Here is a 72,089-nt window from a genome sequence, read left to right as displayed (position 1 = left end):
TTCTAGAAGACCAAAAAAATTTGTTTGTCAAAAATATGAATAGTGAAACATTTCTAAAATATATTTTTAAAAATCCGCATTAATAACTTTTATTTCAAGACAGAAATAAAATGTGTTTAGTGCCAATTCATCCTAAGATACAAATTTCTTTAGCGAGTCGAGGGAAAAAAAATGGCGGAGCAATATCATTTATTGAGAATCACAATAAGATCTAAAAAAAATATCATCTTAGAATTTCTTTAATGCTAATGCGATGAATGAAGCTGTGATCGGATTTCTGACAGTTTCCCATCTTTATAAAACTAAAATGCACTCATTTTATTATTAGTTTATGTTATCATTCTTTTCTGCTAAAATCAGCAGCGGAACAGCTAATTTTAAGCTAATCGCATCTGATCGGCGGTTTCTATTTGCCCAATTCTACGTTACATAGTTGTTATTCAGTATAGTTGGAGCCCAGAATACATTTCTGTCAGTTATAGCGCAGAGCGTAGTTAAGCTTCTTTTCGTGCCGACAGATGGCAGTCATGAGGGTAATAAACTTAGGTAGTTTGCAAGGACCTGGGAGAACAGTGAGTTTATACACAAAATTGGGGGAGGGAGCAAAAAAAATGGATGTCTGGGCTTTATGCAATAGTTCTTACGCATTCTATCTTCCCGAAGGAGAATCGAACTGTTGTTTCGTTTACCGTATGCTGATTGAGAATATCAGACATTATGGGCATTCTTGCCAAATAAAGAAATTAACTTAAAATCCGTAGTCTTCATTGTGGAACGAGCCCTTAATCATTTCTAAATAAAAACGTTTTGAATTTTAAAATAAACTTGGAAATATTTTTTAAACCAATGGGGGTTGTCTCTTTCGCATAACTTTCTCGCTACTCTCCAATGAAAATCTCAACCCATCCGGCCCCTACGTATAAAATTTTGGACCGTGGATAAAGAGGCGAATATCTTGAATGTCATTGGCGAATAATAGTTACGAAATGTAGATTTTTGGAAGAATCTACCATTTTTACTAAATCTATCGTACGAAAATTATTTTGGAGGCCTTTCTTTAGATTATTGAAACCAAAATTCGACAAGGAATTGCGGTTGAAATCACAAAATCACGTACCGAATTTCATTGATGTAAGTCATTGCGTTTACATGCCCTCAAAAATGCATGCCGACAGACGGTCAACCGCTTGACTGGTTTGATTCAAAATTTGTAAAGAATCTGCACTTTCAATGCTTAACCTGTGTGCCACATTTTATCTAAGTTGCTCTTTACGCTTTGTACGCAAATTCACTTGTACTGGAAGAGCAAGATAGAAGACTTTCCCGAGTATATTCTGCTCAAAACTTGATTCAAGTCTATAAATTGGGTCTAATGTCAACACATCAAATTTTATCCGTACAACTCAAATACTTCTTGAATTATCTTGTTCATAGATAGACAAACATATTGTTGAAAATGTATATTTCTAACTCAGCAGCGTCAGCTTTTGAAAAAATTTTCAGCGAAACTTGAAAAATTCTTCAAAATCTCTCGAGCTGGAATTTTTTGCGAATAAAATATTATGCTATAGTTAGTATACAAGAAAATAACGTAAGATAAGATATTTTAAGAATAAGATAAATAAATAATAAATTAGTTGATTCCAATAAGCAACTAAATTGGAATCAACAAATAAATAATTTTTTTGAATTCTAATGTAATGTGAAAATCATTTTTGTGCTATAATATTTATAGAAGAAAGGTGTAAAAATTTCTCTTTGTTTTTATTCATTAAAACGTTTCTTCAAAATATGCGTGAGCAAAATTTATTCTAGATTTTTAAGTCTACCTTACAGGTAACCAAGAGAGGCATGCAATTCGCTTTTAAATTAATAGAGTTAATCCATAATTACAGATCAGTCATTTCTCGCTTCAAAAGTTCCCTGCATAAAAAGCAGAGTAATGCTTTAAACACGTACCGCAATCATTTTACTGTAGCTGTAAATGCCAACGCAGGCAAATGAGCAGATGAATAAAACAATAACTTTATGCAAATGATTTCGAAGCGCCTTTACCTCAATTTATTTCTTCGTTCAAATTTAATGACGGATGCGCAATTCTTCGTATTTTGTTCAATTGGCTTTTCAATGGAAATGGCAGTTGTAGACAAATGAGTGGCATAAACTATTAACATATTAAGGACAAATGACATTGCTTGTTTTGACTTTTTATTGCACTATCGTTTCATGCAAAAATACTATTTATTCATTAAACATCAAGTATATATTTTGAATCTATTTTTACATATTTTAAAATTTTTAGTTACAATTGTTATCTTTTTATTTATTAAAAGTATTTACTGTTTATTTGTTAATTATACCTAAATGTGATTTCGAATATTAGAAATGAATCTAATAAGATTTTTTAAAAAATATCTTTAAGATGCATTTATCACGGCTTTTGTACTTTGTATGTTTCACGTTTATTTGTTTTGGCATTCTATAACTGGAGTGTGCTTAATGGATTGATTTGAAAGAATTTATTTCTTATTAAATAAATTCCTTCTATAAAATAAATAAATTGTAAATAAAAAATTTGATTGACTGAATAGGCAGAATTTTTATAAGTACTCCTTCAATTTCAATTTTTGCCAAGTTCTACTATAGTAATAAACCGTTATTTTTTTCCTACTTAATAGTGTTACAGTCCTATAATATTGCTTCCCTGCTCAGTCAGTCTCATAGCAAAGAAGATATTTACATTTAGTAAGAATTATGTTAATCATAAGCATGTAATTATGATTAACATATTCTCGCCCATCTATCTGATTGTCGGATATAGTGGAATGACACTAAAAAAATTCATGGAATTTATTATTTTTGTATATTTTCTTTGTCATTTACTGCCTCAATTCAACTGTGTGCAGCGCTTTCTGAATTTTAGCCTATCAAGAACTTGAACGAGTATCAGGCTTTGCGCCAGATAGTAAAGCGGCACTTTGCCCACAAATTTGTAAATAAATGGAGATTGAAATTAGTAAAACGAATGAATTTTAAAGGTGAAAATTTTTGAAATCTCTGAATATGGTTTTCGCATGCATCTTGCAACTTTTAGAATTTTAACTCGCCTTCAGCCACACATTTCTTGAAATAATAAGTTACGCTTATTTTGAGGAAATGATCATTTCTTTGTATAAAAAAAACTAGTCTGTCAAATTTTTACTTTTTGTTATGTTCTTTGTTTAAACTGCATGAAATATTCTATCTTATTAAACTTGGTTTTATTGTTTATTATGTTTGAATGTGTAACCTCCATCGATCGCTAGATCAGCCGATCAAGATATCAACTCCATTGCTTTGCGTGCTTCTTTGTTTATTCCTTAGAGGACTATCAGGAATTTTTCATATCTATCATATTATAAATTTGGCATTTCTCATTTGACACTTTATCATATAAACAGTCCTTCAATGTTGTCCTGCATTTGCATCATTTACCATTTTTAGGCTTCAAATATGCCTTGTGTGTTGTTCCCGACCATGTATTTTGATATTTTCTTAATAAATAGAAAAATCAACTAAACTTAATGTTTATAACAAGTGTATATTCAAGCCTTTTGAGTTTGAAAAATGAACAGCAATTCAATCAAATAACATGAGCCAATCTAGTACTATGAAAACATCAATAACATAAGTTGTTCTATAACAGAAAGAAAGATTAACTTTGTGACGTCATTTAGCAAAGCAGTCTAGTCACTGTATAGCTTAAAAGTTTCAGGTCAAAGTAAATTGCATTTTGCATATATTTGATAAGTCGTGAACTTCTTTTATAGCGGACCATTAAAAAAATTGTAAGCATTTCAAATAACAGTTGTATTAAAATGGATGACATACACTGAATGTCCTCATTCAAATGTATATGCAGAAAATCAATTTTCTTGTCATTCCGAAAATTTCATTCGAGCTAATCAATATAAAATATTAGCATTTTTTTTTCAGGAGAATGGATGTTCATTCTAGACGATGCTTTGAGAAAGAAAATGTATAGTTAATATATTCGCTGCCATTGCTCACGTCTTGTTTCCTCAGTCTATCTAACCAGCTAACCTCATCTAATGAATTAATGTCTATTAAATAGAATAGAGAAAAAAATCATCTGATCAGATAAATGAAGCGATTCAGAGTTATCAATTATTAACATTGCATATATATAATATACATATATTTATAAAGTTAACGTACGTGGCTCAGAAATCGCTGTTATTACTTATGGTCGATTGACAAAATTCAAAGGCAAACAAAGCATCATACAAATTTCAGACTGCTTCATTGAAGGTTTTTACAACTGTACTGAATTCGACGATTCGTATTTAATCAATGAGCTTCAAAATATTATAAGAAATGATCTGAAGATTATTTATCGTGTCACCGAAATTGCGTTCATTCAGAGAAAAATGATATGCAAGAAATAGTCTTCAAATGGAAAGCATAAACGAGCGCACAAATTGATTTCACCGTAAATCATAAAACCAAATCATAACCGGATAATGGTTATGATTTATTTACGAAAATGGATGCTCATATTTTCCAAAACAATTTTCTTACAAAATTAATCAAATAACCTTAGTATTTAGACACAAAAAAATTACATTTTTAATTATATCAATTTCATTGATATAATTAATTCTAATGATATAATGATATTCCCTTAATTTTAACAATATTTTAAATTCAATTTTATATTCAATTTTAAATGCTGTGATGGAATTCAAACTAATCCATCAAAACATTTAACCGCGTGTTTTTGCTAGTCATTAAGCAAAGAATGGTAGTAGTATTTTCACTTTCGTTTTTATTTCGTAGTATATATACTTTTTTTCACTTACAATAAACAGGTTCAATTGAATTCATGTTATTTAGTAATTCATTCATAACAGGGTGAAATGTTTCTTTAAAAAATGCTTTTCTTAAATCAATTTAATAGTTTAAAAATTCAATAATAATCTAGGCGAACAAACTAGTCGCTGCTTATTAGCTATAATTGTGTAACAATAATTATAGACAAATTTTATATGTTTACACAATTATTATTAATCTATTATTAATTGCTAATATGCAATGCATTGGTTAAAAATTTATAATATGCAAATTTTTAGCGAATTCTTTTAATTTATTATAGAATTTGAATAACAGAAATAAAGCTATAACTGCATTAATATTCAAAAATATGCAATAATAATACGAATAATCTATAACATATAACATTCTCATTGCACTTTAACTTGTCGTATTTTTACACGATAATAAATTCATGCGATGCGACGAAGTCCCGACCTCCAGCTAAAAGGAAGGCTTGATATATTATTAATGTTTCTGCGTCTGGGAAAAGCAAACTTTTTCCGCCTCCAATTTAAGGTCGGCGTCTAAAAATGGATCGTTTGCTAGACCCTCCCAAACGGAGTCCGGTTACAGGCAAAGCTCTAAAATAAGGAAATCAACTACCGGTTAAAAGGATAAAAAAACTCTGGGAATTCTGGCGGAGTTTTCGTCCTCGCGACGTCACTTTCCGCCACAAGCTACGAGTTAAAAGCGAAAAATAAAGAAATTAACTAATGCGCTCCCACTAAAAAATAAATATCATAATGAAAAAAATCTCAAATAATTGTCTGACTTTATTAAAATTTATTGTGATTTCTATTCGAATTTTATTTATTTTAATATACAGGACCCAGGTTTAATCTGCAGTACGTAAATTAATTACTGGTTACAGAATTATGGAGACTAAAATTATAAAAGAGAATGAGTATTTTTATTTAGTTTAGAAATGTAATAAAGGGATTGTGACAATTTTTTTTTTTTGGGGGGGGGAGGGGGCTGCCTCAATTGGTTTTTTTTTTTTTTTTTTTTTTTTTTTTTTTTACTTTTTTGTACACGAAACGTGCAAAGAGACTTATCAAAAATATCTTCGAGAATCTTAAGATAAATAAGTTTTCTTCGAAATTTGATGCCAAACTGAATTTTTTTAAAAAAATCATTTTTCAAATATTGTACGTCTATTCATTCAACTCAACGAATTGGATAAATGAAATTTGGTATGTGATATTTACATCAAAATTATAGATTTTATCTCATTTTGGATGAAAATCATAAAAAGAATTCATCTCTGTCTTGTCTTATACATTTGTATACGATAACTCAAAAACACAATAAGTTACACAGATTAAAATTATCATATAATTTGGCAAGCTAACTTCCCAAACTGATAAATTCATCCATTATATTAAAGTTTTTAACTTAAAATTCTAATTAAATTTTCAAACAATTCGCTTCTTTTATCTTTCTCATATTTTACCCCTCCAAAATATGTTGATATAATATTTAAAGATAATAGATTTAATTTTCTTTCTTTAGAACTTAGCAAAAAAAAAAAGTCAGTGTATCTGTTTTACTGGATAGATTATTGGGCTTAGGATTACCAAATTTGACATCGGTATAATTTGCATGCTGATATATACACCCAGGACAACGCTCTTAGGAAAAATCTATGAAAATTTAACAATGCTAAAGATGTTATGAGTATGCTCAAATTCGTTATTATAAACTCAAATATCACTGATTTCCGCATCATGAAACTAATTCTATTCGGTGAACTTTCCTCTAAGTCATTGGTTCAATTTCTTCCCACAAAGTTTGTATCAGTATTTAAGAGGAAGGAAAAACTTTTGATGTTTTAATTAATAAATTCCTTGATACTTTGTCTGCCATACTTTTTAATTAGTTTACTCTGGCATGCATGACTTAGTTTCTTAAAGCAAATAAAGACTTTGTGAATGAAAGAATTTATATTGGATTTATACCATTGCATATTTAAGTTAGTGTCACTGATTTTTCTAATAATTATAACAATTTAATAGTAATTCTTTTTCTTTTTTTTCAATTTTAGAAATCGATATTGAAAATCAGTTTCTTACTTCGAAACTATATTAAATCTATTAGGTACCCGCTTGCTGTATGAAAATACTCACCCAAGAATGAAAAATAGTATATTGAAAGATATGCCGGATTTACACTCGGCCAGTTATAAGACAGCCAATAGTCAGTCCATGCGTAGGAAGGCGGAAAATGCTGTTCGATCTATGAGAAGTAATTGTCCCGACGGGTCAACAACAAGTCGCTGTATTATTATTATTATTATTTTGTTTACTGCGCATGCGTTTGTAGAATTTGGTGGTTTTCTTTGGAGAGAAAAATTGATAAGTTATTACAGATTAATTCCGACATTTTTTGCTCTTTGTTCTTTCTGGTGAGGTATTTTTTTTTTCATTTTATTTGCCATTTTTTTTCTATAATTTTCCAAATTTAGGTATGTTGACCTTTTTTTTTATTTTATCATGTTTCTTTGCGTAAATGTGTGAATATCCTTCATTTTAATACGATACGCAGTGAAGAAGAAAAATTCAGGGAGGCCGAAATGGCAATTTATAGTCTAACATGTAATGCCTGAATCTGAATGCAACCATAAATCAGTCCCTTTCCGCGCATAGCTGCCTACTGGCCGTCCTATAACTAGTCGAGTGTAAACACGACAATACTCCGCTAATCGAGATCATTTGCTAAAGGTAGATAAAAAAAATTTCCAACATGCACATGATAGCCCAAAAAAATTTAAACACATTTTTAATTTATATTATATAAACGAGTAAAAACTTATTTTAAAATTTCGGAACTCAAATTAATAAAAGCAAATATAGAATTCTATCAGCTATCGAAAGTTTTGTAATTGAAATGAATCAATAAAATATTTTTTTATTTATACAATTAGTACAGCTTCTTCCTCATCAAAAAGAATAAATTTTGGTTAATGCAATCAGCAATAATGACAGCTAATCTACAAGATATTCCTCATTTTGTAATGCACACCAAGTAAGCTTGTCAGGCATGAAATGTTCATCAGCATATAGATCAGTGGGACAATCTTCTTTCAGACCACGACTGGTATTTACTTCGACTGTGGATGATAAATGAAGAATGGAGCGGCTCCCCTTTACTATCGTGACCGGACCGATCTTCATGGAAATCTGAAGCGCAGATAATTATAATAAAACGATAGCACTGAATTCCATCTTACCAACACACACGTATTTCCACCTGTTGCTTTTGTTTTTATTTAAAACAAAATGTGTATGACTGAAGAAGAGCTACGGTTAACAGATTGAAAACATCATTAGAAAGAAAATAGGCCTGTTTTCTGATTAATATGCTTACACAGTTTTCAGTTGGTGAGGCCGATGGTATCAGCAAAGTTTAGAATGAACTAACAACAAAAATAATAATAAACTGCTCAAATCAACTTCAGGACAATTAAATGAATCAACAATTCAAAATAATTAAATCTGACATGTAGTTGATTCTTGATTAGTAGACACTCATCAAAAAAGGGATTTTCAATTTTTAAAAATACATTTTTAATTAGTTAAAAAGTAAACGAAATTTCAATATTTCCCTCAATTCCTTAACTTCGAATTAAAAAAAAACATTTTCTTATCTTTGAAAAATCTTTTTTATTATACTTTAAAATTGAATCGCATTTTTTTTTATTTATTTTGAATAAAAAAAAAATTTAAAATAATGTTTAAAATAATTTTTTGAATAAAATTATTTTAAACATTATTTTATCAATGCTTTTTATTATTATAACGGAATTAAGATCAATTGGGTAGGTTCCTTGTCTAAATGTAGCATATTGCAATAATTTTTAAAGCAAAACTTCAAGAAAGTTTATGCAGGAGTTCTCAATCACGGTCTCCAAAATTCAAAATGACCCTTCGTTTGAAATGTGTGCATATTTTTAACATCGGCTTGAGAGATCTTTGAAAAACTCTCCTAATCACATTCTCTTCTATATATATATATATATATAAATTTTCCCTCGCTGTCATCAATGCTGATCCTTTGCACTCGGATATACTTATAGAATAGTAAAAAGATGAAGAATTTATTTTCAGCGAAATTCAACTTAAAACCATTATATATGTTTATTTTCCGGACCAATAAACAAGTCCTAGTATTAAGTGAATAATTATGCAGCAAATTATTTTATCGTGCAATAGGTTAAAAGTATGATTAAAAAAGACTTTTTTAAACTTTTACAACATTCATACATAATTTTCATTTTTATTAGCATGATACTGTTTTCAAACTTGCATTCTTTCTGTAAATGATATGATGTAAAAAATTATACAGAATTCAATAGTGCATGCAATTTAGTTAAAAGAAAAAAAGATAGATTATCTTACCTAGTATATTACCATGTTTCAGATTTGATAAAGTGACGAATATATTACAAATTTTAAGGAATCTTTTTTTTTTAGCTTAAGTATTTACAAATTTTAAATTCGTTATTTGCTTTTTTTATTTTTAAATTTTTTTATCAATGTTCTTTTTGATCATGCAGTACTGTGATTGAAATTTCTGTAATATGCATTTTCTTTATAAATAAATGAGCCGCTGATTCCATAGCTCTGCCTGTATTTATTTATTTTATATGAATATATATAAGAAAAAAAGCAAAATATTTATGTGTTTATGTTGAGGTTTTTTTATTTTTTTATTTCATCAATTCAACCCCTTAAGAGGTTTTTGGAATCTCAACTCAAGTTAATAATTACTTTCAGTTAAAGGTTCGGTTAATAATAATTTTCGGTTAAAGGCATCTTTAGTCTCATCGTTTGGTATATAAACGATACAAAAATTGCTTGAGTTCCGAATTTAGAATTCGAAACTTATACAAGGTGCCCCAAAAAAAGCAGAACAAGTGTTTATTTCTTTAAATACTGAACTTAGGCTTGCACTTTCAGTTACAAAATTTCATTAAATAAGCTTGTCAACTGTATGAGTTCACTTTGAATCCCCTGTGGAGATTAATAATAAAAAGAAATTTAAAAAATAATTTTTATAAAAATTTAATTTTTAATGTAAAAATGTCAATCAATAAAATATTTTCTTGACTTTCGTTTCTACACTCACGAAGTTTCATACTTCTATAGAGAAGATCTGCAAAAATGTTGAAAGATAAATTTATTAAATTAGACCACATTTTATACTTTGACTGGTGTTCGAAAGAGTCTTTTGCTGTGCTTTTCAGAGATAATACGCATATCTCAATAAGTTATTAAAAGTGCAGAATCAGAAAATTATAATCCATTTATTCACTATAATTAAATTTCAAAAAATGATCAATTATGGATGCATTAATTGAAATGTTTTTAAAACATTTTCTTGCACCCTTCGGCACCTACAAGTTGCAATAGTCTAACAATACTTGCGTGTATGCTATCCAGTTCATTCTTTGTGCTATCAAGATATGGCTTCTTGAATTCGTCGACAAAGATCTATCGAGTCTGCAGAAGGCGTGTTATACACAGAAGAGCTTAAGCGAACTTATTAATAAAAGTGAAAAATCATCTGGTTGATAAATTAATTCAGCTAGTTGAATATCACTATTCAGTTAGTCAATCACTATTCAGAGTACTGCCAACACCTCCTAAAATAATAAGAGGGGAAATTAAATTTCCTTTGAATAGTATTTTTACTATTATATAAAATGGAACCAACCAAAGGGATATTGAAAATATTTTTTGGAAATTTGTCACTAATGGTGTACATCTGGAAGAATTTTAATCGTTTCAAAACTGATCGTTTAGACGTTTGAGGCTTTCATCTAGATTACAGAGACATTTGATTTTACCAGAAATATGCCCCAAATGTAAAACTTAAGACATCGATTATGTTACGATTGGAATCCAGGAATGCTATGGATGTCAGTTGTTACATTGAAGTGTTCTCATTGTCTTTTTGTCACGCTGAGTTCTGAATTGATTGCTAATATACTAGCATCAGGACAGCATGGAAAATGTCAAAATGCCAGTTTCCATATTACTCGAATACCACCTCACCCGATTCTTACACGGGAAGTAATGGTCCTGTTGATCCGTTTAAATTCAGAAAGACAACCGAAAACATTTGATATTGTTTATATCTTCTAAAGCATTTCTTCCATACATATAAAATGCTAGCATACGTGGCCCATAAATAGCTCGTATTATTATAGAATGACAATAGCCAAATGTAAACAATATACGAACGTTTCAGACTGCTTCATTTAGTGTTTTTGCAGTTGCACTTAATTCAGCACTTCTTTGATGAATGGATCTGAAAAATATTATTATGAATGCTCTCGTCATATCAATCACTTTATTAAGTCAGAGGAAAGAAGATGCAGAAGAAATCAAGAAGTAGGCGCCAAACAGAAAGTTTAATAGAGTTCTGAAACACGCTTAATCGTCACCAGATGAATAATCGCTATGACCATATCTTCCAAAACTATGATTCTCATAAAAATGATTTTTGCATTATTTAAAAACATTAAAAGAAAAATCATCTCTTCAATCGTGTCCCTTTTATTTCTGTGCAATTTTTTTAAAATTAATTTTAGAAATTTAGATTACAATTTTTTAATGATGAATTTCAAGTTCATGCGTCAAAACATTTAACCGTGTGCCTTTGGAAATATTAAAATTAAGATTAAAAAATGCTTTATTTATTCATTAATTCCGAAATTATATCTTCTCTTCCGCTTTTATTTCGTAGTATATACATTTTTAATTTGTGCCCACAATAATTTGTTGCAGTTTGATTCAGTTAAATTAAGTTTTTTTAAATTGTAACAAATAAACTGAAATTTTAAAAAAATGCATTCCATGTTAATACTTAATAGCCTAAGAGGTCAATAATCAGCCTGAATAAGTTCATCGTCAAAGAAGGATAGTTGGATGAAAATTTCGTAGTTGGAGTTTTTAGTCGTAAAATATAAAGGTTTGAAGCGCAATATTTCTCATCGTTGAAGTCATTAGTCAAGGAGCTTAAGCCAGATTCGTCTTCTATCTTAATGTAAGTTTCTTCTAAGAAACCAGTGGGAGTAGTACCTCCGAAAATGTCTCGCATATTCTCTAATATAAATATAATCTCTCTTACCTCCGCATATAATTACGGCAAAGCGTGAACATTAGAAATATTCAACTCTTATTTTCAATCGCTTAGTTGAGATATTATGCTTATTTATATGGGGAAAGAAAACCAAATATGCATTTTGAATGCCCTCCTTCCCTCTTTTTTTTTTTTTTTTTTTTTTTTCCCCTTCTGCCGACTAAAACCAAAATTTGATAGAGAATTACAATATCACATAAGACCAAATGTCCTTTATTTAAAATGTTACATTTTTACATTTAAAAAAGAAAAACTTTTCGTAGACAGTCGGTAAAATTCTTCGGTGGATTTAATTCATAATTTGATATGAATTCCACACTAAATTTTAAATCTATGTGCCAAATTTTATCAATCGAACTCTTTACATTTTGGGATTATAGAATTCATTTACACTTCGAATTCCAGATAGACTGCGAAGGAATTTATTATTATTATTATTATTATTTTCAAATTTGGATAGAAATCTACAAGAAAGATGTAAAGATAGACATAAAATTTTAGCAGCTTAAATCAAAACATTTTTAAGTCATCAAAATAACATATAGACTGAGCGACAAATAGACATAATTTAAAAAATGCGCTTTTCAGACCCAGAAGGTCTGAAACATAGAGATCTTTCAAAATTTTGAATTAATGAAGAATATTTTGAAAAATCAGTTATTTAGGCTTTATGGAGTCATACTGTTAATCTAAATGAAGAATGTAAACGTCACTTTTTTTTTCTAATTACTAGCATCATTCAAGAAAGTGTACTAATAAAACAGTTTGGAGGTAAAGCTTTGCATTCCAGAAAAATTAAAAGACAATGCAATGAATTTTGGAGGAGATTGCATTTATTATTAAGGATTAGATCTGATGTAGAATCAAATATACCTGGAATTAAGAATTCATCAAAAGCTTAAAAACAGAAAAATAATTACGAACTCAGTAATTTTTGCATGACATATACTTAAATTAAATTTTTTATCTAACTCCAACTTGAATGTTTTTTTTTTTCATTGGCTACGAGGTAGATATAAGAGCTTTCTTGAGTAATAAAATAAGTTTGTTCCAATTGTTCAGATCGAATATTATTCAAAACCGCATTTTTATTGATTACTGAAGTTGCAAAATATTTTTTTCGATTTCTCTCTTAATTTTTAAAAAATTTTAACTTTCAGAAAGAAGTGATAAGAATCGGAAATATCTTCTAATTTTTAATTGCACTAAAAAACTGATGCAAGTTCTTCGCTTATTTCTTTTAGTAAAGATGGAAATGTTTTGAAATAAATTTATAAGCTTCACTTAAGATAGAATTTTGTTCATTTTTAAAAATATTTAGTGAGATATTACGATTTAATATAAATACATATCATCGTACTTAACTATTTATTGAACTTTATTGTTGAATAATAAACAATAAGGAAAATTATTATCTGCTCTGTATCGTTAATCTGGATTCTGCAGATTTATCAGTTGCTGTCAATCTGTTTAACTTCAGAATATAATGCAATAAACTCTTAAAAAGCATGCAGGGTGGGGGGGGGGGAATCAGAGCTAGTGAAGAAAGCAACTGCCTAAAGCTCCGTAACTTTGGGAACTCCGAAAGTATTTTTGCATTATTTTCAGGACAATATAATTTTGTGCTTTCGTTTCCTTTATAGAGATCATATAGTTGAACTTATTTCAATCAGAATTTAATATCGTTTAAATTTCATAACCTTATTCCTAGAATTTTTCTTTTCTTATCTTCAAATCTGCCTAAAGTTTGGCTCGTGATTTTTTTTTTTTTTTTTTTTTTTTTTGGCCGACGGGCATACAATTTAACAGATAAAGTGAACTTTGTATAAGATTATGTTAAAAAAAATGTAATTAAAACTTTTGTTATTTAAACTTACCATAATATCTCCCTACTAAAACAAAATGCTCATTAATATTATCAGACTCTCGCGATATTGTTCGTCATTCAAAATATCGCAAAACGTCGTAGAAATACTATACATAGTTGTGCTAATAGTGTTAATCCTGAAAATTTCTTATATATGACTAAATTAAAATCAATAAAAAGTTAGAGGTTTTAGAAATGGAGGAAAGGAAAGAAAGATTCCGAATCTTACAATACTTAAGGATCTCTATAGAGTTTAATCCAGCTCTAGGAAGGAGTGATTTTTATTACTATCTTGCGTATTTCTATCTTTTCTATAGAGACCATCTGAACTTTAACTGTATTTTCTGTTTGAGTTTTTTGAAAAGTATTGTACGATTTTCACACATTTTATTTTTGTTTCAGAATTATTATTTCATTTTAAGATTTTTGCTATTATATATTAATAAATGTGTTTTTTTTAAATTATTATTATCTGCTTGGTGCAATATAGCCAAGCATCGCTATTTGCCCAAATTATTAGGCGGTATCTCCAAAATGTTGTTCGATTCTCTGAATATCAGACAATTTCATGAAAACATCGTAACTATGTTTGGGAGCATTTTGTGTTGATAAGGATGACTCTTATATCAAAGAACATCAAAATTCAACCAAGTTTAACTAGAGATCTATTGACGCATTTCTAATAACACAAGATATGCAGTATAATATCATAACATTGTTCGATATTCCAAATGCATTATAAAATTATGAAGATATTATAACAATATTGTCGGGTATTTCGTGTTAATAGGGATTGCAGTCCTATGAATTTAAAGTCATCTTTTCGTTCAATAAACAGCTTTTTATACATGCTACGACAATTCTGAAATAAATTTTTGATTAATGTATTTTAAGTATTTATTTCAATTTTATAAACTTTTATTATTTTTTAAGATCGGTGATAAAATTCGGAAAAGATAAGAGAATTTTAAAACCATAAGATTAAACATCTAATTATACTTCATAAAATTTCTAACACTTAAGTTTAGCGGTAGTTACTCATTTAAAATTTGAAAATGATTCATTACAGTTTATAGAAATAATGGTGGGGAAAAAGAAGGAAAATAATTTTATCAGTAACTTCTGGCCGTCTTCATGCTCTTATGTTATTATTATCTACTGGGGATAAATGAATTGTTTTTACAGATTGTTCATCATCAGTTATCCGAAATACAAGCTTTCATATTATCATTTCTTGATTCCTTCATACCGAACACTCCTTTTTCCGTAGCAAACAACCTCTTTTCTAAGATTTTGTGTAGTCTTATCAATTTCTGATTATCAGTCAGTCTTATTTTAGAAATCTTCTACACTAAAAACTTAGTTTGGAGTTTCTTTAACTGACTACAGTTGTGAAACCGCGGATATTAGAGAGGGATCATTTCAACATGGCTGCGCGCTCACATGTGGATTCTGGAGTAAATGAGAGGAGATTGAGACCAATATATGGTTTGTTATTTTACAAAATCAAAATTTCGCTGATATGTTTATAGAAAAAATTTTATAGCTTTCGTTCGTTTTTTAAAACGCTCGTAGCTTTCATTCCATAACTTGTATTTTCTTGATTTATATAATATTCGCTGTTATTTGGGACTTAAAATTTTTAATTTAGCTATTATTGTGCCAGCAAATTAATAATAATTTGAACATTGCATACGCTTTCTATTTATTTTTCTTTTTAAAAAAAATCTCATCGCTGCATTGTTATGATCGTGAACAAACTAGGTGCATTATTAACTAATCAAAACATTCACTGGCTGATTGAATAAAAATCCAAATTAAAATAATTTATTTATGGCTTGTATTTCATTAATAAACTTTTAAAGTACCATCTTATAATATTCCTAACGGCAGTGTCTTCTCTATTTCTTCTTAAAGTCTTTACTTTTATTGTAAACAAACGATTTACCTATCGTTGTATACCATTGACACAGGCGAAGCGGCAAATTATTTGCGGCTTCCATCAACTTTGTTCTATCTTTTCTATCGTGAAATAAATAGCTTGAATGCATTTGATCTTTTAGTGAAATTTATCTGTAGGGAGATGTTAGAAATTTTCTATGAATTAATTTATTGTAAAATGTATAAACGTTGTCGGTAGAAAATTGATGTTTCAAATGACATTCGAATGAAAAATATTATGGTTTTTTTTATCATGATTTTTAATACTATTCGGGTTTTTTTCAACGTATCCTTCAAAACTGATAAATCAAAGGAAGTCTATTCAAAATGTTTCTCTTACTTTATAACAAGATTTTAATGCTCTAAGTAAAAAATTAAATATCTTATTAAATTCTAATGTCTGATATAAACTTTTTTTCTGGCATTCACTGATATTCAGATCTTTGTATGCAAACATCACAAACAAGTATTTCATATGAAACCATTTTTTTAAATCAATATTTAATGACTTAAAACTTTTTTTTTCAAAGTTTATTAAACTTGGGAATTACTGAAAAATAATTAAACAACTTGTAAAAAATTTCAATATTTGAGAGTAAATTTTGTTTTTAAATTATTATTTATTTTTAATCTTATTTAGCAGATTTTTATTATTACTATTATTACTTTTTTGTACATTCATTTACTACTGGCATTTTTTGATCTTATTATGAAATAGGAATATTTTCATAATAATCTTATACTATCCCATACCTAAGGCAATTTAAATTTCTTTGATGATGAAATTGTGTCCTTACCAATTCAGTAAAGTATTCTTTAACTTTTTTAGATTGTCTTGATAATGGGAACAATAAAAAGGCTCTGCAAGAAGCAGATAAATTACTTAAGAAGCAAAAAGATTTTCAGTGTGCTAAGGTATCTATATTTATTAATAATATTCCTATGGTGTAAGAATTAAACTTGAGAATAAATGATTTTCTAGTTCTGAAATAAAATTAATCATATATTACTATTTAATTCATAATTCTCATTAAAGATTTAAACCTGAAATAGAAATCTTATAATGAAATCGAATTTCTTATGCAAATATAAAATATTTGCTTAAGAGTTTGTGAATGGAATTACAACTTTATTATTACATATGTAATAAGATTTGATATGAAAGTATTATTGTGATAAAATTCCATGTTTATTAGTTACTTGAAAAATAAAAATGAATTTTTATGTACTTATATAATTGTTTTTATACATTTAAATTACATATATCTGATTTGTCTGGTTTTAAAATTTATTCAATTATTATCTGATTGGAGAGATAACATGGAGCTTTAAAAAATTCTTTATCTATGCTTATAAAAGAAAGTATGTGTCAGTGCACTACAGAACAGACTGTTTGACCTAGAGCCACCAAATTCAGTAGATATGCTTTAAAAGATGGAATGTGTACTTTGAAGTATTTTTTTTTTTTTTCTGTTTTAAATAGAATTTCAGGTAACAAAATATTGAGTAAAATTTTGATATTTTTTCCACCATAGTTTTAAAAAAATAAGGCAGCATAAAAATAACTTTCATACCATTTTAAAATTTTAAAAAGTCATCTGTTTGATTATATCAATTATGTTGTTGTGTAGTTTCTTCAAAAATTTTGGCAATTTTCATAAATTATTGCATAATTCTCAATAATAGATTTTGTTTTTCCATGTATATAATCATATTATTTTCTTTGTTTATTGAAAGTAAAAAGAAAAAAAGATTCTGATGCTTATCCAAGCAGTTTATAATGTATTATATTACCACATAAGGCAGTGTACTGTTTCAGATAGATTATTCATATACTTGTTTTTAGTGGTATTATAATGTCATAGAACTCAACTCTGTTTAAAAAGTTCCTAAAAATATTCCTACAATAAACAGAAATTATGCAGAGCTATAAAAATAGCACAGCTTTAATGCTTGTAATAATTTGATGTTTAAAAGTATTTTATTCAGGAAATCATGAATATTTAATTATATAATGAAGATTTAATTGAAATTAGATACAACTAGTACTCTTGACAAGGCAATTAATAGCCAAAAGAGGCTAGTATGAATTATTTGTATTTTAAAATATCATTTTTACTTCTATGTTTTAATGAATTCGTCATTTGTTTATAGGATTTTTTTTCTAGAAAGATTTAATTTAATGCATGAAAGAAGAATTTGTTTTTGTAAATTGTTCAGCTGTCTTTGCTTTATCAGAGTTTTTCTATACTTTTTTGAACAAAGATATGATTTAACTTTTTAGGGATAATTTTTTTCAATACAGACAGAGAAGGACAAGTTTTATTCCCCTCCAAAATTAATTTTTAATTTATTATTAGTAGTAACTACAGTTAGTTAGAAATTAATAGTTCAAATACAATTGAAATGTTTGGGAGAAGGAATTTTCTATTTTAATTAGTATTGTTTAAGGTTTAAAACATTAAAAATTTTCCAATCTTAGACTTTTTTCCATGTTAAATATTTTAATGAAATTTAATTTACATTTTATGTGGATCTCTAAGTAAATTTTAGCAACAAACCTTTTCAGTTATTTGTATTTGTATTTGCTTTTTTTTTTTTTTTTTTTTGTATATATCTGATATGTATTATGAAATATCTTTCCTCACAATTATAATCCTCGTATATTCCATAAAATGTGATTTGAATGCTTCAAAAATTATTCTATTATAGGACTTCTAAAAGTAAAATAAGAATAAAATTTTATGTTTCAGGCTTTGAAAGCCCTTGCTCTTGTAAGATTGGGGAGATTAGATGAGTCGCTGACTACCATAAAAGAAGTACATGCAGAAGATCCTACAGATGATCCAACTCTACAGGCTATGACAATATGTTATCGTGAACTGCAAAAGCGTAAGTTAAAATACTTCAGATTGTATTATGTATATATGTGGGAACTGCTGACTAAGATGTACAGCTCATGCTCATGTATCTTTATGTGTTCTATATCAGTAATGTTTTGTCCTTCGTCCCTTAATCTTAATAAATATATTTCGCATATTTATGCTAATCGTTGCTTTCCCCCCCCATATATATATATATAATCTTGTTTTGAAATCAATTGAGGCATTTTTAACTCAAAAAATGATTTAATCTAATTTGAAAGTTAAGAAAATTTTAAGTTAATTTTTAAATAATTAACTTAAGATCAAGATTAATTAGCAAAAGATCAAGATGAGCTTCTGTAAATCAATTTTATCATTTTGGAATTCACCTGCCAAAATTGTCCTTTAAAATTTGATAAGTTTAATTAAAATTTAAACTTTAGATTACTGGCAAGATGAAAGTTCAGAATCATTTTATAACACTAATTTTCACTTAAAAACTTAAAAAGAGCTTCTATATCTCTCTCCCCCTCTCCTCTCTCTCTCTCTAAAGAAATTGATAGGTTTATGGTTCTGACCACTTGTGGAACTAATTTTCTCTATAACTCTCACATGGGATGGCTGAAGATTAAGGATTAGTCATCTAGATGATTAAAGCAGGTGATATAAATGAACTTGAGAGAAGGAGGCTCTTAATCATTCTCTGTCACAGTGTTTGTGCTATTTGTAAATAAGAGTTTTATATGTATTCATGCAAAATTGTACTTGAACAAACTTTTCGCTGAGCAGTAAATATTGAAATTATATTTTATAAAACTGTAACCCATTTAAATATATAAAAAAATTGAATGAATTATTTTGTAAACTTGAAATTAATTGTTACTACTGCTAAAGGGCTATTAATGATCTTTACGTAGAATTTATGCAATTTATTTTAAAAAGGCAAAAGTCTGTATTTTTAAAATTTTAATTTTTAATTGTTTCTTGCTATGTATTATATGCCATTAAATTCTGTATGTAATTGGTTTTGTATGTTGCAAACTTTTTTTTTCATTAACAAGTAACTTATCATGAATTCTTACATGGTTATACCATTTGACAATAGCTTGTATTGTTTTTCCTATTTCTTTTTTGCATGTATTAAATAACTATTATGTGCATTTGCTTTTTAAAGCTGTATTGAATTATAAATCCATTATTTAACTCTGCTATGCATTTCTTAAGTATATTACAAAAGTTTGAAATTGATGGATGAATTGTTTTTGTTTTCTAGTTATCCTATCTTCTAATTCATTTGGAAACTAAAAGGAATGAAATTTAATGCATTTTTTTTTTATTTGTGCAGGATGTTATAAGATTTAAAATTTTTAAAAACATGTTGTGGCAACTCATATTTTTCCAATTTTATGAAAATTTTATTTGCGTAAAATTACAAAAATGTGCACTTACTATTAATGTTCTGTGGATAATTGTGCATCCAAACCAATTATTGAGTGCATTCAATGGTTTTATGAACAAATAAATTAAAAAGGCCTAATACTTTAATTTCATTGAATAATAAATACTTGTGGATAATTATACTGAAGTTTGTTATATAAAATATTTATATTTAAATATATATTTTGTATTGTGGATAACTGTTTTATATGATGAGATTTAAACAAGGATTTGTATAATATTAGTCTTACATTCTTTTTTTGCATATGATTTTCTAGTCTATGTATCTCAATAAATATATAAATTATAGAATGTGCAAAAAATTTGGCTACTCTCTCAAAAATTAATTACAAATAAATGAACAAAGTTATTTACTTATGGTTTTTTATGTTCCATAATGAAACAATGAAAGTTAATTTTTTTGCAATGTTTTGTTGCACAATTTTAACGTGTGTGCAATTTGTTGTTAACAACACATCAGGTCTTTATGAAATTTCTAGCCACATCCTGTAAAGCATTGCTAGATTAACATTCTGAATGATCACTGTAATTCAACATTTCAGTTCATCAGTGTCACAAATTGGAGATTGGTAAACAATGTTTTCAGATATCCTCATAAGAAGTTAAAAGTTGTTATGTCTGGAAATATAGGTGTATACAGCATTGGACTTCTTCTTCCCATTCACCACTCGGGAACTTTTCATCTAAAACCTTTCACATATCCAAATTCTAATATTGTGGTGCCCTAACCTGCTACAAAATATTATTGGGCTGCAAGCCCTTTACTTGGAGAAATGTAAAAATTTCAAGCATATCAAAGTAATTGTAAGCAGATATTTACTTGGGAATAAAGGCCCAATAATCCAATCAGCCAGTAAACCACATCAGACATTTACATTAAGGTTGTCTCTTATGTAAATGGTGTGAGAATTTTTTTAATCCCCATATTTAAGTATTGTATTGCTTAACAATACTTGAAACATTGCCTTGTCTGAAAACATTATATGTTATAGAAAATTTTCTTCCTCTTTCATTTTTTGGAACATTTCTTCTGCAAATGTTCAACATCAAAGCTTATCATCTGGCTTTAACTCATGCAAAATTGAAGTTATAAATGCATAAGTCATGCATAAAGTCGTATTTTATGCACCAAATCATGGGCAGTTCATCTTTGTATTTGTAATTGCTGGCCTACGCTGTGAATAAATTTACAAGGACTAAGTGAAGGCATTCTTCAGTTTCTGCTATGCCATTGTAGTTTCCAATTGATATTCACAGTATTCACTTTGTCATAAAGCTTTACTGCCCTTATAAATTGTAGATCTTGCAGGTGGACTTTGACTGTAGATAGTCTAACATTCTTGCCGAGTCTGTTGGAATTAAATTTGATAAACCATCCTACAACTACAATAAATATCAAACAATCATTTTGGGATGAGAATATAGCAAAATATTAACATAATATCATTTAATTTACATTTCATTAAAAAAAAAAAAAAAAAACTTTTTTTTTTTTTTCTTATGGAACATGAAAAGCTGGAAATAAAAATCTTTATTTTTAATTCATTTTTGAAAGTATGGTTATACATTTTGGACACTCTGTAAATGATGGAGCATATTTATTACATATGTTTATACTTTAAATATATTGTCAAACATTATTGAAATTTTATTTTGATGTGACATTCAAATTTAAATGTGCCATTATAATAACTCAGACAAACTTTTATTAAGAATTATTCTTTGTTGTTAGTTTATTGAATATTTGAGTTCAATGTATTCTTACTAAAAATGAAATCAGGATTTTTTTAAAGAGCAATATATCTTAAATATATAGTCTTCAAGAGATAAATTGAAAATCAAAGAATAAACCTCAGAAGGTGTTTTTTTATAATTGTAGTTCTACTTTGTACTTTCTAAATATCCAATTGCGGGGCTGATTGTCTCCTAGAATTTCAAATGTTTTATATTTTGAAACCAGAATTTCTAGATTTTTTTTTTTTTACTCAGGATTTAGATTGTAATGGAATATCGGAAGTGTTTAGTGAAAAGCCCATATCTTAATCAAACTGAACTTCCATTTATTAGCTAAGAAAAATGTAAACGCTATAATTATCAGAATGCTTTTATTCACAAAAAGTAACTTCAATTTGGCAATTATTTAAAAAAAATAAAAATACTTATTATTATATTTACTAAAGTGCTCTTTGTCTTTGCTGAATAAAATTGTTTGGCAATATGACATCACAAAACTATTGAAAATTATGCTCATTAGTGAAATATTTATTAATATTTTTTAACTGTTCTCTTTTTTCTTTTCTTTTTTTTTTAGTTTTAAAATATGCATACTTGCATGTGCTTTACATTAACATAGTGAATTTTTTGAAATGAAATTGCAAATTATCCCTGCAGTTGTTTTGATATAATAACTTAAAATTCAAATATTTTCTTAGATTCTTAGAAAGAGTTTTGAAAATGTTCAAACCACACTTTTGATTATTTAATAAATATTTTGAAGGCTCAAGAACTTTTGGAAGATCTATAAATAACAATGATTTGCATTTGAATGAAACATGAAGAAAGGAAAAGATTGATTTGATTGCTAAGAAAGTTAAAAATCAAAATATATTTGTTTATAACATTTGTATTTAATTTCATAATCAAATGAGGGCTGGTTTCATCATTTAACTCTCTTGTTTGTAACTTTTAGTTGAACTGATTGCTGATGCCTATGAAAGAGCAACTAAAAAAGATCCCCAGAATGAAGAACTATTGTCTCATCTCTTCATGTCTCATGTCCGCAATGGTGATTATAAGAAGCAACAACAAACAGCTATGGCTCTTTATAAGTTAAAACCAAAAAATCCATACTATTTCTGGGCAGTGATGAGTTTAGTAATGCAGGTTTGTATTTTTTTCTTTTTTTAAAATTTAGTACTATGTGATCTTAGACAAACACTTTTGCTTACAATATTTTTTACTAACTTTATAAAATGCAAATTTTATAAAACTGCTTATTCTTTGCCTATTTCCATCCTTGCATACACTACATGCATAAAATATTTTTTTCTAGCCAACTTTGGCAACCAGCTGGCTCACTGAGAATATTGAATGTATTTAATTTCATTTAAATCTTTTATGCATACCTTGGATGGTCATGATTATGGCAACAAAGTGTTCTTAAGTATCAAATTATGATAGACATTAAAATCATATTATTTTAATAACCTCACTCCTGTTTTGTGAAGTATATTTGAACTTTCTGAAGGGAATTAAGTTCCATGATGCCACAAAGCCATTAAAAAAGCTGTTAGAAAATTAGATCAATAACTATTATTAAGTCTGGTGCAGAATCTGCTATTTACAATATCCCCACAGATAAATCAATACCTTAAATAAAAGATGAGGTTGGCACTCACCATCCTCTCTTGGAATTAAAAAGGGGCCAATAAGACTTGTAACATAAAAATTCTGAAACTTTTGCATGATTCCTACAGAAAAGTAGATATATTTTTGAATTGTCATGGAAATAGGGCAACACTGTCATTGGGTAATTTCAATATTAATTGCAACGTTTGAAGTGTTTGCCAAAGCAATTAAAAAACCCACAGTTTCAAAACATTTGCATACAATTTATGTAAGATTACATTGACAAACAAATAGAAAATGTCCCAGAAAACCTATATATTGTCAAGAATATTTTATCTACTCCATTAAATAGCAAAAAGGCAAAAAAAAAAAAAAAAATGATGTAAAAATATTATGTTATGTTTGGCAGACCTTCCTACTTGTCACGAAATTCATCTTTGAATATAGTTTTGAAGAAAGGGACAATTTTTTTGCCTGAAATACAGCTGAAAAAGTATATCTTTAGAATGATATCCTCAGTTATAGATTTGTAAATTTATCATTTTGTTTGAGCTTCTGTCTTATTCTTTTATTAGGTTCTCTTTGAGAATTAAACTAAAAATTCTGACACTAATCCCTTAACTAAACAAATTATAACATTTTTATTAGTGTCTTTATAATGGAGTATATATGGAAGATGAGGCGTAATTATGAACATGCAGAATTTATTAGCATTGATTCCCATCTTTTAGCCAAGTAGGCGATTAAATGACAATGGATAAAAAGAATTTTCCATGAATACAGGATAGTTGGTGAAGTTCAAAAGACTTATAGAAGTTCTGGATATAAAATGAATATCTATTGTTTTACAGAGGATTTGATTGGGGCAGTTAATGGGCTTGTCTAAACAATATTTGATAAGAAAAGGATGACTCATCCAAGAAAATTGCTTAGCCGAGCTCTCTTAATTAAAGAATGACTTGTAATGATATTGATAGGAATTGAAGTCACTTTTAATAGCCGATCTCTTAAAATGAGAATGATGAAATACAAATGTCAGTTCATTTTCATGATAATTGAGAAATTTACACTAATACTTTCCAATCCATAAAATTATAAATCTCACAAAGTTATTTCAAGATTCAGCAAGACAGTATATATTTCACTAGATATATAAGACCAACAAATTGCTGATATATTTGTTTCCTGTATTTTGAAGTTTTATTCAGAAATTTTATTTCAAAAAGTTCTGTTTTTGAAAATTGGAATTGTAGCTATCATTAGATTGATTTTTTGAAATATTGTTTAGGCTGATGTAGCAGAAGTAAACCTGGCAAGAGGAATGCTGCTCCCTTTGGCTGAAAGAATGACTGAAAAATTTGTAAAGGAAGGAAAACTGGAGGCAGAAGCAGGTGAAAAATTCACTGATGCTCTCATGGCAATAAATAATTATTTATTATTTCTTTCTCTCATTTTTGAGAAGCTTTTTTTTAAAGTAATTATATATATTTTTAGAAGTACAGTTGTATCTCATGATTCTTGAAAGACAAGGGAAGTATGATAAAGCTATTGAAGTTCTAGAAGGCCCTTTGAAAGGTAAACTATTTTGTAACTAAATTTTTATTTTTTGAATTATAGGATTATAAATTAAAAATTAATGCAATTATTGGAGTTTTATATTCTATAAACACCACTGTTATTAATGTTATTTAATTGAATTGTTCTATTTTTATTATTTTATGTATTGACCAACATATATAATAAGATATATATAAGAGCATAATGTATATATAAGAGCATTTAAAATTTATTAGTATCAATTAAGAATTTAAAGGTGCCATTTGTTATCATTATGAAAATAGAGAAATCCTACAGATTTATTTTTGAAATTAAAATTGCTTGAACATACCTAACCGGAAACCAATTATTATTTTAAGGAATGCAGGCTCACTATTAAAAACTGTGTTTAAATTTATTGACTTGTGAACAATAAATTATATAAACAGCATTCCATTACACTATGAACTACTTGTAATCAGTAAGAAAATTGTAGCATTATAAATTCCCCCCCCCCCCCCCCAAAAAAAAAAAATCTGCTATTTCTTAAAATATTTCGTTGGAGTTGATACACTATCTTGTACTATGTCCAACTATTCATAACAAAAATTTTATATTCTATTGAATATCTTAGATTATATTTATCAGGGATAATGCTATTCCTGTTTTTATTTATTTACCAATATATTACAACACTTTAATTGTTTTTTCCTGCAATGCTTTGCTTAATTTCTAAGCTATATAAAGATATCTTTGTTAATTATATATTTTACAAATATAATGCAATTTCTTTAGAAAAGTTGTCACCATACCAAGATACATTATTGAAAAGGAAAGCTGAGTATTTAGCTAAGTTGGAAAAGTGGCCGGAAACAAATCAAGCCTATAAGAAATTGATTCTTGGCAGGTAAATTTAAATTCACTTGTTCTCTTAAATTTCTTAATGCCTTTTTTATGTGGGGAATTTATTATATTTATAAGCAAATAAGAAAATTAAGTTGAATTAATTAATTTTTAATTTTTTTTTTTTTGTATTTATTTAATCATATTAAACAATATTTCGATTATTTTCTAGCCCTGATCAGTGGTCCTACTATAAAGAATATTTCAATTCTGTTTGTCACCTTGTGGATTGTAATTGGCAACCTGAAGAAAATAGGTATTGTATCATATAATTTTGTGCCATTATCATTTTTTTTAAAGAAATCCAATTTTTTTTATTTCTAAGTACTCAAAAAGTACTATGTGTTTTGATAAATTTATTCAAATATTCATATTACTTATTAGAATAAATTAATACCAAATGAGCATTATTTCCTTTATTCAGAGGGAGTTGTAGGCAGGTAGTTATTTCATAAATACAACTGAAATATCTATTTTAGTCAGTTTTTTTTCTTTTAATGTATCTCATTATTTCTTTTTGGCTAATTAATTTTAAATCCATTATTATCACAGACTTCATAGTTCATTGTAACTATTCATATCTTTTAGGATAGAAAAATTTCCACTGTGTAATTTGCATGCATATTTCCTTCATTACATTTCCTTGGAATTTAATCTGGAACACATTTATTCTAGGCTCAGTTATTAAGATTTGAAAGAAATTAATTGAATAAGGGAAAAAATTCCTTTTGAGACAGATTTATTTTTGCTAACTTTAGGCCTTTATTTTATTTCAGATTTAAAATTTAATTTTCTTTGTTGTTCATTTAATATTTTATATATAATATGTGCATTTTAATTTGCAGAAAAAAATCCTCCTTTCTTCTAGAATAATTAAAATTATTTTCATGTCTAATTTTTACTTTTTATTAAAGTATTATAATCATATTTATTTATTTATTGTATTACTCAGTGTTGTATTTATGTTTTAGCTACGAGAAGCTTGAAGATGCAGTTGATTATGATTTCCAAAAGGCAATTGACTTCGTGGAAGCTCTTGTTGAAGAACAAAATGGTGTGAGAGATGGAAGAAAATTAAGAGGACCTTACTTAGCTCAAATTAAATTACTTGATGAACTAATTAAAAGAAATAGTCCTCTTTCTAATAAAATAGGTAATTTATTATTAAAGAAAAAAATCTTATCTTACCTATTACATTTAAAAAAAAAAAAAAGATTTGGCTTAATTCTTACAATATGAGTAATTTTCAACACTGTGCTCGTGAGAAGGGGAGGGGCTCATTCCAAAATGAGTATACCGTATGTGCTATATATTTATTTTAATATCTCTTTCAGGGTATTAAGCATCATAGAAAGTGCTTAAATTTGAAAACCACGTTTAAGCACCTTAAAGTGCTTATTTTCAAGAAAAAGTCCTTAAAAAGTGCTTAATTTTCTTGAGAAGTGTGAAGAAAGCTTTAGTTTGGTTTCACTAATATTGAATACAAATATTTGAGTGCATAGTTGTAAAGGCCTGTTTACCAGGTACATCAAGAAAAAAAAAAAACAATGAAAAGAAACAATTAAGAGAAATCCACTTATTCCAACACATAATGGTCACTTAATTTTTCACACTCCCTCTTCAACAATGTTTATTACAATTTTTTTTTTTATTATTATTATCGTAATAATTATTTGGGAGTATTAAATAAATAATATTCCATACTTGTTACAATTTGAAAGTGTTTGAATTTGTTCCCATTATTTATGGAAATTAAGACTTGTTAAAACATCTTCATTTCTTTGTAAAAATATAATTACGATTTTCTGTAATTTTTTTCTTATATGTAGAAGGCAAGTTTTTATTAAATTTTTGGAATTCTAAACATTTAAAAAATCTCTTTATTAAACTTCAGAAGTAAGAAACAATAAGACAATTTTTTTATATACATAATCTGTTTCTGAATCCTGCTATTCTCTTCTATTAAAAAATTTCATAAAAAACTCAGAACATGGCATTGTTCTATCATTAATTTTATGAAACTTTTGCCAGTCTTGTAATGGTAGCCATTCTGGAATGCTTTAGTTTTTAGCATTTTAATATTGCATGTAAAATTAATAAAATTTTAAAATCTATTCTTCCAATCTCAGCCGTGCCAAATCTTGTTTGTTGTTGTATATATAAAAGACAAATACAAACTTTTTGGTCATGCTATGCTTCTACATCACTATTCGCATTTTCAGATATGATATATCTAATTAAATAAACTACTAATTTTGAGAAATGTTGAAAAAGATCACAGATCTTTATTGTTAATCTTATTAAAGTAGACTTAATTTTGGTATTGATAATTTGATCATTTTTCTGTTTCTGCCAAGACAAAAAAGACATCATTTCTGTAACAATAGATGTGCAAATACTGAAACTAATATTAAAATTTAAAGAAGTCATTTTTTTAAAATTTTTCTATACAATTTATGCCTTATTTTAAAACAGAAAACATCCTATGTTTAGAAAATGCAAAGATTTTGTCTTAGAGGTTAAAAATACTTAATTTTTGCATCAGTTTCTCATTACTCACCCTATCTTTGTAATTATATTGTAGTGCTTATGTTGAAAATAGTGTTTGATCAAAAAATAATCATATTTTTTCCAAATTGTAATTTTTGAAATGACAATATATATATATATATAAACAAAAGTATTAGAATCAAGTTAAAAGGAAAATCAAAAAACCAAATAAAAATTAAACCAAAACAATTATAAAAAAATATAAAAAAGAATCCGGCCTGAAGACTTTTTCAAGGGTCACCCTCAGGCAGGGATTCAAAGAAAGGGATTTTTTTCTGTGAGGAAAAACAGACATTTGTCTAATAATGATTCCTCGTGACCCGAAAATCCCCTGTAATTATGCCCAAGAAATATACCATTTTAACAGAAAGGAAAATACAAAACAACAATTGTTGTTTTAATCATTATTAGACAAATGTCTGTTTTTCCTCACAGAAAAAATCCCTTTCTTTGAATCCCTGCCTGAGGGTGACCCTTGAAAAAGTCTTCAGGCCGGATTCTTTTTTATTTTTCTATAATTGTTTTGGTTTAATTTTTATTTGTTATTTTTTTATTTTCCTTTTAACTTGATTCTAATACTTTTGTTTCAATTCATCTGTGTTTTAGAAATAGCTGCAGTTGCGCTCTCTAAATACTATGAAGTTCTTTCTTCTTTTTTTTTTTTTTGGTTTTAGTTTGAATAGGTAATAAATTTTAGTTGCGATTTCGAAACTATTTTGTTTTGTTTTCATTTTAGTTTCGTTTTCAAACTATTTTTTACTTTAGATTGGTTACTTATATATACATATATATTCATTTCTGGGCATTTTCTAGATCTTTCTTAAAATCTGGATTCTCCCCCTCCCCCACACACTCCCATTTTCGCTCTCATTTATTTATGGTGTCCATTTATGAGTTTATAATTATATAATTGTCGCTTTTGTCTGATATGGCAGTTGAGTAAATACATCTACATGCATTAACTTTTCATTTTAAAATTACTCTTGTAATGATATTTAATAGTATTATTTGAATTTTTGTAAACAAGTAATTTATAAAGTATCATGGAAAAGGCTATCTGTAAAACTTGTATATTTATGGGTTTTGTGGTAGTATATATTCAGTAGTATTAATGCTTCCTTTGATATTTTGTGCTGCGTTAAACTTACTTCAAGTTGTAGCTTTTTCCGACTCATTTGTTTAAAGAAAACATTTTTTTATATTTTTGAGATCTGAATAAAGTTATTAGTTTTAAGAATTTTCTATGTGAAAATTATTTTCAGATTTAGCTGGTTATTATTATTTTTTTTTATGACGTGATCTCATCTTCATAACTTATATGGTTTTTATGTAATAGAAATTGTTGATGTGATAATCTTATTGATATTTTGAGCTTTCTTTATATATCATGTATCTGCAAATGTATCAGATTTTTATTTACTTTGGAATTAAAAAATAATTGCTTTTATTGCAGGTTCTATGGTAGATGTATTAGTTAGATTTTATGAGCATTTTGGAACAAAAGCAAGCTGCTTCATTGACCTAACCTATGTTATGGATTATGTGTCTATTACAGAAGAAGAAATCAAATTGGTATTTTCCTTATTACTTTGTTTATGATATGGATATTAATGAAATTTTTGATATTAATGCAGAGCATTAACATCAAACCATTTTCACAAAAATTTATGATTATATTTTTAGTGTTTTAAAATTGGTATAAAATTTTATTTTTAATGAAATTCTCTTACAGGTGCTAGAAAAGATTAAAGCTTCATTGGTGCTAGAAAGTTCTACTGAAAATATCACACTCCCAAAAGATGTAAGAAACTGTTAGTAACAAATGTGAAATGCATATATTTTTGTTTTGTTTTCAACACATTTAATATCTTTGTTGGCATTCATTGCTAACTCTTACTCTAATTAATGGCACAGTGTAATAATTTTTTTGACTCAGTAAATTTTTATTATTCTGTATTATTATAGTTTCTAGTTTTATTCAATAGTATTGATGTAAGAATAATAATTATCATGAAAGTGCAGTACTCTTTGATTATTGGGAAATTTACTAGTATTTCTAAGTACTTTTTACCTCTGTATTTTAAATGCATATAAAAATCATTATTTTTAAATAAGAAACAATAAGGTGTTTTTTGCAAATAATTTGAAACAGGGCGATTTGGCAATTCTATAATTAACAAATAAAACTTATTCTGACTTATTCAGTTACTTCCTTTTAGGTAAATAAACCATTTATATATTTACTTTGTATGTGACGATTCAAACTTAATGCTTCATTTTTAAAAAATATTTCTATTGTGTTACAATTTTATTTCAGACAATTTTATTTCAATTTTATATAGGTGTAATTTTATTGCTTATTGTATCTTTAGGTAAAACAAATGTATCGCCATCTGTGTTATTCACGTTTGTATCACTTTTATGGATATCACTTGAATTCTGAACTTACCCAACAGTATGCCTATGTCCGCGAATTAACTGAGCGCTACAATCATGCCTTACAGTTTGGTAAGTTGAATCAAAGTTACATTGATTATTTTAATCATTATTATGATAAGAAAAAAAAACCAACCAGAAAAGTGGCATAATACGAAGGGTATCAATTTATTGCCCAAAAGTTTTTGCAGTTCCTGCAAAATAATCTCCTCTGGCTGCAGTGTACTTTTGACAGTGTTTCTTCCACTCATCAAAACATATCTTTTATACAGTTTTTTTAAAAAATCATTGGAGTTGGTAATGAATTTTTATTTATTGGATTAATGGACTCCAAATGTTGATTATATATGGTAATAAGAAAAAGGCACATTGGATGGTATCAGTCAAGAATGAAGCTTGTGGAGCAATATTTATTGAATGTTTAGCTATAAATTCAAATTAAAATGAATTATAAGGAAACACATTAATCGTAGTGCATCTTGAATTTTCTCACCATATTTCAATGAATTGCTTCACACAAATGACATAAAACACTCAAATAATAATCTTTATTGGCTATCTAGTGAGTTGTTAAGAATTCATTATTCACGAGCATGCAACATTCAACATCAGCTATATATTCATATTTAGTGACTTTGGTATGACCTTGTAAATCTCGTTATTCCTTTCAAATTCTATTCACTTGATTATTAATTTACTTCTATATCAAAAGCATACATTCATGTTTTACCACTAATAAAAATTCATTTTAGAAAGGAATAAATCCGTGTGAGAAAATATTTCTCAGACAACTTGAGCATATTATTGTTTTTGAAAAAAAATACAAAATTGGCTTTAAATGATTTTTTTTAAATGTTTGTATAGGAACCAAATAATATAAAAACTTGCTCATTATCAAATAATGATCAACAAGCTCCAATTCTCTACTCTTATCAATGTCTTGTTCATCAATTGAAACAAATGTTTTACCAGATCTCATGTCACCTACAATGGATTCTCTACCACTCTTAGACTTTTTTATATCATCTAATACTGTTTTTCATAAGCTTATTTCAAATGCTTTTGCAGAAGAAATTTCATTGCAAAAACGAAATTTAATGCTTTTTTTTCTCAAGAATATGTATCACTTCAGAAAAAGCCAACAGAGTAAAAATTCATATCCCATCAAAAACAAATTTATTTTCAGTTGGTAAAATGAAATAAATTTCTGACTGTTGCCATGTGTTTATAGAATTTATAAAAATGATTGATAAAAGTTTCGAATTGATATCTGCTATAAATGTTCTTTAAAGGATAAATTAATTCCTTGCTAGAATATAGAACTAGTACAATTTGTATTCACGATTTGCTCTTAAAAAAAATGTGACTTTTTTCAGGTAAAAATTTGTTGTCTACTGAAACTCAACCTGCTGATGATTATTGTCTTCTAGCTGCTCATATGTTAGTCAGTATTTGGCAAAAAACAGGTAAGTTATTTTTAGCTGATGACTAAAGAAAAATACTGAAGAGGAATTCAAAAGATTTAAATGTTCAGAATTCATTAATTTTGTATTTACTATTTGTTTTTTTTTTTTGTTATATATATAAAATATTATTATAAAATATTTTACTCTTAATTAATCTTAAAGATTAGTTTTAATTAAATAATAGATATAATTAAAAGATATAACTAATAAATATAATTAAAAGAAAACAATTGAACTAAAAGCATTTCCTTATTGATCAGTATTTAAATGTATTTTTAAGAATCTACTGACAGTTGAATTTTGAGAAGCAGTGCTGAAAAAATAATTCTTCTAAGTAATGAGATAAAGAAATATGTTTTAATTTTGTCTATGTTACAAGTATGTTTGATGGTTTGTTATAACTTTCAGTGGTACTTTCAATTTTTTGCTGCTTCTTATTTCCTTTATTAATTATCACAAAATGGATTTTATACCATTATAAGACTACTGCAAACCCAAAAATATTCTGAAAAAAGGGTGATTTTAAAGAAAACCACTTTTCTTTAATTTTCTTTAAAATCACCCTTTTTTCAGAATATTTTTGGGTTTGCAGTAGTCTTATTATGGTATATGCAAAAATCTTAAAGATTAAATGCTGAAGGAATCAAAATTTCTCTGAAGTTGTAAAAGTAGTTTTCATTTATAATAAAAATTGTAAAAATTTACACAGATATAATTAAAATAACTTTATAGTTTTTTTTAAATTTAAATAATTGAGTTTTTAAAATAGAATTTCAGAAAATTATCTAAAAATTTGCTTAATGTTTTTAAAATTTTTGTTTTGTGTAGTTTTAAAATTTATAAAAACTTGAGTTTATCGGTGCTTTTTCTTAAATACAATTCAGAAGTATAAATATATGTAATGATATTTTTTAATTTATTCTTAATTTAGTGCTTGATTTCATTCTAAAAATGTTTCTTATTTTCTTATTCAATTCTCATCTTTTTATTTAATTATTTCTAACATACACTTAACAAAAATTCTTACTCCATGGTTCCTATGCAAGCAATGAAGGGATAAAAGCCTTCAGCACCTGCACAACTATTTAAAAAAAAAAATCCCTAAGTTTCCCGTGCCTTAATCGACAGGTGCTAAAGAAATCCCTATTAGAATCTCAAATTTTTTGTAGGGGGGAGAATTGTGATAACCCTTGCTCTTGCATTACAGTGTAAACCAACATTTTATCATTGCTTCTCTTGTATAAATTATGACTCCTGTGGTTAAACAAATCAAAGTTAAAATTTCAGTAGTTTCTTCTTTCTGTCATGCATCTGCAAAATTATATATTATATATATATAATATATATATATATTATATTATATATATATATATATTATATTATTATATATAATATAATTTATATATATATATATATGTTATTGCATCATGTAATTATATTTGATTTTTTTATAGGTGATGAAAGATTAATTGGCCAGGTAATGGTAGTGCTCGAAAATGGTTTGAAGCATAGTCCATCAAATTACCAGATAAAATTATTACTAATTAAGTTATACAATATTATAGGTAAGATCTCTTCTTAAAATGTTTTTTAAAAGTTTTTGAAAGAATAAATGTAATATTTTATATTTAGATTTTTGCAGCCTTCTACATTTATTTACTGAATCCTTTGTTTTTCTCCTTATCATCTGACCAAGGTGAAAAATTATGTGGTCCATCTTAAAATATATGTTGTGTTGCTTTTAAATGAGACATTGTTTTTCACTTCCTGAATTAAATTTATGATTTTGGATTGTGGTTATAGGCTACTTTATTAACCTTTTAATTATTTAGATCATTTCTGAATATTGTATTTTTTTTTTTTACTTGGTAGTTCTGTTTTAAATTTTGGAATATAGGATGTAACTTACTTTGTAGTTTCCCTTTATTTTGCAACCTTTGATCCTAGTATTCTGATCTAAGCCATTTAATTTCTATAGTACTCGTTTGCATTATCATGCTATAAAGATATTATTCAGAATTATATTTCTTAGAAACCTGAAATGGTTTTGTGATTCATCTTTTCCTGATTAAATAGTTTCTCTAGTTTTAGTTAACTCGTGAAAAATGTTAAAAATAGAAAGAAAGGAAAACTAGATGTGTTTTTACTGGACTAATTTTTAGATTTGTCACATTTGAGAAGAAATCTGTCAAGAAAATTTATAAAGTTAAATTGTTCTGAATCTTTGACAAACCGTTGAGGATTCATAGTTCAAAATTCTCTTCAGTCCTTCCTTATCAGATATCTGTTTGGAGCATGAAATATTTTATCTACACAAAAAGTTTTAGTAATTTCTCCAATATTTATTTCCTTTCTCCCTTTTTATTCATGTGACCTTGCTGTAATTTAATAGCATTACTACCATCATAAAGTTGGAAAAATAGACTAATTAAAAGTAATGTTAAAAAAATATTCAGTTAAAAATTTATAAATCTAAATTTTGGTATAATAAACCTTATATGGCTTTATTATTAAATAATATTAACTACTTAGGTGGTGGAAATTTGTTGTTGTTGTTTTTTGCCGTGTAAAACTATGTTAAAATAATATGAGGAATATTATAATATTTTCTTCTCTCAATACATATATATAGAGAAAGTGAGAATATAAATATTTTTGAAAATGAATTACTTTACCTAAACTAATTTGTCAGCTTACCTAAACAGATTCAAATTAATGTACAGTGTTATAAACTTTATTTCATTATTGGATCTCTCCCCCCCCCAATTTGTAAATATAGTGTTGTTTCTATAAAAAAAAGTAAAATTTTGGCATTATAGCAAGAAATTAGAAGTATGGAATGTTCAGTCATAGATCTGGAGCAGTTTATCATTAAACATCTCTATACCAGTATTCATATAATTTTCATAAATGAAAATCACATTTCCAGTATTGACATGGAAATATATATAAATGCCTGAAGCATTATTTGTGGCTATTTATGTAAACATCAATATACAGCAAAAGTGTAAAAATCTTTATCAAATTAGTTAAGGTTGTAATTATTGTTCATTGTTCAATAATTACTGAACTGCCATGTTCCTTTAAGTGATTAATAATATTTTTGAAATTTTTTAGGTGCTGTTGGAGCAAGTTATAGTTTGTATGAAAATGTTGATGTGAAACATGTTCAGCTGGAAACATTAGGGTGATTAGTTATTTTTTATTCTTTTTAGATTTATTAGTTATATGAATCTTTCTATTTTGATACATTCCTGGGTGATTTTCAAACTAGCTGTAATCTATATCTATTAATTAATAGTGTTAATAACTATAAAGTTCTTTGTTAAAATCTTTGCCCTGTAAATAATACACTTCAAATAGGAAGCAGAAAACAGGAAGACATAATGGTAAAATGTATTCAGAGGTTATATAATTTCAAAAGGGGATTTTCTCTAAATTTAGTTGAGATAGATTTAATATTTATTTTATTTGCATACAGATTGAGGAACATGAGAAAGTGATGTGTTGCTTGGAAATGAAATTCACATAATGAGTTTATAAATAACTTTAAGAATGAATTTATTTATCTACACATATATATAATTCTCCTTTAACATAAATATTTTTGACTGGCATACTATAATGCGTAAATTGTGTGCTGTAAAAATCATGCAAAATGCTTAACAAGTTAGACCATTTGACTTTGAATTACGAAATTTGGTAGTTAGTTAATGCTTTTGTAGTAAAAATGCTCATTTAAATATAGCTTTTTCAAAATTTTCACTTTTTTTTGTTTAAAAAATTTTGGTTATAATATTGCTCAAAAGTTATTTTCACATTTTAAATTTCAAAAAATTTAGTTTTCAAAGACAACAATTTTATGAATGGGCAATGTTTTCATTAATTTTAATGAATTTTCAAACCTATACAGTAAATAATATTTTAGATTTTTAAAATTAATTTACTTTTGAAGTAATCATTTATTATTTTAATGTACAGTTGGTGGCTTTTATAATATATTCTTTAATTTTAAAAAAAATTAATAAATTTGTATTTTTGAAGTATTTAATGATTGTAATGATTGCATTCATTCATCTGTTTTAAGCGTAATGAAAATTCTTCTAATATTTTGTATAATTTATATAATTTTATGAATTTTTAGGCTTGATTTATAGAAATGATAAAGTAAATTATGCTTTTAAGCATTCTCATGTTATATTTCTTATGAGAAACTTACATTTTTACAACTGTGGGTATTTTTATAATATGTTTGTCCTTCTGTACATTAATTTATTTTTTAATTATTCCCTGCCATCTTAGATTATTTGCATGCTAAAAATAAATATATTACAGGTACTTAATTACAGATTCCTTGCAGTCAGCAGCATTTTTCTCTACTTCTTTAAATGTCTTAGGAAATTGCATACGCTTTTACACAACTAATTATAAAGATGTAAGTTTTTGTTCTTATATGTTAATATTTTTGAAGGTGACTCTATCTTAGTTCATGTTCAAATGAACATAAGTACATATACTTGTTAATTTTACTTGAAACATTAAATTTTATGAAAATATTTGTACTTGTTTAAAATTAAGATAAGCTTTATCATAGATACACTGTTTTTCTAGCAAGGTGTACATTCTTTATATGAATAATTAAAAAAAAAAAAATTATTGCTTTTTTTTTTTTTTTTTTTTCTCTTCCTACACTATTCCTGGTTTTAAAGGTAGATGTTTTTTTAAATACATCTTTTTAATAATTTATTGCATTTGGATTATTGCATTATTGCAAAGGATTGTCAAGTCATTCAAAAATAAGAATTGATTTAATTTGTAAATTCTCATGTAAAGCGCATTTTGGGGAAAGCTTTTGTAGGTTGTTTATATAAATATACTAGATTAAGAAATCTGATCAGTAAATGTTGCTTACAAATACGAAGAATTTTTTAATGAAAATGATCTAACAACTGATAGTACAAAAAAAAAAAAAAAAAGTATACCTTTATTATAAATTTAAATAATTATGATTTTTCTTTTTTTTTATGTTATAATTTTTATTCATTGCAGATAGTGGACTATTTATTATCTGGTTATAAGTTTGGATCCTTTACAAAGGTAAATTCTTATTTTACTGATTTTCATTTATTTACTTATTAGTTTATTTCATTATTGCTCTAAAACTTTTTATTTGTTTATTTCTGTGTGCATGATAGGCTAATTTAATTTTAAATTAATACAGATGAGAATTGCAGAAGATCTGTAGTATATATCTTATAATTTTTCTTTTAGATTCCTGAACTTGTAGAATTTAGAGAGAAGATTAATAAATCCCTTCAATATGCTTCAGTTACTGTTGAAAGATTGATTTTAGATTTGCTTCTTCTTCTTGAACCTAAAAGGTAATTACTATTATATTTAGATTATATTAATAGAATGTTTAATAATTATGGACAATATATGTCAATTAAAATTATTTAATTTGAGAAATGATGATGTACTTTTTATTTGTAGCCATCAAGATTTAGAAAAATTATTATCAAGTATGGAAATTGATCCAGAAAAAGGTATTTATAGTATCGATTTCTCTGCATGTTTTTTAGATTTGAGCATATTTTTATAAATTGTGTGTACAACCTTTTTTTATTTAATAAATAGCTTTTGTTGATTGAATTCAAATAAAATTAAGTAAATAAATATTGCTACAATTCTGTTTAAAAACTTATAACATTTTTTTTCAATCATTTTTTTTTTAATTCAAAGAATTAGTTGGCTATTGCTCTTGAATCCAAACAAGATTGCTAAAACATAGAAAGCAGTTGTTTCAATCAGTTTATTTAATTTAAGTTAATGAAATGATTTTAATTAATTTCAGTTTTACAACTCTGAATTTATTTAATTAAATTTCATTTTTTTAAAATTTCAATTAATAATCCATTATTCTTATTTATCCCTACTAATTTGGCTTTGAAAAGTAAATTCATACAGAGTTGTTGAATGTTTTTGTAGTCAAAATGTTGGCTATGTGTTAAATTTTTAGAATCCTCTATTTAACATAGAATTTGTTCTTAAAAAGTGTCTATTCTAAATCTAGTTTAAACTGAACTTTTGTAATATTTACGCTGATCAATTATATAGTGTTTAGGAATATGTATTTGCATAATTGGAGCAATTTCTTGCATTTTTTTTTTTTCATAAACATTTAGTTAATGTGATATATAGGTTATAAAGTAAACAAACTGAATGCCTAGATTGCTTCTGGATCTTATAATATTTTATAGTCAATTATATAGTGAATGATATTTTATTATATTCGAGTTTTGCCTTCTTTTATTATTCATTAAAAGAGGAGATCATAAATTCCAAAAATTATTGATAAATTAGCTCTGTGATGTTAAAACATCAGTGATAAAATTTAAAACAATTATTATTTCCATTTCTCTCTCTTACTCTTTTTTTTTTAATAATTATTTTTACTTTTCTTTAAAAGTAGTGATATTTATAAATTTTCTAATGTGTAATAAGCACCAAAGAGCTGTTATAACTTACACTCTATTATTAAATCAAATTTTTTCATATAAAGAAATAAGGGTATTTTTCTGTTAGCCGGGCGTAAATGTTGCCAACTGGAACCAAACGTGAATTTGGCGTAAGAAATTTGGCGGAATTCTACATTCTTTGGCGATTTTTCACTTGCTAACAGAAAAGTATTGAAATAAGAAACTCTCTTTATTAAATGTAATAAATTTTTTAAATGATTAAGAGGCTATTCACAGCATTAGGATTTTCATTGGGTTCTTTTTTTATTGTTATTATTTTTATATTTACATTATTGCTTCTTTGAAATTATTCTTATTTATTCTAGATCTTAGACCTACCGATGATTTGGTTGACAACCGTGATGTTTTCATTTATAGAATGTACAGTCAAAAAGAAAAGTATGTTGAGCTATGTATTTAGTTAACATAATAGGGATTCTTTTAATTCACATGTTTTCTATTTATTACCATATATAAATATCTATTTACATGTTATTCCTTAATTCCCCTTAAAAATATATCTATTTGAAGGATCATTGAAAATGCATTCAATGTATCTTTTCTGCAAATATGTCTTATGCTTATGAAGTGACATTTAATGATAAAATTTTCAAAAGATGCATGAATTATAGCAAATTATTTTAGTGTTAATTCTTAAAACAATTATGTTAAAACATTTATTTTAAATTAATTTTATTCTATATTTTTTAAATAAAATACATTATTTGCTATCAATTATTGATTTTATTCTTTCCTTGTTTATTAATGTCTCATAAATTGTGTTGTAAAACATTTTTTTTACTGTGATTGAAACAATTTGCTTTGAAAAAGGACAAAGACAATATTTATTTTCCCTAAAAGATATTGTAATTAATGTTATGTAAAATAAAAAATACTGCATTTCAAAATCATCATCAAATGTTCACTATATATACAAAAAGAAAATATTGTTAGTATGACCTGGAGGTTTTAATGAATTTCAATGTTTTACACTTTCTCTAGTAATACTCTCTCTGGAAAATTCATTTTTAGAAGGATAAAATTTGGTGTATGTTCTTTACTGCAAATGTTTTAGATTTCTATCAAATTTTAGACAAAATTTATCCACAGGAAGTTTTTCTGCTTTAATGCAGTTGAATAAAATAACTAAAGGACTAAATGCATAAAATTTGATTTCCAGGGTGTTTTTCCTTTAAGTGCAATTCTGTATTAAATTTTCATTTAAATCCATCTTAATATTTAAATTTTGGCCTATATACTTGAGAATTTGGAAATACTGTTGCTAAAAAAATGCAATGTTAAATCAAATTTTGTGTATCAAATTTTAATTGTAAGGGATCTTATGCTTGGTCAGAAAGATGAATAGAAATATATGCATGTCCAAAATACTCAATTTTGACTATATAACTAAGAATTGGAGACTGTGTTGTCACACTTCTGTTTTGTTGCAGGCTTCTAATTATAGGGATAATAATTTGGAGGCTTCATTATTTTGCCTTTCTTCAATTTTAAGTTGCAAAAGGAAGGGATGATACCTTTATTTGGAAGAAAATATTAGAACATTCTTGCAATAAATTGATTATTTTTCTTGTTGAGTTGAGAAGTGAGATGCTAGTATTTCATATACATACAGTTGCAGTTTTGTAATTAAAGTTATACATACAACCTGCTTGCTTCTTTTTAATAGAATTTAATAAATGAAGTTGGGCAAAATATTTAAAGTCTTACTACAAGATTATTTTGGGATATTAAATTTAAATGAATGACATATACTTTTATATTATTTTTATACATATATTATTTTTGTGAAGCATTTTTAGTTATTTTTGTTATTTTTGTGAAGCATTTTTAGTTATTTTTGCATAAGGTAATCATATATAAGGTTTGTACAATTATCGGATTTACTCAACATATTTTTTTCTTTTTAGGAACATCTTAGAGGAACACATATCTAAGTCTCGACTAGAAAAGGTGATTACATTTTTAGATAATTTGATTTATATTTTTTATGGTAAAATTTTTAAGAAACTAAAATTGGTTTTGTTTTCAGATTTGCTGGCTTAAGATAAGAAATTTAATTATACGGCTTATAGCAGCAGCTTTCTACCTGCATAAACCTATTTATGCTAATGATTCAGAGAATAATATAACAAATGGAGAAAAGCGTCACATGGCTGACATTCTGTCAGAACTTATTGCTTCAATAAAAGACTGTGTTGCTTCAATTGACAAAGAAAATATGATTAACTCTGTTGTAAGACATTTGCTATTTATTAATTACTTTTTTTGATAATTTTCATATGCATAGAGCACATTATAATCACTATTTCTTTTGTTCTGTAGTTTCCCATTCAATCTCCTGGAATATCTAGACTTCAAAAATATTTTCAGCATTCTTATTTAGATACTGTTGTAGCATTTGCTAAGCTTGTGCTTAATGTTCATGGATTAGTTGAATCGGCAGGTAAATTTTTTATGTATTTTGTCATTTAAAACTATTTTATTTATGAATTTTTTAATTGCATACTTTTCTTGTGACTTTATTCAAAAGACGTTATTCATTTCTGTAAATTATTAAACATATGAAATTTCCTCTCTAAAAAATATAATTTTAAAATTCTTTATTCAGTATATATAAAAAATTGCTTTTACAGTCTAATTCAGTACATAAAAAAAAATTCTTCAATAACTTACTAATCTTATATATATATATCTGAATTGTAAAGAAGGAATCTGGATGTGAACAGGATATTTTATTTTGATTAAATAAAATATTCCTTTTTCTTCCATATTTTTTCATTTATTTGTAAAGCAAAATATTATTCTCAAAGATTTTCTTCCTGAATTGAAATAAATGCAACTTTATGTCTAATGTATAGTATGTGATAAAATATTATTGTAATTCTTTGTCAGGCATTTATACATGATACATGAGTTATACAGGATTATTAAGTCTATAAAAAAAACATGCAATAAACCAAAAAAAAAATGTATAATTTTGAAATGATGCTGAATTATATAAGATTCTGGGGTTTTGTTTGCTTTTTTTCAATATATATATATATATATATATATATATATATATATATATATATATATATATATATATATATATATATATATAATATAAGCCCTTAATAGCATATCATATTTCAGTTAGTATGAAATCTATTTAAAATGTAAGAAATATTTAATTATGAGTTGAGTTTGTTATTTCAGATTGTGTCTATTATATGTTAATACTGCCTGTTGAATAACTATTGTAGAAATAAAGCACAAATATAGTTTCTTTTTCAAAAAAAAAAAAAAAAAAAAAAAAGAAGATTTATTCAAATGAATTGAATTTTTAACTGTGATTCTGATAAACATAAAATGTGTATGTGTACAATAGTAGATTTTTAATCATAATTGGCATTAATTTTTGAAATCATTTATATCTTAAATATATTTAATCTCTTTTTAGATAAATCAGAAAGTAAAGAAGATTTTGAAGTTATCAACATAATCAAAAATAATTACCAAGGTTAGTATTTAATTTTCATCAAATTAATCTAATTATAATTAAATTTATTATAATCAAGTAATTTCATTTACTTGATTTGAATCTTTTCTAAAATAATTTTTTTATTAGAACTTATTTATTATTTAATTATTATTTTTATTTTATTTTTCATTTCAAATGTGTATGTTCCTTATGGATATGTGTAATAGTTTCATTTTCATCAGAAAAAGAAAAATCCTTTCATTTTTCTTTCAACTATTTAAAATTTTTGTCTGCAATTATCATTATTTTATTCATGTCAGAAAGCTTTGATGTGCAATTATCATTTTCTTATCCATTTTCTCATTGACTGTACTCTTGTTATATATATATTTAGCCCTCTCCTTATAGTATATCTTCTATGCATTTCCATGCAATTATAAATATAGTCATGTTCTCTGTATTTGGATGTGGGTGTAATATTGTTTCATTCTTTTAATTCAATTAAGGATTTTGAATTGGTTCTCTATGGTTTTGGGGGAGGGGAGGCGAGGGGAATGGGAACTGTAGTAGAACTTTGAATTGTTTTCTTTCAGTGTATAAACAGTAAAGGACTGAATTTCAAATATCAATTAAATTTTATTATTTCTTATTGATTTATTGTTTTAATTTTTTTTTAAGTTTTATTTTCCCCTTATCTTTATTACTGTTATGCTTTGTATTATTAATTTTTGGTAATTTGTATTAATGTTTTCAACTTATTGTTAATTTTCATTTTGTTTTGATTATATATATATATATATTAAATATTCTGGTACAGATGACAAAATTATTTTAAATTATTCAATATATTGATTTTCTTTTATATTTCCATATATGTTTTGGAAATTCCATTTTTTTAAAAATTTATTTTTCTTTTTATCAGGAAAAAAAGTTGAATAATATTACATGAAAAAGATCTATTAGCAAAGCATTTTCATCTATATTTTTATTGTGCTAATCTCATTTTATCAATATAATATTAATCTCATTTCATAGTGCTTCAGTAATATGTTAGATGGCTGAATTTATCTTGTGAGGTGATTCATGAAGGATTGTTTTCTTTATAAAATATTGCTCTTTATATATATTGCATAAGAGGTCCAAATCCTGATGTATGTTTTTGTAACTTTAACTTCTCACATGAAACTGTAATGTCATGTGAAACATGACTAAAATAAATACTTGCTTATTTAAATTGTTCCCTTTTTATATAAAACTTTATAAAAGCTATATAACACTTTAAATGCCTTCAACTTCTTTCTTTTTTTCTTTTTTTTTTTTTTTTTTTTTTTTCGGCCTTACAATGCTAAATGTTGCTTCCTAGTCATGATTTTAACAACGAATTTTTAAAAATTATTAAAATATGAACTTATTCCTTAATTTTGAAGATGCATAACTGTCACATAAAGAACTTCTTGCTTGCTCATTTACCAGAGATTGTATTTTACATATATGCTTAAGTCTTTTTGTTTTTAAATTGCATCATTTTATAACATGTCTTTATTTAAATTTATGGCCCTCTCCTGTAAGTCTTAGAATAATATGTCTGGCTGTTAATTTTCATTTCATATTTTAAAATGCAATTATTGTGTTATAAAAATTATTTTTACTGTGCCTCCATTTTTCCTAGATGTTTGACATTTTTTGTAAGTCATTGGAATCTTCTTATTTTTGGTTTTATGTGTAATAATTAAATTATTATGCTATTCCTAGATGGATTGAAAAGATTACAAGAAACTAGCCAAAAGAAAGATTCTTTAACTCCAACTGAAGTTAAAAGCTTCATTGAAGATTTAACTAATATAGTTGAGGTAAAATAATTCAACCACATTATATCATTTTTTTTTTTAACCATGAAAGTCACTTTGTTATTCCCACTTTGTATTTATTATATATCATGTGTTGCCTGGGTAATGCAAAATATTAATATAAATTCTTATCTCTCTTCTTAGTTACTTTGGATGATTACTAAAAAATAATTAAATTTCAAATGGAATTCATTATTTCAGAACTATGCTGATCAGCCATTCTTTTTAATATAACTATTCTTTCATATTTATCTATCTAAAATTCTACTAATAGTAGTCTTTTTTATATTTAATGCTGAACCTTATACTCCTTGTCACAAATCGTTTTATATTATTATTTTAAATTGGTATGTATTTGTTTCATAATTATTAATAAACAAGAGCCTTAAAGCTTTTTTAAAAATTCCAAATTGTTATTTTCTTTTCTAAAGATTTAAAGAGGAGAGAAAAAAATAGTTTTTCCTGTGCTACATCTGCTTAATTATAGGAATTTTTTAATTTTTTTTAGTGTTGTCTTTGGCAAAATGCTTAATTAATGTTTAATTACTTTTTTTTTTTTTTTTTGTCTTTGGCAAAATACTAATATAAAAAAAAGTTAAGGGAAATGCTGATAATTTGGGAAAATATATCATTTATGCTTTATATGAAAAAGAAATTTATATAAAAATTTAAATTTAAAAGAAAAAAAATAAATTGAATTTCCTCACCTAGGTATCATCAATCGGATAAAACAGGAAAAATAAAATATTTGTAATAAAAATGGAAATTATTAGAATTTCATTACAACAATGAATTGTATTATTTGTGAAAACATACCTAAAAATAATTTTAAAATTTATTAAAATTAAAGGAAAAATGTATGACTACTAAAGTGATATAGTAAAACTCATTTTATGAATTTTCAAATAATGTAAAAATGTTAAATAAGTTGTATCTTCAAAGGTTTTAAAGAAAAACACCAACATTTCACTTTCTTTTTTATTAGATTAATAAAAAATTGTAAAATTTTTAAAAATAGCTATGAGGGAACTTGCATTTCTTCAAAATGTGTGCCAAATTTTATAACTCTTAAGTCAAGTAGCCTGCCCAATAAAGCGCTAACAAACACAGGCACATATACTCTTTTATCATTAGTAAAGTTTGTTTTTTCTGATTTTGGGATTAGCTTGTAATTCTAAATATAAATTTCACATTTTTTTTTTTTTTTTTTTTTTGCATACTTACATACTACACCATACTTTGGTTTTACATATATTTCGAGTTAAAATCACTGTTTAAATGGTAAATTTCCATCCTGACATTTATTTCACTTAATCTATAGCTTGGATTTATTATTGATCCCAATGGAATCAACTCATTCAGTTACAAATACATATTTTGATATCACTGCAGCTCATAATTAAATATTGATAAATATCATGTAAAAAAAAAAGGTCTTCATGTACCAAAATTAATTTTTTTTATTATTATTATTCCTTTTTTTTCTCCCTAGACTTTAAGCTTAGGTACAATATTTGTTAGTATATGTCATGCTATTCTAAAACCAATTTGGAATTCTTTGATGAGGAGAGGAAAAAAGAAAAAGGAGAATGTACCTGTGATTACTGTAAGTATAATTTATTTTATTTTTGATTTTCTGTTGCAATGTTTTCTCTTTGATTCACAAATGTACATATTCACAACTTAAATCATGTTATTAATATTAGAGTAAAAATTATTGTTCAAGTTAACTAAGAAAACATTAATTTTATTATAATTATAAAATAATATGTATTGTACATATTGATTTTTTAAAAAAAAAATTCATTTTAATGGAAGAATTGAGTTTACAGTCATTTTGTGGGGAAAAAATGCCTTGTTTTGATTTCTTATATTATTCTTTTACAAATATAGATGCAAAATTTTATTAGATGTATTTCTTTTTTGTCATCTATATATTTGCTGATGCTATTTCAAACAATGATGGATTGTCTACTCAAAATCCAGGAGATCTACAAGAGATATTTCTCAAGAACTGAAATAAAGTGTCCAAACCAATAAGAGTGTTTTACCTTGATTTTTACTCTCAGAATGCTTACACAATCTGACATTTTTTAAAATTTTATTTAGCCTTATATAGAAAGAAAATCAATTATCCATTTTGGATTCTGTTGGGCCCAAAATTATGGCTTTGATGTCAATATCGCACATAAAGTTCATTTATCATGCTCATTGTGTTTTGGAATTATATGTTCACATATGCACAATCTGCCCAATTGAGGGATGTGGCAAAAATTAGGAATGTATCTATAATTCTAGACTAATGATCATAATACCTATATTCTAAAGAGAAAAAAAAAGAGAGGATTATAATGCACTTTCCTAGCTTGTTGCAATTATGAGTTATCACATATTACCAAACAGACAGCATTGTTGATAATTAATTCTTCAATGGACTTAGTTCAAAATTCAATACAATTATGTTAAATGTTGTGTTGAACAGTTTTGTGTGAAATATTTTTTTAACAAATATAAAGAAAAACATTTTAGTATTATATATGATGAGCTAAAAACAATACTTTCACCCAGATATTAAAGCAAAATAAATAAATAGATAGAAAAATGATTTTTTTTTTTAGGAATTAGGAGAGGAAGGAAATATGCCATTTTCCCATTTTCCTATGGTTAAAGATAAACTTATATTGGTGCAACTCCTAGAAGACCATTCTCTTAAAAAAAATTTCATAATTTATCGCCATTTCACGATGCAAACCAAGCACAAATACAGTTGTCGTGCTGGAAGCCCATGGTTCTTGATTTCAACATGCACCATTATTTTGGGAAGTGATAAAGTTTTTCCTTACCTTAATAGAGAAAATAGAGTGAGACTACTAAAAAGTTTAATATACAATCAATCAAAATCTTGAATTATTAGGAGGAAAAGACCAATAGATGTTATGAAGTAGGTTAAATAGTGTTTTGAAATAACTTGTGTTGCTATCCTACTGAACAACCCTCTATTGGTTTCAATTACTTCTTTTGAAGATTCTTTTTCAAGAAACTTTGAAGTGACCTTTTACAATGTTCTTTTCTGTGCTCAAATAACTGCTATAAATACCAATACATCAACGAAATGGAAAATTTTACTTCATATGTCATTAATTATGACATGCTTTGTTATATTTTTTTCCTCATTGAAATTCAATGCTTGGAATAATATATATAAGTTTATTAAAATTAATGTCCCAATTTTAAAGTTATTTTGCAGTTATTTTACGAGGGCAATTCAGAAACTAACCTCCGATTGGTCACAGTGCGGGTGGTGGGGGGAGTAGCGCGCCATCTGTGCATTCACAGGCTCAGCAGGTCAGTCGGCATCAAGCCGTAGTCGAGTGAACATCGTACCTGCGCTAGTTTAGTTTTTGTGGCAGTTTGAAATGTGTGCTGCAATAGAAAATCCCGCCAAATGTGAAGTGCGTGCTGTTATAAGGTTTTTTACAGCCAAAGGATACTCTGCAGCAGCTATTCATCGTGAGCTTTGTGCCGTGTACGGACCAAAAGTTATGAGTGAAGGAGTTGTCCGTGAATGGGTACGTTTATTTAAAAGTGGACGAGAAAACGTTCATGATGAAGAGAGGAGTGGTAGACCATCCTTGGTGACTGACGAACTCGTTCAGACAGTTGATGCAAAAGTTCGTGAAAATCGACGTTTCACAATGGCGGAGTTGTCTACTGATTTTCCACAGATTTCTAAGACTCTTTTGTACGAGATAGTGACAGCAAGATTGGGTTACCGTAAGTTCTGTGCACGATGGGTGCCCAAAATTCTTACCGACCACCACAAAAGTCAAAGAATGGCCTCTGCATTAGACTTTCTGTCACGTTATGAGGACGAAGGAGAACCATTGTTAAACAGAATCGTGACCGGTGACGAAACCTGGATTAAGTACGTGAACCCTGAGACAAAAGAACAATCAAAGATGTGGGCACATTCAGATTCGCCTACCAAACCAAAAAAAGCCCGGCAAGATTTTTCTGCCAGAAAACTGATGGCAACGGTGTTTTGGGATGCCAAAGGGGTGTTGTTGGTTGAATTCATGGAACGTGGGACGACCATTAATCAAGACGTGTACTGTGAAACACTAAAAACATTACGACGGGCTATGCAGAACAAACGCCGTGGTATGCTGACTTCCGGTATCGTTTTTTTGCACGATAACGCCCGTCCTCACTCTGCTCGCAGAACAACAGCCCTTCTTGAGTCCTTCAAGTGGGACGTTTTCAACCATCCACCTTACAGCCCAGATCTGGCGCCAAGCGATTATCACCTCTTCATGCGTATGAAGAAATGGCTCGGGTCCCAGCGGTTTGATGACGACGAAGAGCTCAAAGATGCGGTCACAGGCTGGCTCAAGGCACAAGCGGGTGATTTTTATGCAGAAGGAATTTCAAAGCTTGTGAAGAGATACGATAAGTGCCTCAATCGTTATGGAGACTATGTCGAAAAATAGTGCAAAGATGTAGTTGTAAGATGTATATATTAAAATATTTTTACTTAACTTGGTGTATTTTTTTCAATCAACCGGAGGTTAGTTTCTGAATTGCCCTCGTATAATTCATTTTTGGATTTGTTGACTAATGGTATAACTTATTTTGCAACCATTCCCTGTAAAATACTCATATAAAATTTGAAACTGTAAAGTTTTAATTTTATTTATAATTTGTTATAGCAAGAAACATTTCAGCAGCTAACGAATTTAATTAATGATATGGAATCGGTTGGAAGCAGCCTACAAGATTTATTGGAAGGACTTACTCCATCAGAATTAGTGTCTTTGAAGGTTGTTTCTCTAGCAGAAAATGACAATTGTGTACAGGTATTTATTTATATATTTCAAGTTTTATCTTTCTCTACATATTATTTATATAATAGACTTAATAATTACCGTATATCATCTGAAATATGTACAACTTTTAAGCCTACTGAAAACGAAAATTCCTGCATTGAGTTTAATTTTCTTTTACTATAAGGAATGAAGACTTAGTTTATACCTGCTATTTTCACTGTTAGAAGTTATTGTTTTTGTTAATTTTTTATTTTGTCCAATATTTATATGAAAGAAATTTTGTTGTTGTAATCTGTTTTTAATAAAAATATTTTCTGTATTGTCAAATTGTATCAAGTAAATATTCTTTCTTATATTTAATAATTCGGTCTTTCAATATTTTTCAGGATAAAGATGACATAGTTGGTGAAATTACTAGTAAAATAGAAGATAGTTACCAGACATCTATAAAAGAACTTAGAGACCTGTTGTATTTTAAAGTGAAATATCTGCAATCTTTGAAATGGTGATAGCTGCTACAGCTTGTTAAGTTAACTGTATTCCTATTTAAACTGTGCAGAACATTTGGAGTCATGCTACCATGTGTGAAAGTATGGCTTTACAGTTGTGTTGTCGTCCATGGTTTCAAGTCATGAACACATGTTCAAATTTTAAACTGAGCCATTTCATACCTCATATGTTTTTATAATGGTACATATGATTAAAATATGTGCTGAAAGTAGCCAAAGGATGAGTGAATGGATAATGTATTTTGCTAAATTTAACATCTTTTTTAAATAGATTACTAATGTTTTATATTGAATTGTTGCCTAGCAGTGCTGTTGAAAAATGAAACTTACAAAATAAATAATAATGAATTTTTACATGCTTGTTTTGTGCCTATAATGTTACTAGTCCCTTGAATGGAATTTGTCTGTATGAAAATGAACTGCTGCTTGTTATGAAGCTAAGAATATTATGTTCCGAATTCAACATCTTTTCTATTTATTTTTACAAATAATATATGTACTTGATTTATGAAGCAAAACTTTCACTAAATATAGAATTTTGTGATGCCTTCAAACTCAAATGCCTTTTTTCCTGTGAATAAAATATTGAATGGAAAATTAATATTAAATCTTAATGCTCTTGAGATAAAATTTCAGGTAATTGTTTTTAATCCATAATGTTAGAAAGGAAGTTCTGAAATATATTGAATTGAAATAAAAAGAAGAAAAAAAATCACCAATAAATGTTTTTTTTTTTTTTTTGTATAAGCCAAAGAAAAAAGATTAAATGTAAAAATTACTTCCAATACATCCATTTTTTTTTTAAATATGCTGGTATTTTTGATAAACAGAAATTGTTGCTGTGAACTCATTTAATAATAGAGATTTATATCACTTTTATTTTAAAAGATTATTTGGCTTTATAAAGTTATTTTTCTTCGTACAGTCAAAACTTATCAAAAGTAGTAAAACATATTAACTTAAAAACCTTGTGCATGTTTAAGTTCTTTCTTTAAATTTAAAAAAAAAATCAATGAGCCTGTCTTGCTTTTTGGTTTGGCCTTAAAAGTTTTATGAAAGGATGGTCATGTGTGAAAAAATTTAAAAACATTTGTTAAAGAAAAAATTAGCATATGTAATTGAAATTTTAAAAAATTACTGCTTCAAAGTGCTTTTTTTTTTTTTAAATAACATGCTTTTCATTTAAATGTTAGCTTTCTCTCTATGATAATGCTGACAAATACCAAATGTGATTTAAGAATAAAAAAAAAAAATCTTGTATATTTTAAAAATTTGCATTTTGAAATAAATTAAACAAAAACAATTTGTAAAAATGTTACTTTTAAAACTATTATTTTTACTAACAAAATATAAAAGTACAATTTTTAAAGTAAATATAAATATATTTTTTATTTAAATTATTTTTTACTTAAATTTATGCTTTGTTGTTGTAACTATTTTGAAATAAACTTTTTTCTGAATTTATTTTTCTTTGAAGCCCAAGTATAGAATGAAAATTTATTTAAATTAATTGATTGGATGATGATTAAGTTTTGAAAAGTATTAAAATGTTAAGCTGTAGTGCACAAAATATTTCGAACACATTAAAAAATAATGACAAATATATAACAAAATTCCATATTTTTAAATATGATACAAGTGAAATGTAAATGTTTAAAGATAAAATGAATTAAGAACTTGCTTGAATAGTTCTAAGACTTTTTTATAATTTTTGTAATTAAATAATTATTTTTTAATTCGTCTCCCCATCCTTACTGTGAATATTTATAATTGGTGTGTAACACATATTCGAAATTTCTCTCAGTAATCTGAAGGAATTTTCTATCTAATGTATTTCCTAAAATTAAAATTATTAATTTTGTTTTCATTAATTTGTTATTCATAAATTTTGTTTTGATATTTTATTATTTATCCCTTTTCTTTATATTGAAATAAAACAAAGTAAATCTTTTAGTGAATTGTCATTTAATCTATTCTTTATACATGGTATATAGGCTGTATATCGTTTCATCTATCCTCCTTTGTGTTTAAGCTGATATATAAACATTGCATCAGTAAATTATTAGAATTTCTGTCCTGTTCAGATCTGATCTGTATTACACTTTATTCATTCTGCATGCAATTTGATTCTCTGTCTCACAGCATTGCACATGTGTGATGACAAGATTAATTTCTGGGAAAAGTTAATAAATAATTCCATCTGTGAATAGTTTGAATGACATATTTTATCTCCAATGACTTGAAAAGGAGGAAGCATTTTCCTGTTTCACCACCTTTATCTTTATCTATAAAGAATATCTTAGTGATTATTTCAACTTGTAATCTAGACATCACTGCAAACTACATATATTGCCATCTGTTTCTGCATTAAACAGCTGTAACTGTTAATTACAAAGTGCATTTGATTTGTAATAAGTTCTGTTTAATAATGCCTCTTTTACGCTTTTTCTATTGCAGTTAAAAACTGTTGTTTCGAGATAATAGCTGTGAAGGTCAGGTATTCCTGTGTAATATGAACCTATTTTCTCTTTTATATTATAATTTAATTTATGAAACTTTGTATTGATTTTTTAAAAAAAATTCTTAAGGGAATTATTGTTCATTGTTTTAAAGAATCAAACTTTTATGTGCCAATATATATAATATGTGTTTGATAAAGCCCAGCTGCATTAAATTTATCCAGTAAGTTGGTTATTTAATATGAAAGGAAGTAAAATTGATTTAATGAATTCATAACTTTCTATTTTATTCATTTTGTGTGTTAATTAATTTTGAAAAAAGAGAAGACATCTTTCCTTTTTATAATTATCTTATTTTTGCTCATTAGAATTGCTCAAATTTTTCAAGTGTTCCTACAGTAAATTTATGTAAATATAATAATAAAAAAAATTTCTTACGATTTATGTTATTATATGATGTTGCATCTATTTTAGGATCAATAATATTAGAACAACAATTTGAAAATGACGTTAAGTACAAATTATTGCAAATAACAGATATTAATCTCAAATATTAGGAAAATTTGTTAAAAATATTTAGAAAGTTCCTACATTTTTTTTAACTACATAAAAACAAATTAAATTTACCATCTGAAAGTTATTAATCTATATTGCTTATTATCCTTAGCGTGATTAATAAAACAGATGTTAGTACAATTTAGTATTATAGCAGATTTATATTTCTATAGCATAATAGCAAAATTATTACAAAATGTTAATTGAAAAGGAAAAAAAAAAAAAAAAAATCTTTAAACTTTTTTTACAAATTAAAAATTTATTTTTTAAATTTTGATTTTGATGCGAGAACTTGTATTAAATATGGGAGATTATTCAAAATGCAGATTAATTCCTATAGCTGATTATTCCTATTTAATTTACTAGCATTTTTGATAAATTTCATATTGTTGCAAATATTTTTTAATGTTTTTCAAACATGCTTTTTCCTCTATTGTATAGTTACGAATATTTCTTAACACTTTTTGTACTTTCAGATAAACATTCTTTAAAAATCACATTAAAAGAATTGTAATTGTTTTTAATCTTGAATTCTTGCTTCTTAATTTTAAAATAAATGGATAAAAAAGTAATGATGTAAATTAAAAAATGTAATAAATAAAATCCTGTATTATAGAATTAAGAATCGTATAGTTAGACACATGCATCTCTAATGTATTCCCTTCTCACTGTATATAAATCATTGGAAAATCTTCACTGATGAATTTCATATCCTGTTCCAGTCATATATGAAAATGGTCAAAACTTTTATTTTCTTAATAATTATTGGCTTTAGATATACATCTAGTAAGTTTTTATAAGAAACATTCAGAATTCTTGTTGAAATGTTTCTTTTGGCAATCAAAGTTGCTATTTTAAAGGAAACACGCTGATTATTTCAAAAAATTTACTGTAAACAAATTGTTATATGCAGGTATGATAAAATTGTTTGAAATAGTAGTTTTACTTCAATATAAAATAAGTATTCTTTGGATTTTTTAAAAACGTTTTATAATTAGTTTTACTAAAGTCACTCATCCTTTTTTAGTATATTTTGATGAGAGCGAGGTACAAGTATTGATCCGCATCATATTTTTGTCTCATTTTATTGGTCCCCCCTCCCTTTCTCTTTAAGTGTACTATATTTGGTAAGAGATATATTTGGTTATTCTGGCCAGTATTTTTTGCATTGCAATAAGAAATACTTTAATACACAGTGTGCTATATATATATATAAAGTTTTGTAATTTTATAGAAAAAAAGAAAAATATTCTGACATTTGTTCAGTCCCATTAAATGTTTTTGTTATGTTAGGTTGTGATTATGCTGCAAATTTTATCAGTTTCTTCTCTTGAACTAATACAAATGCATTGTTATTTCTAAAAAATAAATCAAAAATTCAATGAAGTGTGTGTGTGTCAAAATTTTTATTTACTGCCTACTGTATTAGACTCATTATCTTAATTATCAGCACATTAACTTTTTTTTTCTATTGCAGATATAATGTCTTGTATTGATCAGCACCATTCATTTTCCATTTTAATATGAATAATAACAAATTGTTCTTTGCCATATGAAGAAAACAACCAAATATTTAGTTTCTTTGGAAATTTTACTACATATTGATTTATTAGACATAAATTATAGATTTTAGATATAATTAAATTAGCTGGTAAGGAGTATGCATTCAGTAGCAACTCAGCATTTTAAAAATTGCAATCCATAAGCTATACTGTTTTTATAATGTTAAAAAAAATTAAGTTGTTGGTTCTTTGGTTAATGTATATACTGTTGCTCATAAAAATGATTTACATTGTTAGTTTCATTGTATCCAAAACTTCATCAAACATATTTGGTAATTTTTTTTTATAAATACACTGTAAAATATAGACTTTTAATGTAGCTCAAATTTGTAGAATTTCGTTAATACTGTGATTGTCTATGTGTCTGTTACATTCTTCAAAATCACTTCAAAGAATTAAACCAGGTGTTGTTTTTTTTTACTGAATTAATATAATTCAAAAGTTTATTTTTATTTCTCAACAATTTGTACTTAATTTACATGTTTTATTTTTCTATAAATATTTGCATGTCAGATTACATAAATTCTTTTGTGCATTGATTGGGTAGGTATCATTTGAAAAGATTTAAGAAGCATTGAAGAAATTTTATTAAATAAATTCTTCTTTTGAATATAATACTCTTCCATGAAAATAAGGATTCCAACAGTTTTTTAAATTAGATTTTAAAATCATTAAAGATTTAAATCACTCTTGATATTGATTTTTTTTAAAATGAAAGGACAGTACTGTAACTGCAAACTGAGCAAATATATTGTGATATTTAATTAAACTTTGAATATTAATATTTGAGATTCTGAGAATCATTGGATAATTTTTGACATAAAAACAACTAAAGTCAGTTGGAATTTGAGAAAGGTTAATCCATTACTGAAAGAAATGAAATGCTTTCTTGAAGAAGCATATGATGTAAAAGCAGTATTCAATTTTTATTCACATGCTACAACTACAATTATTTATATTATAATAGTTATATTTTACAGATTATGAAGCACACAGCACCCTCTTATAGCCAATATTTTGGCACAAGGTATTATATTAAGTAGACTGACTTAATGCAGGAAAAGTTAACTTTTTAAAGAATTGTATTAATCAAATTTAATAGTTTAGATTATGTTCTAGTTGTCGAAATAACTACTTTCATTGTTTCGATGAAATTGGCAATAATTTGCCTGATATAGTTTTAAATGAGCAAAAATTTAAGTTAGATTGTCGGATAGCTGTTCATTTGCTTCAATCAGAAACTGAAAGTACTGATTTTTAGATTAAATTAAAACAAAAAAAAATGAATTACCTGATATTTACAAAATTATGTTTTACCTTCTTTCATAGATCCACTTTTGAATGTCCATTCAGTTATATAGATGCTATTTTCAGAAATGATGAACATCTTTCAGTATTGATTTAGAGACTGTGCAGACTGTAAATATTGAGTTATGAATATGAATTAAGTTATGCATATGAAGTTTTGGTATCAAAAAAATACCAATAATAAAAATTTTAGGGAAACTTATTGAATAATTGAACAGCTTACGAAAATTCTGAGTAGTGAAATGGTTATGTGAAATGCAACAATATAAATCAAATATTTTGTTTATCAAAGTGAAATTTCATAATTTAAAACTCTCTACGGTTGCTTTTTCTCCGATTTTCCAAATAATGTTTTATTGGATTTTCAAAATTACTTTTTAGAAAAATTTAAGAAAGCATTGAAATAGGAAAGTATTGAAAGAAATTAAGAAAGCATTGAAATAGGAAATGATTTAACATTAAATGTAACAAAATTTCGTCGCGACATTTTTTTTTTTTTTTTTTTTGCGTCTTTAGAGAAGTTAAAAATCTATTTGTATTGAAGTTTTTTTCTTAAAATGCCTCTACAATTTTCATATACGCTGAGAAATAGTATACCCCACCACCACCTAGGCCCTTAATTTCCTCGCACATTTGACTGCTATTCAGTATATCCAATGGCAAACCCCTTGTCGTTATCAGTGACATTGCAAGTTTAAACAGTAAGCAGTGCAAGTTTTTTTTTTTTTTTTTCCGCTTTTAACAATTTTCCTTAAAATATAACTAAACACAAACATTGGGCCTAATGGCATTCCCTAAGACTGCTACCTGAGACTTCTATATCTCCTTGCAATCATGTCACTAGGTTACTAGAAAGTTGGCTTAGAACCAGTTACTATTGAAAATTCTTTCTAATTGAATTTCCGACTGATGAGCCGATACTATTATAATTGAACTGCTCTTTACGTGAAAGAAGGTATAAAAATATTCTCAAAATCTGTAAAGGAGTCTTTTTTCTGTGAAGTTTATTATTCTGTTACACATATTTAAAAGAAATGATTTCTCACAACTTCAAAAATGTTACTCAAATCACGCATTTATGTTAATTAGGATTATTTTGAATTTAACTCAATTAAACAAACACAGAAATAAGATCTGACGGTCAAACTATGAATTTTTAAATTCAATTTAAGCTGTTTAAATCTGGAAAAGCTGTATATGCATTCGAAATTGCATGTTATTCTTTGAAAAAGAAATGAATTTCTGTAGATTTAAATAAGAAGACTGCCAATTGCATAAAAAACATTTTATATATTTATAGAGGGTATATTTGACAACAAAAAGCATTTTCAGTTTTATTGTACAGTAATTAGTTACGTATTAAAGAGTTAATACGTATTAAGAGTTTGTTTTTTTCTCTCGGAGCCAGTTTTAGGGCCGTTTTCAGAAAACGGTTTCTTATGTTTCAATCCATTTTAGTGTAAAAATAAGCTTAAGCTTTCAATTATTAGCTCGCTTCTAGCCTTGAAGAAAATTTTTAGCTCGATGCTAAAGAACTCGGACACATAGATCATCCTTTACTGGGGCTGTGATTTGAAATCTACTACGGAAGCTAAATGCCAAGGGAACTTCAAGTTCGACCCGTTCTTTTTATAAGTTTTGAAATGGTTCATAAAACCTGGTAAAGAAACCCTACAGCCCATATTAGCGAGTAAGATTATTATGAAAACGATGGCGGATAGCTATGCGCTAAGAAAGCAGAGTGATGACCCCTTGATGACAGTATTCAAGAAAAATGCCAAATTGCAAGGAGAATTACGGAAATACCTTCAACTCCTGAACAATGTGGGAATACCAAAGACATCAAGTGATCCAAAATCCCATACTAGGATTAAGAAGGAAGATGCGAAGACTGTTTGCTACATGCGAAGAGATGAAAGACGTCTGCTGATTGAATGGCGGAATTTTTTGTTGTACATTTGTCTCAACTTTTATGACGCTGCATGTAATAAGGAATTTTATGAAGAAGTTAATAATAGGATTATTGTCGGTTATGGAATCATACTTTTAATTAGAAGTGATGTTGATAACCGTAATAATTACAAATCAAATGATGGTAATGAGTTATTTAATATTAATGTATGTGAAAGTAATGATACTGCAAAGAATGATGCTTTGTCTGATGGAAGTATATCTATTAGCTAATTATCCAGTTTTAAAGTATTTCTAAACTGCAATAAAAATGCCTCGATGAGTAAGAAAAGCATGAAAATAATAACAATATTAAAGAAGGAAATGCTACTACAACAAAGAATGGAAGAGGAAAAGGAGAAGTAAGTTCGAAAAAAGACTATTTCCAGCAAAAAACCAGCTGTGAACGAGAAAAGAAGTTTAATGCATTAGACAAAGTAAATGAGGAAGAGCCTGCCGAAAGCAGGGGAAATTTTTTTAAAAAAAATCAATAATAATGCTTAAAAGAACCTCAGAGTTTAATAACACAGTTTATAACATTAAATATAAAGCTAAGGAATTTCGCAAGTTTATCACACTTTTTGTCGAGTCGGCTTACGATTTACGCGAATTAACAAATACTTAGGTAATCAAAACAAAGAATATTTTGTAATTGTCAATAGAGTTGAAAAACCCATTTAAACAATAATCAAAGGACTGCCCGTCAATACTGACACCGGAGAAATTATATCAGAATTAAAGGATTTAGTATAGCAAAAATTAATTAGCTGAAGAGATTCAAAACAAAGGAGCCTTTGCTTATTTTTCAAATTAATCTTTTTAATAGTGAGCATGTACAAGATATTTACAAACTCTTCAATTTGTTCTATATTTAATTAAAGTTGAGCTATACCAAGCTAAATGAAACCATCAATGTATCAACTGCAGCTCCGGATCATGGATCGATAGAGTGTAAGTTGTGCCTAAAATATGTTGTTTATATAGGTAAACACCTTTTTAATGAATTTCCGGAAAACTAAAGAATCTGCGATTATTAAATACTCAACAGACCTCCTACTATCAATTACTTAGCTTGCCTGAAGTATCCAATTAGCATCATTGGGCAAAACAATTCAACCGAACCCAATAAAAGCTGCTCATGGTCATTGGAGGACTCGGGAAAATATCCAACAACTAACGGTAAAAAAATGTTACTTTAAGGACAATCCAGTGAAAGAGAGTTTTGAACAAAAAACTGACCCCCTCCTCTCGGAAATCAATGACAGAAGCAAGTCCTTGAGAGTAATAAATAAGCGATATCTTCCCAGTATAATGGAGCATTATGAAAGTTATAGAATTGGCGGATTGAGGAAATTTTCCAGCAAAAATCAGAAATATTTCGACACTCTTAGACTTATGAGAGGTAGGGATAATGGTTGCAGAAAACAGATGACCCTTGTTAAAATATTTAGGAACGTTTAGTGAAGTTCCTTTCATGGACTCTTAACTCTCCATTCATCCAGCAGACTGTAGATTCATGGTACGTGAAAATGGTAAATAGACACACTAGGTAGAAAGCGATAATAAATTATATGATAGTATATTTTTTCTTTTAAATTTCTATATTAAAATTTGCTCTGTTTCCTTCCCTTTGATTCGTAGTATCATGTATTTGTAAGTTTTAATAATTTCATGCACAACAATTTGTTCTGCCAAGAGGCATTAATTTTAGTAGAATGGAAGATGAATGAACCCAAAGTGTAGGGGGCTTCCAATGACTATCCTCCACATCAGTCAATCTATTTAGATTTTAGAGCAGTAACGACTTTCTACATTTTAAGAGTTATTGGAGAAATTTGTTAGAACAATTTTCTGTGGGCTAGCCGATTGAAGTATCAAATTCTGAATGAAGTACTGTAATCGGCCCATTAAATGCATAGTGGATACCGATGACGGAATCGCACCTCCTTGTTAGTAGTATTCATTACTGACATCGGCAATTGATTTGATATTATATTATGCACAAAATAGCAGTTCGTCAGATGTTCACCTCTCCTATTATGCCTCTCCAATTTTTGGCTTATGAGATTTTTTGATATTGCATTATGGCATTGTAGTTCGTCCATATTCTTTATTCCTCCTAACACTATTAACATGAAATATTGTACGATGTTCCTATGATACTACTCGATGTTCTAAGTGCCGGAAAACATCATAAGGATATCCTAGCGAGACTTTCGGCCACTTTGTGCTTGTAGGGAAAAGTCCAGGAAAGTGAAAAATCGAAAGGTTCTTCATAAAGGTCCATACGGAAAGAGTGAATATTCTAAATTTTAAAGAGGAATTTGAAATTAAGAATTAAAGCTTTATATTCTCTAATTTTGAATTTTATCTTTTTCTCATATTAAATCTGGATTTAATCATGAGGAAAGCAACTGACAGCCGGAAATTCTGACTATTATCAGGATAATTCTACTAAGCTCAGCTCTACACATGTACTACAAACTACAACTACTACTGTAATTCTTGAATGTTTTGGCGTTTGTTGTAGGATCTTGCATTTTAGAACACTGAAAATGGAAATTGCTGTTGATAAATTAGAAGTTTTGGTAGGTTATGTACTTTATGATTTTAATTTTTTTCTAATTAAAATATATGGAAGGCTGTTTTATGTGTTACAGTTGATTTGCTTATGTGATTTTCAAGAATAAAATATGATTCATCAAAAATTAACGATTTTTGCCTTTTTCGTGCTAAGAATATTCTTAACTTATATATTTTGTTGTTTATATTGCTATTTTGTAATTTTCAAGTTATGCTTGAGCTGCAGTTTTTATATTCCATATTGTGAAATTATTTTTAGTATCTAATCTAATTGTAAACATAAACAAATTGATTTGGAAAAATGTCAATTGCCTATATATTTATGTATTCTTACATAATTGAGTGGATAAATATAAAATTTCTTAATCGTTAATGGGGTGCGTTTTCATTTGACTGACAAACATTCTTTAATACATACTTTTGTATGCAATGAGAAATTCATGGGAATTGTTTCCATGTAAAGATATGTAAAGAGATACCTTAAATTTGTTTTTATTTGAAAGCAGTGAGATTTTTTTCAAATAATTTATCAGCTCATTACTTATAAAAATTTGAAAATTGTTTGATATCTATTTACAGGTGCAGCACAAAAACTCTGACAAAGTTATTACATCATAGAATAAAAGTTAATTCATTTCTCTTTAATTTTTGTTCATTTCTTTTTGTCTGCCACTTCAATTATAACATATTTTATAATGCATCTTTCAGTTTATGTTCTGACTTTTGGCCTTTTTACAATGCCAAGCAAAAGATATGCTATTTTTAAGTTGGAAAACGAGCAGTATGAAGTCTTCATTTGCTTAATGTGCCTCGGCAAATAGTGTTGGAAGAAGTCTATCATTTCAAAGAGCTTGGCCATGATGGTCAAAGTCCAGGAAGTGAACTAAAATGTATGATGAACTCTTTTAGTAGTCGTAAGGTTATCAAAAGGCGAGTTCAATGAAATTCAAAGGTTTCCATGAGAAAGATCACTGGTGAACTGAAAATAAGGGACTGATCAGTGCAATGAATGGCAAAATCAGAGTTTGATTTGAAACCTTACAAGATCCAGAAATTTCAGCTTCTCACTGAGGCAAACAAACTTGTATGGTCCAAAGACGCCAAAAACTTTTGAAACGGGCCGCATATCAGCATTCAGAGAGATTCCTTTTCCCTAATGAGAAGCTCTTTACTGTCCAAAAGCTTGTAACTCCTACAAATATAGGTTCTGGTCTGTAGACACACTTCAGCACTTGTGGAACATTGCAAAAATCCGAAGTCGGTCAGTGTCAGGAGTGGAATTTGCGAAAGCTGCAAAACATCTCTGGTTTTTCTGGGTGAGGGAGCTAAAACAATTCAAAAGGTGTATCAGTGGGACATCTTAGAAGCTTTTATATTTCTGTGGGCCAAAAAACACTTTGGCAATATAAAGTGGGAATTTCAACAAGACTGCAACAGTTCACAAGGCAAAAAAAAAAAAAAAAGAGTGGTGGAAGGAAAATTTTCTGGACGTGATATCATCTGGAGAATGGGCACAATATTTGCCGAATCTCAATCCCATGATTAATGTGTGTGGTTCATTTTGGAGTCTAGGGCTTGCACTACATGGCATAAAAGTTTGGACTCTCTAAAGCAATGGCTTCTGCAGGACTGGGATAGATAAAAGGAAGAAGACATGCAGCCCATTGCGGAAAATTTCAATAAGCTTTTGCACTTCTGCATCACTGCAAAATCGGCTGCTTTGAAACTAATTAAATTTATTTATCAGTAAATATTTAATCTTATTATTATTTGTTTCATTTTGTTAATTAATTTATTTTTAATCAAATTATATTAAAATTTGTTTCTCCGGGTTTTTCTGTTGCACCCTGTATTGAAGGAATGTGTATTTTATTGAATGAGTGGCAAAATTTGTATATATATTTCAAGCTTTGTACTTTTTTTGTATTATTAAGTTGCCATAGATATATATTAATATGCTATCATACTTATATCAAAGATTCATTTTAAATATTTATGTAATATTCATAAGTTGTTTTGAAAAGTGTGTTTACATTAAAAAATATCTAAGTAAATCTAAAAACATAATACAGATTTCTCCTACATCATCCCAAACATTAACTTTTTAATTATTTGATAAATATTAACTAATGATTATAATTACATTACTTTGGCAATTTATTACCATTAAAGAATTGCATTTTGGCAGTTGTATCATATTCTATTTTAGCTAATAATAAATTATTTTATGGTTTATTTTGTGTTTTTTTAAAATTATAAATACAATGTAAACTTGGCACTATCTAAGTTCTCCCCCAAGACAGATAGTTTATGTATGCAACAAATTTACATCTAGTTGAAAACTTCTTATCTCTTCTGTATATTAGATTTGATTAATGCAAGGTTGCCACAACCAAAATATGTACTTTAGGTCATACAAAAATGTACATTATTTTCTACAGATTAGCAGGGGTGTTTGTGCTCCGGGGATTTTGAACTTCGATACCCGGAAATTCCGGGGATCGTCGTTCAAAAGGAAGTAGGAATAATAATGAATTATTTATTTTGATCTGGGTAATTTTGTTTGCTTTGAAAGCAGAAAACGCAAGGTCAGTGTGTGTGGTGAAAACTTTTCCTTTCTTTCTCCAAAGGCAGTGATAATGCGTGAAAAGCGGGAAAAAACTTCTTTTTTGTTCTTTCCTTATTGCGAGTTATGACTCATTCCCCCGGTTCTCGGACATTCTCTTCTGGATTCTTTTCGGCAAGTAGGCGCGGCAGAAAAAAAAAGGGAGAGACTTCGTTCAACCAGATGTGCGATAACGTGACTCTGGGTTCAAAGGTCTTATCTCTCCTGGCGTGGCGCCAATAAGTAGAGAAGGGGAATTTTTCGCTGTATTAGCTATTTGTTATTGATCGCTTCACAACTTTTTTTTCTCCGCTGTGTAAAATTTTCGTTTCATTTATTGATGCACGTGTAAATTTTTCGTTTCGCTTATTGAAATATTTTTTTATTTATGTACGCAAGAGAATTTCACTTTGAAATTTCAGCATATGAAACAGAAATTACCCCTTAAAAATTCATATCTAATTAGTTTTACAGCATTAGATCCAGAGCTAAGAGGTAAAACCAGTACAATATTAGCTTTTGAAAAATTATCATCTTTTATGTCCCATATTTTTAGTGATAATGAAAAGTCAAAAGTAGAAGCTGAAATAAGGTTATACCAGAGTGATATTGATATTACCAAAGAAATGCTCTACACATCTGATGAAAGTGGAAATCAAGTCAAGTGTACAATTGATAAATATTGGTCTAAAGTTTTTAATTTAAAAGATGATTTCACAAATGATTATAAGTATCCTACATTGGCTAAATTGGTCAAAGCCTGCCTTAGCTGCTTCCATGGCCCATTAGTGGAAAGTGCATTCAACTTAATGGATACACTTGTCACTCTTAAGATTGATTCCCTAGATGCAGTGCAGACTATTAAATATGATTTAATGGCTTCTAAAGAAACCTCATGTGAAAAATATGGCTCAAAAAATCCAATGACTGATCCAATTGACAAAGATCTCTTACTGAATATGAACAGAAGTTGGAAAACATATCAAGAGGACTTAAAAACATGTATTTCAGATGAGTCACCTATAAAAGTCTCTGAAAAACCTTCTACATTAGCAGAAAAGCAAACTGCTTCTACCTCTGCATGTGCAGTTCTCGAGGAAATTTCTTCAACTGTAAATGAGGAAAATAAAAGTCAACCTTCCTGCAATTATGAAGTTCACCACAAAAGAAAGACAAGCCCACAAACATCAGAAAATAAAAAAAAGCAGCAGAAATTAGATAATTTTTTTTAAAAGAATTAATTCAGGTAATTTAAAATATTTGCATAAAATGTAGTAGTTTATATGTTTGAAAATTTATGGCTATTAATTTTGCAAAAAAAAAGTAATTCATTGAACTTTTATAACTAGGTCATTCAATACTTCATAATTGTAATTTTTCATTTCTCCCCCCCCCCTTCTCGAAACTCCAAAATGCCGGTAGTAAGTCCGTAAAAGTTTCAGGGGATTTTTTGGGGTCCCACAAACACCCCTGGATTAGTACCATTTTTTCAACAATTCCTTAGGAAATCTTTAAAAAAAAAAATGTATTATGCTTTGATGAAGCTATGAATTGTATTTCACAAAAGTGCCAAAGGGATCTTATTGTAAAATATTGGTGTGAATCAACCAATAGAGTCTCCAGAAGATATTAAAATTCAATATTTATAATGCGTACTACTACTCAAGAATTGTTTGAGACTTTTAAAGAAATTACATCAAATTTGGACATGTTGTTACTTTTAGAAATTAGTATGGATGGACTAAATGTAAATTTTAAAAATATATCAAAGAACTTTTGTGCAAAAGATTAGATATAAGTATTTGGGGACTACACATAATGCATTGAGCATTTCAGTATGAATATAAATCTACTGAATGAAAAGTAGATGTTATTCTAAGAGTAATGGATAGAATATTTAAAAATAGTCTAGCTATATATATTGATTTGCTGGAAGTTACTGGTTCTTCTCAATTTTCTTTGAAGTTTTGTTCTTTTCACTAGGCAGAACATATCAGCGTTTTCAAAAGTACTCTAGAGGGTTTTGAGGACATAAAGGAATACATAGATTTCAATTAAAAATAAAAACTTTTCTTGGATCCTCCATGAGTGATAATATAAATGCTTGTCAGGATAAATTGATTCTAAAATTACCTGTTCGTATTGCCCAATATACTTCAGCCATTATTTTGAAAAATTCAGACATCTGAATAAATGGTGCTTTTCTTATATGAAAATCTTTTCATTTTTGTTAAACAGTTAATGAAAAATATATCAAAAGAAGCATGATCAAAGAAGCAAAAACATTAAACACTTATTTTTGGCAAAGCTTAGATGATCCTAATAATCTAAGGCTAAGAAAATATACTAATATTGGAATAATAACTACAAGTTACTTGATTATTAGTGGAATTACTGAAACTGAAAGAAAGAGGCTTTTTAGCAGAGTGTTATAATATGTTCATATACTATAAAAAATATATGAACACATGTCCATAAATTTTACTGTTTTAAAAACTGCATCTTGTTTAAATTCATATTTATTGAAGAACCTAGCTTTTTCCATTCATTAAAACTATGTAGGAATGTTATTCAATTATAACTAGTACATGAGTATTTTATTCGTATTTCCTCTTATATTGCATATATGTGCATGGAAAACACCAGAAATATTTTTTCAGATTTGAGTGGTAATCTTGTTATTGAAATGCATATTAAAGTATTCTATATTTTGTCAAACAATTTTTCCTTAATGAATTCTGAAAATCATAAATGCATATCTTTGTCAATGTATTGTAATAATTTTTTAGTGGAATGGTGCCATTGATGAACATTGTCAGATTTTAATTATAAAAGAACATATTTGTGTGTGATTTTAAGTTCAAAAAATTCCTTATAGGTGTCTAATATTTTTTAAATTATTATATAATTCATCTCAAACTTAGTTCTGGATTTATAACTTGTGGTTCAACTTATTTTGTTTTATTAAATGACAACTATTGCCATATTTAACATATATCATTTATATTTGTTACTAAACATAAGTTAGCTTTCTGCAGTCTCATAAAAAATTTATTGAAAATACTTTTTTATTTGAAAGCACTATTTTTGACTGATATACAACAGATTTCAAGAATACATGCTTCCTACTATTTAAGAAAAAAAATATTGCTTTGAATTATAAATATTTTCAATATAATATTTTTCTGTCGCTGGCAACAAAGTAATTTATATAATCAAAACCATTAGCTGCTAATTTGAATTTCATTGCAATTTAGCAGCTAATTCATTGTAAAAAGAATCTCAATCGCAAGTATTTGGCTCAATTGCATTCCACCTGATCTTAATAGTAGACACTTCTTCGTAACAAGTAGGAGTACTTGTGCTCTAGACCTACAACATTGCATTGCATTTTAGCAAAAGTACTTAGTACTCCTGCTTGAAACTTACTTAGTACTCCTGCATTGAAACTTGAGTAAAAAAATACCTTTAAAAAAACCCATGATTTTAATAGAAGAAATCTGTCTAAATAATAAGTAAGAATTTATATAGCTCTAAAATACTAAATAGGGGATAGAAGAAAGAGAGGAGAAAAAAAAGTCAGAAATTTAACTTACTGGAAATAAACTTGTTGTATATTTAGTTCGAACTTCCTTGTGCCTTGATCAGAAGCAGAGAGCACCTAAAAAGGTTGGGGCTGTCTAAATAAGCATGGCATTAATAATGATCAGCCATTTTTTTTTTTTTTTTGAATTTCATAACTTTACCAGTTTTTTGTATTTTTTGAGAATTGAACCGATTTCCTTTAAAGCTTCTATTGTTTCTTTAGATGAGCTGTAGTCATCTGGACTTATGCCTGCAATCTTTCTTGCTGGTTTTCTGAATTGTTTACTTTTTCTTCTCTTGACTGGGGTTCTTGTTGTATGGATACTTAAGCAGAGGTTCTTGCTGCCTCTATACCTCTTGCTTTTTAGCCTCTCCATGTGCTGTATGTCCTGTTTCAGAGTAATTGATGCATATGAGTTCTGAGATTTTTTCTGTAATGTTGCTGCTCCTAGTAGCATGCTGGTCATATATTTGCTGTTCTGCGTGCTGTGAAAAAATCTTGCACTTTGATAGCAGATCATAGTTTTTATCTTTCTGCTATACGGCTCAGTTTTCAGTTTTAGGTAGTATAGCACTTTTATGTTGGGAATATTCTGGAAGTTTCCAGTGTTTTGATATCTTCTAGAAAAATGGGACACAAGATTTTTTGTGTGTAATTTTTGAGTTTGGAAATCCTTTCTACTTCAAAATTTAGTGATTCAAGTTGTAAAGCTAGTTCCTTTGTTTTGACCAATTGGCAGTTGTTTAATGAACATTTTTAGCAATCTATTTTTCTGAGTCTTCTGACAGGAATAATTCTTTCTCTTCTCTTTGTGGATACTCTGTTATGTGGGTTCTGTTGTCTTTGTATGGTGAATTCTGATGTACTTTTGAAAAAAATGTCCGTCTTTAAGAATTTTTGATTGATATTATGTAGGACGTTGTTGTAATTTGTTTTAAGTTGATTGCTTAGCAAGGGGGTTGGGTTCTTCTTTTCTTTGCCATTGTTGATTACTGCTACCAGGATCTACAATTTATTCTTGGTGGCAATTTCTGATTTTTTTTTCTCTGTGCTCTTTTCTTTTTGCAGTTTTTTCTTCTTTTTTTTCTTTTTAGACTTTTTTAAAACCTTCTTTTTCATTGTCTAGATGCCTCTGTTTTCAGAACTAGGTTGTTTTTTTTTTTAATTTTTTATATCTTCAACCGTTAGGGAGGAGTATTACTTACAACTTTCTGCTGCTGATGGAACTTTTCACACTGAACTGCTTCGCTCCTTGCTGAACTTGATTGTCTTTCTTTCCCTTATTTCAGTTTGCCTTGTGAGAATGGGAACTGCCAATTTGCAACTCTGCTTCTTCATGAATATAAAGTTATCTTTTTTTGAAACTTTAATATGCATTATTTTATGCATCAGATTTCTTCATTTAAATTAAGTGATTTGATATGCTGGAATATAATATAATTTTATAAAGAAAAGTTGTAATATGTCTTTTCCTTGCAGATTTTTTTTAGAGATTCAAGAATTCTTATCTGTCAATATCATATTTTTGAGAGTTTCTAAAATGAAATGCGAAATTTTAAATGAAGTTTCAAAATATAAATTTTCTTACTTTCCCAATAGTATTCTTTTTATTTTAATATTACATTGAATGAATTTTTTTATACATTTGCTGAAATAAACACATACAACTTTTTATATTTTTTGGTACTGTTCCATTAGCAGAATCACAGACAAAAGGATCTTAGTGATAATTCCATAAATCTTGATAACTCTTAAGTAATTATGCATTATTTTTCATGGTACTGAGAGAAAAACGTCAACATTCATGTTAGTTGATAATTAGGGCCTTGTTAATGGAAAAGTAGCACGTTTTTAAAATCTGATGGAACGTAGCATGTAATTAATCTTCTGAAAAATTTAATTTCATTTTAAATAGATTGTGTATAAATTTTTTGTGCTATTCTATTAGTGGGACCAGTGACAAAACCTACCAAGCTGTAGCTGTGTTTCATTAATAGAAACTTGCTTTAAATTTTTAAAAATTTTTTTTTATTAAATTCACTTTAATGCCTACCTTCTAGCTTCATACATTTGGAGCCTCTCATACAGAATGGTACCAAATTACAATAATGAAGAAAATTTATTTTGACAGTTTCCTTGGCAATTTATTCTTTGTGTGTGGTATTATTCCATTTACAAATACATTTCTTCCAAAAATCAGTATATCATATGTTTTGATTCTACTTTCTGTTAAGTACTTCTATATCTCTAGCACTGTGATCATTATTTTTGATATATTATTATCATTCTATAAAATCTTAAATGCAGTTAACACTGGAGCTTTGAAAATTTGCTAATGGAAGAGATTTTTTTATACGATTAAAATATTTTTATAGTTGTATGTCATGTTATAATATTTTAGTCATGTATTTCCCCAATGTTGCAATGAATCAACATAAAGAAACTTGAAGAAGAATAGTGATCATTTTATCCATCATTTACAATGTTTGTTTTGTTGAGAATTAGAATCATATGATCAAATATGCTGATACAGCCTTCCTATAAAAATAACATTTAAAATATTTTTTTTTAGAATAATTTAATCATTTACATTTAGTTAATGCATTCTTGATATTAAAGAAAGTGCGTATAATACATTTATAGGACAGTGTAAATAAACATTATAATTTTATTTTATGAAGAAATGTTATTTCTGAAATTTTTCTTTTGTGTAAGATAAATCAAATGGAAAAAAGTTCTCAATTTAGTGCTCAACAATTTTTGTTTATTGTTAGTATTTTTATAATGTATAAAACCTGTTTTAACATTGTCAATCTAAATTTATACCCTTCTGAAATAATATATAAAACATCTTTCTTAAAAATTGAAGTTTCATTTTTAATAATTTTATTAATCTTGGGTCATATTTAGTTTTCAATTTTTAAACAAAAAAATATGAAAATAATTATTAGTTGAACTTATACAATCACACATAAGCAAATTAAACTTTATTATTATTATTTTGAAGATTATTGAGATCATAATGATAAATGAATTTTAGATGTAGTGTAGCATAAATTAATGTTTAGTAAATTTTTAAAAAATATACATTGTGTTTATAAAGAGACTAAAAAGTCATACAGTTTTCAAATTCTTAATTTTCAACCCCTTAAAAGGTTATAGGATTCCTTGTCTTAATCAGTAGTAATTAATTACTACTCTAAAACTTGCAGGTTTTTCTGCCTTACCTTTTAGCACTTTTAAATTTACAATATACTCATTTGGGATATATGCTCCTTTTTTTAGCATCTTAATGTCAGTTATTTTGCTTATTATAAATGTTGTTTCATCCATGTATTTAATTTTGTTCATGATGTGTTTGTAAAAAATTGTAGGTATTTTTTGTTCCTATTTATATGTTATTATTTGCTTCGCTTGTAGTGATTGAAAATAATTTAAGATTTAAAATATATTTTAAGATTTTTATTTAATGTATTAACCGACTTCTGTTGCTGTTTCTGATTTTTGTGTGTCAATGTTTTTTTTTTTTTTTTTTTTTTTTTTGTTGTTGTTGAAGGAAAGAGAATTAAGGAAAATGCTTTATTTTGAGTTTTGGTATCAGAAGTATTCAGATTATTGTTGATTTAGTCGATCTTTCTATGAAAATACCATATTACACAATTGCATGAACAGTTTATTTATAGTTCTAATATGTGTGCTCTTTGCTTTAAATAACAAAATGACAGTTGATAGGATTTATGACATAAATAATAGTTATTAATTTTCTGAAAAAATATGAAAATATCTCAAAAACCATATCTCGACATACATAAACAAACTAGACTACTGCCATTTTTAATTTACCAAAAACTTACCTTACCAAACTAAACTCAACTTATCAAATATATCAAAACAAAGATTATAATCTGGTAATGAATCAATCCAACAGAAATCAAGCATTAACATTCCTGCATTTCTCTTATCTTGAGTGACATACTATTCAACTTTCATCACTTTTAATTTCTTTTTCTGTTGGCTTTTGTTACGATGCTTATTAAAACTGGAAGATAGTATGTTGATTTTACCTGTTATCAATCTAAAAGGTTCACCATTTACTCGCAAACAATTTTATATTGCATGTTCTAAAATGGAAACTCAAACAATCTTAACATACTTGTGGTAAATAATGGGATTAAAAAGCTGTATATCTGAAAGCTTTAGAGTTGTAATTAATTAGGATTGATTATTTAGTGATAAGAGTCTTGAACATCTTAAGTGGCAAAAAATAAGAAATTGAAAATTATATGATGTATAAATGATTATACTATATTTCTTTTCCCCATTCATACAGAACTGATGAAAACTGGGCAGAGTTACCGGTACAAAAGTTAGTTTCTGATGAAATTGAAATAATATACATTTTATATTTTTTAGCATTATTAAAAAGTTTAAAACTGATTGAAAATAATAATTTTATTTATTGAGAATTTCATGCAATTTTAATGTTTATTATATTAATTTGTAATTTATAAAATTCTTATTCAAGTTCTTTTTATTATTTTAGATTAAAGAAGCTGAAGTATCTTTAAATAATATATTGTTCCAAGTTGAAATGAAATTATTGGAAAAAACAGGAGTGCAGGTTGGTAAATATTGACTTTTACACTTCTGTATATCTTGTGTTGACAAGTCAAAGCTGAAAAGACATTTTTCATAAAATACTCTAGCCAACAGACTTGATTTCTTACATGATATCATTGAACTACTTTTTTTGTTTAGCAAATCATGCCCAGGTGATGTAGTTGCAAATTATTGAGAATTCTCCTTTTTCAGAATTCTCATTGTAAATAATATAAAATGGTTCTCGATTTTGATGTTAAAACATTTTGTCAAAATTTGAGAGCCACCAAGCCTCCTTATGAATGCCCAGTGAAATCTTGTGGGAAGATTTATAAAAGTTTCCCAGGTATTCAGTTTCATTTGTATAATTATGATCATGATAATCCTCCAATCCAACATTCACCATCATCCAAAATCCGAAAGAAAAAAGGGAAATGGCATCCACGATCCAATCGCAGATCACCTTCTCCAATGCAGATTTCATCTAGTCCCAGAGAAAGTTTGCGCTATAATGAACCTCAAAAAGTTGTGGAGGTTGATTTAAATGGACAGGTACATCATTTAAACATTGCTGAACCAATAGATTTTGTACTTCATGATGGAACTGAAAACCAGAAAAAAAACGAACCCAAGCAAGAGAAAGTAGAAGTCAAGCACACAAAAGCCAAGATCACAAAAGCAAGCAAGCATTCGGATGCATCTAAAAAGCAAAAAGAGATACCAACTAGTATTCCCAAGTTGCCAGAAGCTTCCTTTAGAATTATTGAAGATTATAATGCTCCTGATGCTCCTCCCATGCCTACTGCTTATTATCGTTTCATTGAAAAATCATTAGAGGAATTAGATGAAGATGTTGAATATGATATGGATGAAGAAGATTGTGTGTGGCTTGATATTATGAATGAGAGACGTAGAAAGGAAGATTTATCAGAAGTATCTCCAGATACTTTTGAACTTTTAATGGATCGTTTAGAAAAAGAATCTTACTTTCAAAGCCAGTCAACTGGTAAAGATTTGGGCCCATCCATTGATGAAGATGCAGTGTGTTGTATATGCAACGATGGCGAATGCCAAAATTCTAATGCTATTCTTTTCTGTGATATGTGCAACTTGGCTGTTCATCAAGAATGCTATGGAGTTCCTTACATTCCTGAAGGACAGTGGTTATGTAGAAGATGCCTACAATCTCCTTCAAGAGCAGTTGACTGTGTTTTATGTCCTAATAAGGGTGGGGCATTCAAGCAGACTGATGATGGTAGATGGGCTCATGTTGTTTGTGCATTATGGATACCTGAAGTCTGCTTTGCA

At 27.3% G+C, this 72,089-nt stretch overlaps 2 protein-coding genes across 2 annotated transcripts in view; both read left to right on the top strand.

Moving 5' to 3' along the window:
• The first annotated feature begins 15,269 nt into the window (after nt 1-15,269).
• On the top strand, nt 15,270-49,928 carry LOC129963081 (N-alpha-acetyltransferase 25, NatB auxiliary subunit-like). Its single transcript, XM_056077119.1, has 28 exons — nt 15,270-15,376; nt 16,659-16,744; nt 18,583-18,721; nt 22,841-23,034; nt 24,788-24,890; nt 24,994-25,074; nt 25,831-25,942; nt 26,111-26,194; nt 26,910-27,091; nt 29,942-30,060; nt 30,221-30,289; nt 30,861-30,996; nt 32,301-32,390; nt 33,845-33,955; nt 35,508-35,577; nt 36,726-36,825; nt 37,440-37,487; nt 37,662-37,771; nt 37,884-37,936; nt 39,235-39,307; nt 40,837-40,879; nt 40,959-41,162; nt 41,252-41,372; nt 42,372-42,431; nt 44,145-44,242; nt 45,732-45,845; nt 48,949-49,095; nt 49,452-49,928. Exons 1-28 carry the CDS (start codon nt 15,316-15,318, stop codon nt 49,572-49,574), a joined length of 2,931 nt encoding a protein of 976 aa, XP_055933094.1. The 5' UTR covers nt 15,270-15,315; the 3' UTR covers nt 49,575-49,928.
• A 20,881-nt stretch (nt 49,929-70,809) lies between these two features.
• Nucleotides 70,810-72,089, top strand: part of LOC129962193 (peregrin-like) — an 11,912-nt gene continuing 10,632 nt past the window's right edge. Inside the window, exon 1 of the mRNA XM_056075935.1 lies at nt 70,810-72,089. This exon is cut by the window's right edge and continues 3,856 nt beyond it. Coding sequence (XP_055931910.1) covers nt 71,019-72,089 — 1,071 coding nt within the window. The 5' untranslated portion in view covers nt 70,810-71,018.

This window comes from Argiope bruennichi, chromosome 1 (assembly GCF_947563725.1).
Source record: "Argiope bruennichi chromosome 1, qqArgBrue1.1, whole genome shotgun sequence".
Lineage (NCBI taxonomy): Eukaryota > Metazoa > Arthropoda > Arachnida > Araneae > Araneidae > Argiope > Argiope bruennichi.
Note: the sequence above shows the minus strand (reverse complement) of the source record. Positions and strands in the feature narration are given on the sequence as shown.

Coding starts and splice junctions, on each gene's coding strand:
- LOC129963081 (XM_056077119.1), top strand. CDS start 15,316: ATGGCTGCGCGCTCACATGTGGATTCTGGAGTAAATGAGAGGAGATTG. Junction 16,745..18,582: donor AAGATTTTCAGTGTGCTAAG/GTATCTATATTT, acceptor TTTATGTTTCAG/GCTTTGAAAGCCCTTGCTCT. Junction 26,195..26,909: donor TGGCAACCTGAAGAAAATAG/GTATTGTATCAT, acceptor TTTATGTTTTAG/CTACGAGAAGCTTGAAGATG.